General features: G+C 46.7%; 3 protein-coding genes across 5 annotated transcripts in view; 2 read left to right on the forward strand and 1 right to left on the reverse strand.

Annotated features, from left to right (window-relative positions):
• Positions 1 to 12126: 12126 nt before the first annotated feature.
• LOC140528479 (fibulin-7-like) lies at positions 12127 to 20597 on the reverse strand. Its single transcript, XM_072646356.1, has 9 exons — positions 20459 to 20597; positions 19817 to 19911; positions 18470 to 18626; positions 17318 to 17488; positions 16819 to 16944; positions 16014 to 16136; positions 14898 to 15035; positions 13722 to 13860; positions 12127 to 12848 (listed from the first exon to the last, which is right to left on the reverse strand). The coding sequence occupies exons 2-9, from the start codon at positions 19880 to 19882 to the stop codon at positions 12488 to 12490; spliced, it is 1281 nt and encodes a 426-aa protein (XP_072502457.1). The 5' UTR covers positions 19883 to 19911; positions 20459 to 20597; the 3' UTR covers positions 12127 to 12487.
• A 3437-nt stretch (positions 20598 to 24034) lies between these two features.
• LOC140521495 (C-type lectin domain family 18 member A-like) lies at positions 24035 to 49350 on the forward strand. 3 transcript variants are annotated; one of them, XM_072636561.1, is made up of 12 exons: positions 24035 to 24499; positions 25936 to 26027; positions 34578 to 34811; positions 36691 to 36788; positions 37419 to 37540; positions 37818 to 37925; positions 41551 to 41643; positions 42198 to 42304; positions 44327 to 44456; positions 45013 to 45109; positions 47238 to 47329; positions 47933 to 49021. In XM_072636561.1, exons 1-12 carry the CDS (start codon positions 24382 to 24384, stop codon positions 47968 to 47970), a joined length of 1329 nt encoding a protein of 442 aa, XP_072492662.1. In that variant the 5' UTR covers positions 24035 to 24381; the 3' UTR covers positions 47971 to 49021. The 3 variants fall into 3 exon arrangements, with proteins under 3 accessions (XP_072492662.1, XP_072492664.1, XP_072492663.1); XM_072636563.1 differs by lacking the exon at positions 47933 to 49021 and adding an exon at positions 49055 to 49350 and having other exon boundaries at positions 24055 to 24499; XM_072636562.1 differs by having other exon boundaries at positions 24055 to 24499; positions 47868 to 49021.
• A 4442-nt stretch (positions 49351 to 53792) lies between these two features.
• Positions 53793 to 64361, forward strand: part of LOC140521500 (uncharacterized) — a 21848-nt gene continuing 11279 nt past the window's right edge. Inside the window, exon 1 of the mRNA XM_072636575.1 lies at positions 53793 to 54198. Coding sequence (XP_072492676.1) covers positions 53808 to 54198 — 391 coding nt within the window. The 5' untranslated portion in view covers positions 53793 to 53807. The remainder of the gene's footprint in view (positions 54199 to 64361) is intronic.

Raw genomic sequence — 64361 nt, forward strand, 5'->3', positions numbered from 1 at the left:
CCCTGCAGCTCACATCTCTCTTTCTAGGTGTACAAGGGCAGCTCTGTGTGAAGGGCAGAACAGAGCAGGGTTGAAGCAAAGGTGAAGGAAGCCAGGCTTATTAGGGTCAGAGCAAAGAAGTGAGGGGTCCCCCACAGAGGGGACCTGTAGGAGTTCTAGGTGGTGACAGGCCCCAGATGGGCAGCAGTTGTAGGGTCATAAGAACTAGGAGGGACTTTCAAGCTCATCTTATCCAATGGTTTTATTTTATAGATGAAAAGACAGAGGCTCAGAGGGGCATAGTGATTTCCCTAAACTGCCAAGCATTCAAACTCTACTCCAGAGAGCATAGCTCTGATGGGTTGGCTGTGTGGTTCAAATGCCAAATATACCCTTGCCAAAAAGTCTATTTTTACAGAGAACTCACACAAGGTAAGCTCTTATATGGAGGTCAGAAGAAGCGATACAGGGACACTCTCAAGATCTCTCTTAAGAACTTTGGAATTTGTGTGGCATGGGAGACACTGGCACAGGACCGCTCAGCATGGCATGCCCACATCCGAGAATGTGTCATACTCTATGAGCAAAGCAGAACCAAAGCATCTCAAAAGAAATGGAAGTTGCACAAACTTCCACCCCAAAATGTTCACAATGTCTATTTGTGCTGACCTGTGGTAGAGCCTTCTGTATTAGTCTGATCAGCCACTGTCAGACACACTGTAACTTGACTCTAACATAGTGGTGCCATTTTGGTCTTCCTTGAGAACAAAGGACAACGGCCAACCAGCCAGCCAACTAACTGATTTGCCAAAGTCACACAGTCATTTATTTCTTCTCCCTAATATGATTTGTCCACAGCTATGCTTGACACCAGTCATCACTTAGGACCTGCTTATTCTAATTCCTCCCCACTTCCAGCCCCCTCAAAGTCTTACCCCTGGGCTGGATGGGGATCTTGCAAAGTGGTGATGTTAGTGATGTGTACTGCTGACTATCTGTGTTCCCCATCCCCGAAATCTTTTCATTTCTCTCCATCTTTCCTTACTCCCCAACTTAATGGGCTAAAGTCTAGTCCTGGGCGAATCAAACTCCCTCTTATAGTCTAAAACTAGGACTTTTGTTTGCGAAGGAAACGTCATCTTCTTCCCCCAACCCCCAAACTGGTCAGGATTTAAATGGATTATCTCCATGTGTGTTCATTTTGACCGTTGATCATATTCTGTGTTACACTTTATGATGAACTGCCTTGTGTTCTACTACAATTGTTTCTTGTGTGTTAGATTATAAAATTAAGTATTTTTAAAGTATTGGGCACTTTGGAGACATTTAATAAATATTTACTAAATTAGATTGATTTGTTTGCTAAACCAGGCGAGGCTCTTGGTTAGTGGAAAGAGAATGAACTTGACAAATCTATTTATCCAGCACTAACCTCTCTGCTGATCTCCAGTCTTGAATCTCCAACTGCCTATTAGGCATCTTGAACTGGATGTACCATAGACATTTTAAATTCAGCATGTTCAACCCTGAACCCGTGCTCTTTCTTTCTAAACCCTCCTCACTTCCAAACTTCTCTGTTGCTGTCCAGGACCCCACCATCCTCCCAGGCTCACAACCTAGGGGTCCTCCTCTGCTCCTCACTCTCACCCCCCATATCCAAGCTGTTACCAAGGCTGGTTGATTTCCACATGTTCCCTTCTCTTCTCTGACACTGCCACCTCTCTAGTGTAGACTTTCATCACTTCATTATTGCCACAGCTGCTGGTGGATCTGCGTGCCTCCGGTCTCTCCCCACTCGAGTCTCTCTTCCATTCATCACTAATGTGATTTTCCTAAATCCTATCACCCCCTTACTCATTAAATTCTGGTGGCTCCTGAGATCAAACACAAAATGCTCTGTTTGCTTTCAGAGTCTTTTATAACCTAGTACCCCTACCCCCACCTCTCTCTCTCTCTCTCTCTCTCTCTCTCTCTCTCTCACACGCACACACACACCCCTTTTCAGTTTTCTTACACCTTCTCTTCAGTGTCAATAGTCTCTTTGTTGTTCTTTGAACAAGACTCTCCATCTCTCTACTCTGGGCATATTCTCTGGCTGCCCCCAGGCCTGGAAACCTCTCGCCTTTCATCTTCTGGCTTCCTTCAAGTCCCAACTAAAATCCTAACTTCTGCAGGACACCTTTCCCAATCCCTTTTCATTCTAGCATGGTCCTTCCCTCTGTTAACTGTTTCCTACTTATCCCATCGATAGCTCAGTTGGATAGAGCTGTTGCATACTGTCTCTCCCATTAGTCCTAGAGCTCCTTGTATCCCCAGCATTTAGCCCACAGTGCCATGGTAAAGAGAGCTCCAGGCCTGGAGTCAGGAAGACCTGAGTTCAAATATGACCCAACACCTATTAACTGTGACTGTCACTTAACCTCTGTTTACCTCAATTTCCTCAGCTGCAAAATGGAGATAATAATTACATCCTCGCAGGCTTTTGTGAGGATCAAGTGAGGTAATATTTGCCAAAATACTGCCTATTGTATATATTGGCTATTGTTCACTTGTTTTTCAGTCCTGTATGACTTTTCTTGACCCCATTTGGGGTTTTCTTGGTGAAGATCCTGGAGTGGTTTGCCAGTTCCTTCTCCAATGTTATAAGTATTACATATTATTTTTAAAATGCTTAGTACCTGGAATTATTTAAATTCTTATTCTCTTCCTTGCCCCCAATAAATGCATATTGACTCACTGACTGTAGACAAGCTGGGTTTGGGTATTGGCTTGGCCACTTTCTAGCTGAGTGACCTTGGACAGATGATTTAACATTTCAAGTTTCAGTTTCACCTTGGAGGCATCTAGTTAGATGGGACCAATCTCACCAAAGGAAGGAAGGGGGATGTGTAGAATCCAAAAGCCAAAAGGAGTGGTGGAGCCACAGGTATATATCCACTGAGCACCCAAAGGATTATACCTGGGTGCGCACCCTTATCAAACTTGCTTAGTCTGTTTTGAGGGGCAGGACAGAAGGGTTCTTTAGTCTAGATTGGGCCATCTGTACAGAAATTTAATCCTGAATATAAAATAGTATAAATGTCAGTGTTTGAGGGACACTCTATGCTCAGTCTATGGTCCTGGTAGTCACCCAAGTTCATAATATCAGTCATCCTCAACTTTTCATTCTCACTCACCTCAATATCCAGTCCATTTCTGTCTTGTTAATTCCCCTTCCATAATATATCTCACATCCTTCTCTCTCCTCAATCACCAACTTAGTTCAAATATTCATTAGCTCTGGCCTGGGAGACAGTGATATCCTCCCTTTCTCCAGCTTCTCCCCTCCCCTCTTCCATCCATGCTTCTAAAGCATAGGTCTGATCATGTCTCTGCCTGCTTAGGAAGCATTTAAAAATGGTGCTCTATGGCTTCTAGTCAATATAAAATAGTGACTCTTCTGCTTGGCATTTAAAATCACTCACAATCTGGTATTGCCCTCTGTTCCCAAGTTGATTACATATTAACCACCATCATGTACTCAGACTGGCATCCATTATACTCTATTTTCTTTTTCCACTTCTTTGCCAAGCAGTGCCCTGGAATGGCTCCTCATCGCCATCTTTTAGAATCTCTGGCTCCCTTCAAAGCTCACTTTGAGGACCATCTCCTTGGGCCCTTCTTGATACCCCTATATACCTCATGTCCCCCCATTATATTTTTAATTTTTCTATTACTTTCTGGAAAGTTTTATATTGCATTTGCTTATGTGATATATTCTGCTTCCTTCCAGAAAAATGAAAGCCCTTGAGAACAGGGACCATATCCATTTTGGTGTTTCCAGTCTCTAGAATAGTGCCTGGCACAAAACAGACGCTTAGGAAATGTTGGTCAGAGTGGACTGAACAGCTGCTAAGTGGATCCCTCATGTGCCAGAGAATGGCCCAGACTGAGGACAAAAGGGACTTTGGTGGCTATGAATCAGGCTTGTCACATGTCCTTATGAAATCCTGGGTTTGGATATGAACATAATTAATAATATAAATTATATTCCCCAAGGATGAACTGTGAATCTCTCTCCTTAAAACTAGAATCCAACTGGCATAATATATAAAATATTAGTGCCTACTACTAGGGCAGAAACCATGATATGGGAGTGTTGTGAGGATTAAATGAACAGAGAGAAGAACCTTTTATGAATTGCAAAGCCCATAGAGAAGTGGAGGGTGAGGATGAGGACAGCTATAGTTAGGTTCTGGCAGTGAGGAGATGTCAAAAATGGGGTAGAGATGACCTTGGTCTCTCTTTCATCAAGTAGTGAAGGGAGATCATCCTCTATCAGACTTCTGTTCAAAGCATGGACCTGGTCAGACTTGACCGTCTGTCCCTCCAGTGCCTAGGTGTAGGCAGGTGTCTACTATAGGCAGGCAGTGATAGACTAGAACCCCTAGAGTCAAGAAGACCAGAATTCAAATCTGGCCTCAGATACTTACTACCTTTGTGACCCTAGGCAAGTGATTTAACTTCTCCCTGCTTCAGTTTCCCTGTCTGTAAAAATGGGGATTGTGAAGATCAAATGAAATATTTGTGAAGCATTTTATAAACCTCTAAGATCTATATCAATACTAACTATTATTACTATTATCACCACAGTGTAACCCCAGGCAGAAGTTCCTTTGGAGGATCCTAGTGGGAGCAAGGAGAAGAAGATGCCCCAGGGATACCCTGAATCTAGTGAGCGGAGTAGCCTGCCTGACACACAGTCATGGGGCAGGAGAGCCAGAGACAGTCACTGCTCCCAGGCAAACATTCATTTTCCACATCTGGGCTTCTGGGGAGGGGGGGATAAGGGAAGACTCCCAGGCAGAGAGAAACAAGGCAGGACAGGCTGGTTCCTTTTGTCTCAGAGACTTTCATTCCTCCCAGGCCCTGGTTTATAACCTTGGGATCATCCTCCATCCTCATTCTCTGTCATCCCACGTATCAAAATCATTGCCAAATCTGAATTCTTTTTCCATGACATCTCTCCTATGTTCTCTTCTCTCCACTCATGTAAACCACACTGTAGTTCAGGTCTTCATTGCCTCTTGCCTAGATTACTGCTGGAGTAATAATTTTTTTGTAATATATTTCTCTTTGTCAATAATTTTATGGATCCTTTTTGTTTTGTGTTATTATAATTTAATTATTTTATTCTTTATCTTTTTTATTTCTTTTTATAATCTATTTACTTTTAGTTTTCAACATTCACTTCCATAAGATTTTGAGTTTTAAATTTTCTCCCCCTCCCTTTTTTCTTCCCCTCCCCAAGACAGCATGAAATTGGACATAGGCTGTACTTATACATTCGTATTAAATACTTTCACATTAGTCATGATGTAAAGAAGAATTAGAATTAATGGGAGGAACTACGAGAAAAAAGAAACAAAATAAAACAACAAAAGAAAAGGAGAGCAAATAGTCTGCTTCCTTTAGAATTCACACTCCAAAGTTCTTTCTCTGGATTGGACAGAATTTTCCATCATGAGTCTTTTGGAGTTATCTTAGATCCTTGCATTGCTGAGAAGCACTAAGTCTACCAGAGTCAGTCGTCAAACAATGTGGCTGTTACTGCGTACAATGTTCTCCTGGTTCTGCTCATTTTAACGATCCCTTTTGTAATAAATTTTATTGATATCTTTTGTCACATGTCTAAATTTCCCCTTATATCTTGGACCCACCCACCCACCAAGATATAATAGTTTTCTACTCAGTTTCCTTGCCTCAAATATGTCCCCAATCCATTTTATCCTTTACAGAACTACCAAAGTGACTTTCCTGAGGTGCAAGTCTGACCATGTCCCTCTCCTGCTCAGCACCCTCTGGTAGTTCCCTATCATATATGAAATATATAATCCTCTACTTGATGTTTAAAACCCTTTACGCCCTGGCTCCTCCTTACTTTTCTGTTTTCTCTATGGTCCTGTGATGCTGACCTTATTGGGGTTACTCACATCTCACTGTGCCATGTCTTCTCTCCCTGATGCCTCTCACATGTCCTGGAATTCCTTCCATCTTTACCTCTGCCTCCTGGAATCTCTGACTTCCTTGGAGACTCAGATCAAGTGCCTTCTTCTGCAGGAGACTTTCCCTGCTCCCTTCCAGATGTTAGAGTCTTCCATTCCAAAGTTATTTTATATCTGCTTTGAATGTGTTTTCAATATGTCTGTCTATCTATCTATATCCATATGTATGTGTGTATGTAGGGGTGTAGGGTGTGTTCAGGGAGGACCAGTACCAGTACCTTTGGTGTGATGGCTGCCGAGCCCTTTTTGGGGCTCTTTCCACCTTTGTTCCACCTAACTCTCACCTGTGACTCCAAGAAGCTGCAGCATACGCAGTGGCCACACCCTGTTAAACTGTTTCAGCAGACAGGCCAAACCAGATGGATGATAACCAAGGGTTCTCCATCCCATTGGTGAGTTAGGGGGATGTCTACCCCAAGCATGTGAAGACTGCATCTAGTGGAATGGGCAGATGAGAACAATTTGTTCCAGCAACCATGAAGGCAGATGAAGCAGGTGATGTGGAACACTTACAGTATGGTTAGACACCAAAGACGCCAAAGTCATCCACTGCATCCTGAGCTATCTCCTGCCACTGGACTGTGATGACTCTGGAGGAGAGTGAGACTGACTACTTCATGCACCCCTGCCTCACTTAAATCCAATTTACACAGGAATCAAAATGTGTGTGTTATTTAAGTACTCCTTGAGGGCAGGCACGATTTTGCTTTTGTCTTTATCTTAGGCCCTAGTGAAGTGCTTGGCACATAATAAACAGTCAATACTTGGTTGATTTTCAGAAGCTCAGTGTGGTTGGGTGGGTGGAAGTGAGAAGAAGCAGTCAAGATGGAGATTTATGTTTGAGATGGAGAAGTTCATTCAGGATATGTAAGCCTGAGGAGCCCACAGGGCGTGTAAGCAGAGACACATAGCCAGGAGGCATTTCTAGACTGATTATCCTATTTCTGAAGATCCTGCCCCAACCTAGAACTCAATGACTCAAAAAGATATTTTATCAGTCCTGGTAAAGACTTTGCCTGAGACATTCATATTTAGGCTGAGATGGAGGAGTGGTGGGTGTTGCCTTTGGAAGAGTAATGGATGGGTTTCAGATGTGGCAGCCTGGGTTAGGGGACACAACATCAACCCACAGATGAGAAGACTTTGTTAGAATCTGAATATACAAGAGCTGGGGACAGGGTCCAGGGCTTGGGGCAGGCTTTCCTTCCTTGCCAGAGCAGCATGAGGGAATGTGGAATTGAACCAAATAAGGGAGTTGACGGGGTACTTGTGCTTGGACTGCAATTCCAAAGTCACATTTATCCCTAGCTTCAGCTATCCCTGACAGTTTTCTCCCCAACCCAAGGACACTCTGCCTAGCAAGAACTCATGAGTGGGCCCCAAACTACCTGTCCCCATAATGACTGGTGAATGGGCCCAGTAAAACAAATCATCTTTCCCCATCATCAGAACAAGCTGAAGAAATTCTCTTGTAAAAACAGCATTATCTCGTAACCACAAAATTATCATATATTGATCCCAAAGTTATCATATACAATCCAGAGGTCAAGCTATAGCCATCAACTCTCAAAGCTATCTTGCTCAGATGTAACAGACCAAAAATACACCTGAGAAACCCCTTCCCCTGGTTTCCAGGAGTTAATGTGACCAAGGTTGTAATTTATCACCTAATTAGCATATTCACCAGATAATCTACTACTTTTCCTATATAAGCTTTAGTATCACTCCTGTTAAGTGACAAGCTGCTTAGGGAACTGTCCCCACCATACTGTTGTTACAATCAACCTTTGCTACCTTGACTTGAATAATGTTTGAGTCTGTGAATTCATTCCAGAAGACCCTCTCCAGTCCTTTGGTCCTTGAGGGGTCCCTCAACCAGTTAAACAGCATCAGAATGACAGAAGCTTCCTGAACTTTTCCATGGTGGCTGGGTTTCCCAGGCTCTCCTTTCTGGACCCCATTTCCCTCTTCAGCATCAGAGGATGTGGACAGGTTTTGGGGAAACATCCTGGACCTGACTGGTGACAGAGAGAGTCTCAGTCTGGGCAGGAAAGGCAAGGCAAGGCAAAGCTGGATTCCCAACCTAGTGATATCTCCTTGGAAAAGTCATGTCTTCCCATTGGTTCTTAGTTGCTCCCTTTGTGAATAAGTAGAATGATCTTTGCTTGACTTCTCCTCTTTCCTTTCCTCCCCTTCCATGATGCAGAGGAATAATGAGAAGATTCAAGAGGTTCTGGGCCACAAAGGTGTGAGATCAACTGAACAAGGACATTTTTGAGATTTTTGCAAGGGGGATGATGACAGGTCCCAGATGCTGGGGCCTGTGCCCCAGACAGACTGGGGTATGAGAATCCATGTGTCTGATCAATTTGGGAAATCCTTGGGCTCTGCTGGAAGGTTGAACTGAGATTGCATTGGCTGAGATCTACAGAGGCCATATTGGCATGCCCTGCACTGGGGCCACACAAAGTACCTGGACCAATTCTGGAATTCAGGGTACAATGACCCAGGATTTCATTTGTAAAGACAGGGAGAATGAGGATGACATTGGTGATGATAACTGGTGTTTGCCTAGTGCTTTAAGGTTTGCTTTACATGAATTATCTCATGACTCTTGAAACAAGCCTGTGAGGGAGACCTTGTAGGAATTGTGACCCTCCTCATTTCACAGTTGAAGAAACTGAGGTTCAGGAAGTTGACATGATCCACCCTTCGTCCAACAGCCAGTGAGCATCAGAAGCAGGGTCTGAACCCCCGCCTTCTGGAGTCAAAATCCAGCACTCTGCCAGGAGGTCAGTACTCAAGGCAATGAGGGCTTGGTTTGGGAGGGAGATAGAGAGACATGAAGGGACAACAGTAGGAGAGAGAGGATGCTGGGGAAAGGCACCTTCATGAGAAATAATTGTGTATTGTAGGTTGTGGGGGAGAAATAATTAGGTGGTATGGGAGGCAATAAGTAGGGGGTCTATATCGATGTCAGCCACACTGACTCCCAATGACTTCCTTTTGTGATCTGGACTGGGAAGGTCAGAATGACATCACTGGACTCCTTGCTCCATGTGATAGGTAGAAGGGATTCTGGTCACTGTCCCAGAGACCTTTAGTTTCCATAGTAACAGTTGCATAGGGGGAGGAGCCAAGATGGTGGAGTAGAAAGACACACATATGCTAGCTCCGAACCCACAGCCCATAAAATATCTGTAAAGAAGAACTCCCAACAAATTCTGGAGCAGCAGAAGCCACAGAACTACGGAGCAGAGGAGATTTCTGTTCCAGAGAAACCTGAAAACCTGACACGAAAGGTCCATCGCGCACCAGACCCAGAGAGGAGCCCAACCCTGCCTTGGCTGCACGGCACCAAGAGGAGCAGATCCAAGCAGACTTCAGGGACAGAATCTCCGGCAGCTGCCCAGGTCCCTCCACCCACAGGTGACAAGGGTCAGTGAGAGAGTCTTTTTGGGTGGCTGAGAGGGGAGTGGGATGTCCCCGTGGCTCGGGCCCCCTCAGGAGGCAGTGGCGGGGGGCAGCAGCAGACAGGGGCTCCCCAAGCAGACAGGACCTCAGAGCCATTGTTGAAGATCTCCACATAAACCCCCTGAGGAAACTGAGCCCCTTGTGGCAGCCCTGCCCCTGCCTGAGCACCTGAACTTAATCTCACACTGAATAGCAGCCCCGCCCCCACCCAATGACCTGAGGCTGGGAAGCAGCATTTGAATCTCAGACCCCAAGCACTGACTGGACGGATCTGGAGGCGAGGTGGGGGGAGGAAAGAAAACTCAGAAGTCAAGTCACTGGCTGGGAAAATGCCCAGAAAAGGGAAAAAAAATAAGACTATACACGGTTACTTTCTTGGTGAACAGATATTTCCTCCTTTCCTTTCTGATGAGGAAGAACAATGCTTACCATCAGGGAAAGACACAGAAGTCAAGCCTTCTGTATCCCAGCCCACCCAATGGGCTCAGGCCATGGAAGAACTTAAAAAGGATTTTGAAAATCAAGTTAGAGAGGTGGAGGAAAAACTGGGAAGAGAAATGAGAGAGATGAAAGAAAAGCATGAAAAGCAGGTTAACACCTTGCTAAAGGAGACCCAAAAAAATGTTGAAGAAAATAACACCTTGAAAAATAGGCTAACTCAATTGGCAAAAGAGATTCAAAAAGCCAATGAGGAGAAGAATGCTTTCAAAAGCAGAATTAGCCAAATGGAAAAGGAGGTTCAAAAGCTCACTGAAGAAAATAGTTCTTTAAAAATTAGAATGGAACATATGGAGGCTAATGACTTTATGAGAAACCAAGAAATCACAAAACAAAACCAAAAGTATGAAAAAATGGAAGATAATGTGAAATATCTCATTGGAAAAACAACTGACCTGGAAAATAGATCCAGGAGAGACCATTTAAAAATTATGGGACTACTTGAAAACCATGATCAAAAAAAGAGCCTAGACATCATCTTCCATGAAATTATCAAGGAAAACTGCCCTGAGATTCTAGAACCAGAGGGCAAAATAAGTATTCAGGGAATCCACCAATCACTGCCTGAAAGAGATCCAAAAAGAGAAACTCCTAGGAACATTGTGGCCAAATTCCAGAGTTCCCAGGTCAAGGAGAAAATATTGCAAGCAGCTAGAAAGACACAATTCAAGTATTGTGGGAATACAATCAGGATAACACAAGATCTAGCAGCTTCTACATTAAGGGATCGAAGGGCGTGGAATATCATGTTCCAGAAGTCAAAGGAACTAGGACTAAAACCAAGAATCACCTACCCAGCAAAACTGAGTATAATACTTCAGGGGAAAAAATTTTCTTTCAATGAAATTGGGGACTTTCAAGCATTCTTGATGAAAAGACCAGAGCTGAAAAGAAAATTTGACTTTCAAACACAAGAATGGAGAGAAGCAAGAAAAGGTAAACAGCAAAGAGAAGTCATAAGGGACTTATTAAAGTTGAACTGTTTACATTCCTACATGGAAAGAAAATATTTGTAACTCTTGAAACTTTTCAGTATCTGGGTAGTTGGTAGGATTACACACACACACACACATACACACACACAAACAGAGCTCAGAGTTCAGAGTGAAGGGAATAGGATGGGATCACATCTTTAAAAAGTGAAATTAAGGGGTGAGAGAGAAATACATTGGGAGGAGAAAGGGAGAAATGGAATGGGGCAAATTATCTCTCATAAAAGAGGCAAGCAAAAAACTTTATAGTAGAGGGAAAAAGAAGGGAGGTGAGAGAAAAACATGAAGTTTACTCTCATCACATTCCACTAAAGGAAGGAATAAAATGCACACTCATTTTGGTATAAAAACCTATCTTACAATACAGGAAAGTGGGGGAGAAGGGGATAAGCAGGGTGGGGGGGATGATGGAAGGGAGGGCAATGGGAGGAGGGAGCAATTTGAAGTCAACACTCTTGGGGAGGGACAGGATCAAAAGAGAGAATAGAAGCAATGGGGGGAGGATAGGGTGGAGGGAAATATAGTTAGTCTTACACAACATGACTGTTATGGAAGTCATTTGCAAAACTACACAGATATGGCCTATATTGAATTGCTTGCCTTCCAAAGGGAATGGGTGGGGAGGGAGGGATGAAGAGAAGTGGGAACTCAAAGTTATAGGAACAACTGTCGAGTACTGTTCTTGCTACTAGGAAATAAGAAATACAGGTAAAGGGGTATAGAAAGTTATCTGGCCCTACAGGACAAAAGAGAAGATGGGGACAAGGGAAGGAAGGGATGATAGAAGAGAGGGCAGATTGGTGATAGGGGCAATTAGAATGCTTGGTGTTTTGGGGTGGGGGGAGGGGACAAATGGGGAGAAAATTTGGAACCCAAAATTTTGTGAAAATAAATGTTAAAAGTTAAATAAATTAATAAAAAAAAAAAACAGTTGCATAGCTCAGATATCCTCTTAACTTTGGGGGCATATCTTGGGGGGTTAGGGGTAACTAGTTGGTAGGTTCCTCCAGTCCTCTCAGTCCATTTTCAGAAATAATTGGTGTTTACTGCTGGACCCTCTAATGGTCTGGAGACTGGTTTTCCCTGGTGTGCTTTGGGTGGGGGTGATGAGAAAAGCCAATCACATTTCTTCTGCAGAGTTTAATATTGAATTAGGTTTTTATTTTATTTATTTATTTATTTATTTTCTTAGAAGCAGAAGGGACCTAGTCTTGTCTAATACTAGAGATGGGAAAACTGAGGCCCAGGGTAGGGGAAATGACTTACTCAGGCTCATACATGTCACAAATGGCAGAGTCAGGGCCAGAGAACACAGATGTTCTGATCCCCAGGCTATGGTTATTGGTCTTTCCCCTACTCTCCCTAGCTTCCCAGCCTGGTGGATTATGGCAAAGATAAAGGAAGCAAGAACAGCAGCCACTGCTTCTGGCTATGGATCTAAGTCCCAGCCCTGGCCTGAAGCAGCTGGGGACACTGCAGAGGGCCCCCAGCGCCAGTGAGCTAGAACTCATAGGGGGAGATGAAAGCTGTGATTCTGAAGATGTGCTTGCCCAGCAGAACCTTCTTGGAGAGCTCACTCATCTCCAGCTGCACCTCCAGGGTGGCAGGGCCTGGCACGGGGCTGGTCAACACCAGCTCACCTGTGTGCCGGTCTGAGCGCTGCACGGCAAAGGCCCCAAGGCCCCGGCCGCCTGTGATGGCAAAACGCAAGCTGTCCCCAAGGAAGCGTGTGGTGGACATCCTGAAGAGCACGCGGGGCACTGTGCGGTTGGACGGCAGCGGCAGGTAGTGGAAGGAGATGGAGTTGGCTGCCTGGCGGCAGGCCTGGCTATCCACTGGGCACGGGTTCCGCTCACATTGGCTGGAGAAGGGCAGAGGGTGAGGGAGAGGCTCAGGGCCCCTTCCCCTCAGCCTCTCCTTCCTGGGGGTCTAGCCTACTTGGCCCCAAAGAACTCCTGCCTCTCTCTCCAATGGGGATCATAACCAGCTAGCGTGTACATGTCCTTTAAATTTTGCAAAGGGCTTTACAAATATCTCATTTTATCTTCACCTTTGTTTGTATTCCTGGCACTTAGTAGGATTTTAAGAAATGAAAACCACCCTGGGAGGTAAGTGCTACTATTTTCCTCATTTTTACAGAAGAAGAAACTGAGACAGAGAGAAAATAAGTGATTTGACCAGGGAAAGGGAAGGGGAGAAGAAGCCTTTGTGAAGCACCTACTGTGTGCTAAGCCCTTGACAAATATCTCATTTGTTAGGCAGTTGAGAATCAGGCACATGATAGGAGCTTAATAAATTATTCCCTTTACCGTGATCCCCACGACAACCCTATAAGATAGACACTGTTCTTATCTTCATTTTACAGTTGAGGAAACTTAAGTCTCAGCTAAAAGCCCACTTCTACAAGAAGGCTTTCCCAGGTTCCCTGTAAGGCCAGTGCTTTCCCTTCAGACTGTCCCCATTTGTTCTGTAGGCAGCCCACTGGCCTCTGTTTTTTCAACATTGTGTTTCTCCTATTGGAGTGTGATCCTTGAGGACAAGGACCTTTTCTTTGAATCCCCAGAGCTTAGCAGGGTGCCTGGAACAGAGTAAGCCTTAATAAATAAAGGCTTCTTGACTTGACTTGGATGATGTGCTTCTCCCAAGAGAGTGAAGCTGGGGGTGGGGGTGGGGCCAGGGAGGTGGGAGAGGAGGAGAGGGGGAACAAGATGGAAAAGCCTAGGGAGTCACTCACAAGGCTGAGGTCTTCACATAGCTGGTGTTGTGTCGGGGCCGAGGACATTCTGGTCGCACACACTGGAAGCTCCCAAAGACGTTGATGCACAGCTCACCTCGGCTACAGTTGTGCTGTTGGTCTGCACACTCATCCACATCTGGCAAAGGCAAAACAGACATTTCTCTCACCCTTCCCTCCTTCCCTCTTCTCTTCTCTTTCTTTCTCTCTCTGTCTCTCTCCTTCCCTTCCCCCCTCTTTCTCTCTCTTCTTTTTCTCTCTCCCTATCTTTTTCTCTTTCTCCTTCTCTGTTCTCTGTCTCTCTCCCTCCTGCTGTCTCTTCTTTCTTTCCCTTTCCCTCTCTCTCTTCTCTGTCTCTCACACCACACACACACACACACACACACACACACACACACACACACACACACACACACACACACACACCCCAAGTCTTCAAGTCTTGGGTTTACAGAGGCAGGACAAGAGAAGGTAGGAAGAAGCATGGTACAGTGGAAAGAACTCTGAATTTTGGTATCCGAGGATCTGGGTTTGGATTTCGACTTTGTCACTTTCTGCTGTGTGACTTTGGATAAGTCACTTGACCTTGTTGGTCTCCAGTTTCCTCGTCTGTAAGAGGAGGGGCCTCTATGGTCCCTTCTAGCTCTAAATCCATCATCCAATGATCCTCAGGATAACTCAGTCCTGCTGGATGGGCTGGATCTCTAGATAGCAAAGGCTGGGCGGGGAGTGTGACCTTCCCAGCTCAGCCTTTCCTTGTGTCCAAGGGAAATTCACAGGGACAAGGGGAGAGGTCTCAGAGCAAGAACTAAGATTCTTGAGTTCTTGTCTTAGCTCATTTGGTGCTTCCCCCATCCTCTTGCCTCCATTTCCTCTTCTATACTGGGGGGTGGGGAGCATAAAAATCATTGCCAAACTCCTTGGGACAGGGGGAAAGCCAACAAGAGACTGTCTCTGAGCCCTAAGGAGAGTTAGAGTGTACCATGTGATGTGCAGGATTACTCTCTAGAACAAGGAGTAAGAGGAGGGATGGGAAGGAGATGGCCCAGAGGGAAAGCCAGGATGAAACAAGGCTCCCACAGAGGAGATGCCTGAGGGTCAAGGATGCTCTCCCCACCTCCCACCCTGCTCCAATATCCCTTGGAGAGGAGAGTGGCACCTGACAGCAGTGCCCACCTTCACATGTGTTTTGGTCGGGGTTGAGCAGGTAGCCTGGGGGGCAGATACAACGGTAGGACCCAGGTAGGTTGACACAGCTGTGGACGCAGATTCTGTTCTGGTGGTTCAGCTGGAACATCTGGCACTCATCGACGTCTGAGAAGGGGAGCAGCAGAGGGTCAGATGATGAGACAGCCTAAGAGTGCCCTGCTTCCTTCCCACCCCTCCCCACAAGACTGAAGCATTCCTGTGACTGGTCACATCAGAGGCTCCAAAGTTCCTGGAAGGGACATTAGTTGGACTAGAGTCCAACCACCTTCATATTAAAAATGAGTAACTGCAGTCCAGAGACACTGAGTTATCCAAGGTCTTATCCAAGGTCCCTCAGTAAACAGCAGAGCTGAGATTTAAACCCAGGTCCTGGGACTCTTCATGGCTCTTTCCACTATATCCCATTGCTCATAGCCATGGGTCTCCAAGATCCTGGCTAGAAGAGAGAGGACACCAATGGATCCTTTGTCCAGAATCCTATTATGAAGCCTAGTTCCTCTGTTCCCCTTTCCCTCCCCCTAGGCTTCCCAGGGATTGATGATTTAGAGGAGGGAGTATTCGGCTGGGGAAACCTGGAGACCCAGGTTCTACTCCCAGGAATCCTGTTGAGCAAGAATCAATCTGGAGTATTCTCAGGATGCTGGGGACACAACGGGATAGGCACTGGGCCTATACCTTCATTGGCATAGGGAACTACCTGTCCTCAAGATGCTCATGTTCTTGTAAATGTAAATATAGGTAGGATAGTTTGAGAGGAGAGGGAGCCTGACAACTTTTCTCAAAGCCCTGGAGTTATCAAGTCAAGGGATTCTAGAGCTGGAGATGAGGAGGAAGGCATTGCAGGCAGAAAGTCTGCCCATACACAGGCATGAAAGAAAGAGGTAAAGCTCCAAGGCACAGGTTGGCTCTGAACTGACTTGCCAAGGGCCCTGGGGCAAGGAAGGGCCACCCCCCTTTTGGGTACTCCTATGAAATGACAGACTCAGATGTCCTCTCTAGGACTAACATCTTCTGACTCTCCAATTCTCTCCTCTCGTGGAGGAGACACGCCTGTCTTCGGGGGGCATGTTTGGTCATCCTCACCTTGACATAATCCTCCAGCACGCATCTGGAAGCCAACATCACAGCTGCACTGCCGGGCACCCTGCCCGTTCTCGGCACAGCGGGGCTGACGACTAAAGGAGGAGTTGTTCAGAGAAACCCAGTCTGTGAGGAGTTGGAGCAGGGGGCAGGCACAAGAGGTCAGTCAGAGAGGGCAGCCTTCTCAGGGCTCCCTGCACTGTGTGACTGAGCATGGCGCCCAAGGGGTATGGGGTCTTGGGAGAAGGGTACACAAAGGGCCCTAGATTCAAGTTCTCTCTCAAGTCATCCAGGTCTTTCTAGTTGGGTGGTCAAAGTCCCCAGAGTATTATACTTGAAGAGAGTCAGAGAGCTAAGTGAGGGGATGGCTGTAAGTCAAGACAGAGATTCTGGAGATTAGGGGAAGGGGGTGTATGCCTGTGTAAGATATGTTTGTCCATGTGAGCTCATGGAGGGCATGACTAGATGCCCAGGATCCTTCAGGCCAGGGTCCTGGGCTGTAACTTCTTAGGATCCCCCATGGTATTTAGCACCGTATTGGGCACAGAGGAGACCTTTAGCTGATCCCTGTTGGATCACTAAAATAGGAGAATCCCTTCCAGACTGCCTGCAATCCTCATGCTTTCTTAGTTTCCCCTCAAATGACCCACTGTGTGACTTGGTCTCTCTCTTGCCCTGGCTCTGGTATCAATAAAAGCACTGCCTCAAAGAGACAGAAGCTGCTTCTTGTCCTCTTTTGGAGGGGTAGAAGTGAGCTGGTTCCCCAGAGATGGTCCCACACAAGTGCAGGGGAAGCAGGGGCACTCACAGGAGGTGGCTGGGGTCTGGCAGTTGCTTCCAGTCCAGCCACTTGGACAGAGGCAGATATATTGCTGCACATCATCTACACAAGTGCCCCCATTGATGCAGGGCTGACTGGCACAGTCATCAATACCTGGGGGCCAAGAGGGAGAGGGGATCTTTCATCTTATGCCCAGTCCTGGCCCAGAGAACAGTTGGTAGATTCCACCCAGAACTGATCCCTGAAGTCTGATTTGGTTCTGGGATAGTCCAGTGGGTAGGGACCAGGAGGGGAGGGATCTATGCCTGGCACCTAGGGATTGAGGTGTGGGGGAGGTGGGGTATGATGATCTGGAACCCATTTACTGGGATCAGACTAAGAGCCTGGATCAGATCCAGCATTTAGGGCTATAAGCCTATGCCCCCTTCATAGATCAAACATCCTTCAGCATTCCTTTGCCCTGTGGTGACCCCTTTCACCACCCTCCAACACACTTGCCCATCCCTTGTTGCTGTGAATACATTACTCTTGCAAAAGGGCTGCTGTCCACTCCATGTCCGGTTCTCCTGGCACAGCCGGGTCTCAGAGCCCACCAACTGGAAGCCAGCGTCACACAAGAAATGCACCTCATGTCCTATGCCCACTTTCCTCCCTAGTTTCCTGCCATGTGCTGGCATACCCAGGTGGGGGCATGTCTCTGAGGGGAGGGGAAAATTTAAAAAATCCACGTTTATGCAGTACTTTATGCTGATACTTCTCCCGGCAACCTAATGAGTCAAGGTATTCGTATGTACCATCCCATTTTTACATATGACAAAACAGAGGCACTTACCCAGGATCCCACAGTTAGGATTCAAATCCAAGTGGAGGCTCAAAATCTAGAAATCACTGGCTAGGGTGGAGAGACTATTAATACATCTCCTATCCAAGCTTTGCTTCCCCTCCCCTTGCAGAGGGTGCTTGGTCATGAAGGACCAAGGTCCGAGGTAGGAAGGCCGGGTTTGGAGACCACTTCAGCTACTTACTGTGTGACCCTAAGCTAGTCATGTAACCTCTCTGGGGCACAATTCACCATCTGTAAAATGAGGGGAGGACTGACTCATTGACTGCTTCTAGCTCCAGTGTCGTGACTCCTCTGGCCAGGGGAAGGGACTAGATATAGGCAGAGGGGAAGGAAATCCTTATTTTTTCAATGTTGATTGTTATTGCTAGAGAAAAATCAGAACAGAATGGAAGCATGCTATGTGGTCTTAGTCTATGGGAAACTTGTCTGGCCAAATCAAAGGATCATGGGATTTCAAAATTGTGAATCATCTTAAAGGTCATCCAAGCCAGCTGATGAAAGTGAGGTCCAATGATCAGAAGTGACTTCCTCAAGGTCACCATCCAGGCACCTCTAGTCAGCTTACCCAGATGGGAGGCAATCTCTCTTCCATTCACTTCCCTCTGCACCCCAACAACCTCACTGATGCCCAAAAGCTGGGGCCACACAGAACAACCTAGTTCCATATGGATGGTGTAGGACAAAAAAGTACTTTTTGGGACCTGATACCTGCACAGGTGGGGTGGGTCCACCTAGCCTCTAGCATCAACCAGAGCTCCCAATCCACCCAGGTCAGTCCCAAGGCGGGCCCAGCCCCCTCCAGTTGCCTCCCAGACCAGGGCCAAGCCTTGTTACCGTTCCTCCGTGTGGCCTGTTTGTGGACGTTCCCCTGGAGCATGGTGAGCTGCTTCCTGAGACTACGCAGGCCCTGCAGCTGGGCAGCTTCCTGGGTAGACAGTAGTTTCTGCATCTGGCGGATGGTGGCAAGCACTGATCGCTTGCTCAGGCAACCCTGGAGGGCGGAAGGTAGAAAAAGGGACCATCTACTCTCTGGGAGGGACCACAGACATCTAAACACGGTCCACAGAGGTCTCTGATGGAGAGCCTGCTCCTTTGGGCCGAGGAGTGCTTTCCTCTTGTGAGGGTTCCGGTGCTGTTCCTTAATGGGACAAACCCCTGCCCCTCTACTCTTAGCTTGCCCCCAAGCTCCTCCCTACCCAGAGTTCCCTAGCCCTTTGGGGTGAAAGAACACAAAGCTAACCCCTCTTCTCAGCCTTCTACCCAGATTAGAGGAGCCAGAGGGACCTTAGAAGTCATCTGGTCTATTCCCCTCATTTTACAAATGAGGAAACTGAGGCCCAAAGTCGAGAGGCAACTAGGGAGTGCCAAAGCGTGTAGAAGGCTGGACCTGGAGTCTAGAAGACCTGAGTTCAAATCCACCTCAGGGTCTTCCTGGATGTATGTCTCTGAGAAGTCAGTTAACCTCTGTCTGCCTTCATTTCTTCATATGTAAAATGCTATATGTATAGCATGACCTCTATTCTGGTGAACCTCCTCTGGACACACAACCACTTGGGGAGACTTCCCAGTTGTCCCTGAGGGCCAACTATTCCAGTTGGTATCCTCCAGAGCAGAGGACACTTTCACATTGTGCCTCAGGAGAGGCTCTGTCAGGAAATGGTAGTATAGAGAGTAGAACATGGGACTTGGGACTCAAGATGATCTGAGTTTGAATCCTGCCCCAGTCACTCCCTAGTTGTGTGGCCCTGGTCAAGTCATTTAAGCTCTCCTGTTTTTATTTTCCTCATCTGTGAAATGGGAATAACCATAGCACCTACCTCATGTGAGGATCCAATGAGATAATGTGTGAAATGCTTTGTAAATCTTAAGGTGCCATGTAAGTGCTGGCTATTATTATCAATATTATCATTGACAAAGATGGATAAACACATGAATGTCCCCTTAACCTTTTCAGAACAAAAGGTATCAGTGACAAGTGAGAAAGAGCCTGGTCACGTTCAAGAAATCTGGATACCAGCTTTGATTCGTCTCTTTGATCTTTCGGTGCCTTGATTTTATCATCTGGGAAATGGGTATGTGCACCTTTGAGAGGGATCTGCCTAGAAGCCGCTGCCAGATTGCTCCCTGCAGGAAGGATTGACAAGACTTTTGGGGACAAAATGAGTGAAGGGATCCCCTTACCTGCCCATCACTGAGAGGGACCTGCAGAAGGCTCAGGGTCACGAGAAAAAGCAACCCAAACATCATTGTGTCTGGAGAGGTTCAATGGGTGAGAGCTGGAGGAGACAAGAGAGAACCCTCAGCCCCAGAGCATCGTTAGGGGTAGAGTATGAAGGTGGGAGCTAGCTGGAGCCTTCTCCCAGAACTCTTCTTTACTTCATTTCGAAGCCCACATGACTGCCCATTACTGGTAGGAGATGGGGAAAGGGAAGGGAGTTTGGGGTAAGGAGCAGAGCCAAGCCCCCATCCCCTCCCCAGGACCAGTCAGGGAAGCCTCTTGAACATCTGTGGTCAGGAGATGGTCACTGGCTTCAGAGAGCTTCCCTCAACGATGCTTGAAATCCACTACCCTCTCCTAGTGCTGGCATGCCTTTCTTCCTGCCTCCTGGAGGCATCTCCTCTGGGGTGTCTTTGGCCAGTCTCCAAGATAGGCATCTTCCAGCCCTCTCTGTCCAGCCATCCTACCTGGCTCTAGTCTCATGGGGTTGAGCTGGGCTTTCCCAGGACCAGAGCCTTGGAGCACATTCTTTTCACACACAGGAGGTCCAAGATTCCTAGGCTCTCCTCCTCCCCCAAGATCCCTCCCTCTCCCCCACAACTTACTGTGGTGAACCAGGCTGTATCCTGCCTGGGCACCGCTGTGACCTGGGGTCCCTGGGTACTGTCCCCTCCTGCTGGCTCTCTGGTCCTTTGGTCTGTACTGAAAGATGTTGCCACCTCTCTCCCTCTGACTTTCCAACTTGAGGGGGCGGAGCTGGGGAGGGGCTGCCGCCTTCCCCCTCCAGGGTCCCCCCACCTACCACCAGAAATCTGCCTGTAAGGGAGGGGCTTGTGGGCAGGCCAGACTGCAAGGGGCCTGGGAGCCTTCTGTAGTGTGTGTATTTGTGCCTGGGTGGGAGGGGGGGACCCTGAATCTTCTCCCCCACCACTCCAGAAATTTGTCCTCTCCTCTTTCTTCCTGCCTGCTTCGAGGCAGAAGGTGAGGCAGAGAGCCCACAAACTTGTTTGGATTAAAGGTTTCTCCCTGCATCCCTGGTCTGGCACCAGGCCCTTGCTCCTGCGGCTCTGAGGATGGAGAAGGGCTGGAGGGATCCTGGAGGCTGCTCTCATCCATCAGCACATGCTTATGGAGTCCTACTATGTACAGCACCCTGGGCCAAGCTCGGTGGGGGTTACAAAGAAACATGACAATCTGGGGGAACCTGAGAGCGAACAATATTCAAGACTGGGTGTTCTGAGTGAGTGAGGAGCTGACTGAGCTCAGGGAAGGAAGGAAGGAGAAAGACCGCCATGCACCCTGAAAGTGGAGCCCAGAGTGAGGGGCTGGCTTGTAGACTCCTTCCCCTTCCTCCGCCATCAAGGCAGCACCATGGAGAAGCTTTTAATGGAAGCTATTCCTTGGAAGACTGGCGTGGTACATTCCCATGTTGGTGAGAAAACCTGAGGGGAGTTCCAGAAGAATGAGGAACCCCCTGGGTCCCACTAAGGCCCTGCCGACACGGCTAGTCATGGGCTGGACTCTCCATCTCCCAGCTGTGAGACCAGCATTCCTTCCTCCACTGACCCAGATGGACACCAGTCTGAAACATCTTCCTGATGGAGACTTTTCACCAAGTTCCTCCCCTCCCTACTCAGAGGGATAGTTAGGGGCTGGGCATCCATAGACAGAATAAACCGGTTCCTGCTCTCAATTAGGTCCCTCGGTGGTTCAGTGGATAGAGCACTGGATTTGTTCAATCAGAAAGGACTCAAGGTCAAAGCCCATCTCAGCCTGGCTGGGGGACTCCCCCTTTCTCAGTTGGTGCTATTAGCACCTACCTTTCAGCCTTGTGAGCATCAAATAGGTATATCCAATGTGTGTAAAATTCTCCTAAAAGCCTCAACATCCTATTAGTATGATGATTAGGGAAGACAATAAGTACATTTATAGGGATATAAAAAGAAATACAAGTTGATGGGGATAGAGAAGAAACCCTGGTTTTATCTTGCCCTCTTCTGCCTTTCAGCATTTGTACCTTGTCCCAGTTCTGGCCTCTACTCCACCCATCTTTTCCCTGTGTATCTTATAGCATACAGTTGCTGTATGACCCATTAGATTAAGCTCCTTGAAGGCAAGAACTGTCTTGGTTTTTCTTTGAATTCTCAGGACTTTGTCCAGTATGCAGTAAGCTCTTAATAAATGCTCGTTAACTGACTGACTGACTGACTGAAGTGTGGGTTGGAGTAACCAGCAGCTGAGGTTCCTTCTAATTCTGAGATGTCAGGGTTCTGTGATCTTTGAACCTCCTCTTTGTTTCTGAGAGCCCCGACATGGAAGACCATTGCCCTAAAAAGGGTCATTATTATCTTGGGCCCTGGCTCTCTGGCCCTGGGTCTGTCAGCCTGGAAGGGGAGAGGAGTTGGCAAGGGATTGAGTGAGAGGCTTGAGGTCAGAGTTTCTGCCAAGTCTGCCCAGCCCCACACACTGTGCCCATTCAAAGGAAAAGAATCACCCATTCACACCCAGTGGGGAATTGCTGGCAATGCCTGCTTCTCTATCAGAGAGGGAATGGTGCTCTCTGCTGGTGAGAAGTAGGAGTGGGTTGCGTCTCCGTGGGACACACACCTGGTGCTCATCCTCCCCAATTCTGGGCCATGAGGTCAGCAGGTCTGAGATGAAGGGACCTCAGGTGACTTTAGACACGTAGCCCAAGCCTATATTTTAGAGATAAAGACCCCAAGCCCGCAGTCCATGTGTCAAAGTCAGGATTTAAACTCGGGTCCTCAGACTGGACCACTCCTCCTTGGCTCCAGGTGAATGGAGGAGCGAATTTCCCTTCGGATAACGTTGTAGAAGTCTCCACTAGAATTTCCTTTTAGAAGTTATTAGGCTACTCTGAACAGAATGGTACAAGCAATTTCATTCAAAAATGTCATCATGTCCACAAGATCTCAAAAGAGCTTTTAAGTAGTTTTGGTAATTAATATGAAAGAATTTTGGGGGAGGGGAGAGGGCAAAGAATCTTAAATTCTGACCTTGCCAAGAGCTAAAAACAACAGGGTAGAAAGGAAACTTTCTTGTTTCTAAGTGGCAAGACTGGTTGTCCCTGGGCTGGTATGGACATTGCAGCATGGGTATCTAGCCTCCCGGGGTCTGTTCTTGAACACGCGCAGACAACCAGCCCCTCCTCTCTCCCCGGCCACCCCCTACCACAGAGCAGAGAGCTGTGGACCAGGAGTCCTAGCTTGCAGCCCTGCAAGGCAAATCACTGATCGTCCTCCCTTTGGGGAGCCGAATGAGGGGGAACCCACCTTCCACTGTGACATTTTGGGCCCCAGGAAGGGGAAGGAGAAATGACGAGCATTTAGGTCCCCTTCATGTGCCAGGCAGCATCTCATTTGACATGGGGGTTGGATTTGTGGCCCAAGTGCCCTTCCACCCCAAGCAAGATCCTCCAGGTCATCTGTCCCCAGACCCTAGAAGCACCAAGGAAACACGGCCCCCCAGCCTGGCTCAGGGCAGTGATGCCTGGAACAGCTCTTTGTTAGACTCAGCCCCGACTTTACCTGTCTTTTTTTCCTGTTCCTCTTAAGACTTTTTTCTTGCCACCTCCCAGGGGCCCCACATCACAGAACTGAACCAGGCCCCAGTTCCCTTCCTCTGTGACCTCGACAATCTAGATTCAAATGAGTGCTGAGGCAGCCCCTCTGCTCCCACCTCGGCTGCCCCTTGGCACCAGTACAATCCTGACCCTGCTCCAGTCTGCCTCATCCTCCTTGTATTGTTACCTTCCTCCCACCTCCAACATTCCCTTCCCAGGCCTCCCAGTAGCTGGGTCCTTCCAACCTTGGGAGGGGAGATGTCTGCCCTTTTCAGATGGCACACGGTGTGCTGTTACCTTCTGCTCATGTTTAATTCATGGCAAAGTTGGGTTGAGGTTCCTGGGAAAGAGAAGAACTCCCTTGGGGTCTTGCCCAGTCCTTCCAGTCTCCCACCGTAACTGACTCTCCTAATACCCAATATAACTCTTTGACTTGGGGGGGAAGTTTAGGGGGTACCCCCTGGCAGAAGCTGGTGAATGGGCTCAGATGCTGTAGCAAGCACCCCTCGCTTCTGCCATCCATTCATTAATCCACTGCCTTGGAATGTCTTCCAGCCAATCAGCAGGGACCTCTGGGACGCCCCAGCATTCTAATAACGCTCCAGTGATTAGCAAGGGCCGGGTCAGTGCACACTGGGCTGGGTGGACAGGCAGGGAGGACCCAGGGCTTTCTGCAGGCTCTCTCTGTCTCGATTTTGCCTCTCTCCTTTCAAAAAGCCAACAACTGTTTGGACAGAGAGAGTGATTACTCAACAGCCTCTCCCTTTTGTCTCCCCCTGCCCAGCCCAGACTGTCTAAAGTTTTGAATAGACCTTAGTGCTCGGGATCCTGCTCTGGGAAAAGCAACAAGAAAACAGAGACGGGCACAGCTCTGAGCCCCAGTGACGCTCTCACTGTCTTGCTCTGCCCAGCCCTGTACTAGTGCCCAAGTGGGAGCTGTCCCACATGCAGGGACCATGGGGATTGGGCCGGAGGCTCCTGACCTTGTTCCTGACTTTTCTGCACTTTACCTGGGCAGAAATCCAAACACTCCAACTGCAGAAGGAGGTGCCTCTATATCAAGGTAATGGGGGTTGGAATTTTTGGAAGTTTGGGCTGTGGAGGAAAAGAGAGGAAGAGGATGGGATGCAGGGAGCCCTCTCCTTCCCAGGGCACGGGCCTGATCCCCTAGGGACTACTTCATTGGATTTCTCCGGATGGGATAGTGATAGCAGAGCCTGCATGATCAGCGGAGGCTGGAAGCCAGAGGGTCCAGGAAGGATCGAGATAGAATGGTGGCCCACCACCTAGCCCCTCTGCTGTGCTTGATCCTGCGGCCTCTCAAGCCCAGAGGCACTCGGACCCATTCCAAGGCTGGGCTTGATTCAGTTTAGCTTTCTGATTTGAAATAAACAAGCCTGGAGTTCTAGGGGAGACAAGTTTGGGAAGTGTCCTTTCATTGGGGGCTGAGAACTCAGCTTTCAAGGGTCCCCCTTCCCCTTGTTCTGGGCTGTCTGTCTCCACATTCCCTTCAGGTGGAAGTAGATGGTCCAAGAAGAGGAAATCCAGGACACAGGCTGGGGTAGTGGAGGTAGAAACATTTCAATTAATGGGATCATAGATTTAGAGCCAGAAGGAACCTTGGGGACAGCTGACCCATGCCCTTTCCCATTTTGTAGAGGAGGCTGAAGTTTAAAGGTTAAGTGACTTGCCCAAAGTCACAGAGATGAAAAAGTCAGGATTCAAACACACTTTAAAATCTAGTATTTTTTTTTTTCCCCACTTGAAGCTTGCTGGAGAAGTCAGCTAGATCTATGCAAACCATATGCAAATCAGATCTCTCTATATGCAGATTTCTGGGGAGTTGGGGTTGGAGGATTTCATGCATTCAGATGTCAGGACTCCTAATCTGGAAGCAGCATTCCTCCCATCTCCCAGGGCCTGCAGCTTGGATTCTTCAGCTCCCCTGTTTCCTAGATTGTTTCTGTGGGGCCCCCCTGATCCATGTGTGAGCTGGAAGGAGGGGCAGGGAGTGGTCCTGAGAATCCCATCCCAGCTTAGCTGTGTATCCTGGGGGTTCCAAAAGGAGTCACTGCCTATGGGTCCTCATATGGACAGTCTTTTGAGCTTCCCTATATTCCTCAGGTCCTTCAGGACGATGTACCCAATCTCTTCTGACCTCTACTATTCCCTAAATGCTCTCCAAGAAAGAAAAGCCTTGTAGCCTCAGCCTCTGGCCCCCCTCTCTGTCTCTGTCTCTGTCTCCATCCCTTTGTGTCCTGCTTCCAATGAGAGGTTTCTCTTCCCCACCCCTTTCTCCTCCATGTCTCCCCCTTCCCCATCACCATGGAGATCTGCCTGCCTCCTGTTGCAATCTGGGAGACAAGTGTCGAGGCCCTGCTGCTCCAGGAGACCTGCTGGGCTCTGGGCTTTGAATCAGCCTCCCTGCATCCTTGACTGACTCTGGCCCTTCTGTCTGTCTGTCTCTGTCTCCCTTTGCTCCATCACTGCCCATCCCAGCCCTGAGCTTGAAGGAAAGTTTCTTGCTTCTTGCCCTACACAACAGATTTCGGAGCAAGGTCCACCCGCCCGCTGCCAACATGCAGAGGATGGTGAGTAGTCAAAATAATTAATAATAAAAATGACAGCTAGCATTTGCATAGCTAAATCCTGGATTAGTATAAAATTTTGACTTCCCTGAAGTGACAGCATATATTCAAATTCACACTATCTAAAGTTATAAGTATATAAAATATCATTGTTGGTTCCAGCCCAACACAAATGCTCAGTGAAAATTCCAACAATGCAAAGACCCGAATGCCGGCAGCCTGGTTATTTGCACTAATCAGGACTTGGCTGTTTTTTCATATCGTAATCACAAGTCCATAACCTTTTTTCTGTCTCCTTACTCCACTAGGGAAAGGCTTCCCCATCCCACCTCACTCTCCCTAGCTCCAGAATTGACCTAAAGGGGCTGGAAAAAAGGCAGTGAGGACAACCCAAGATGTTATAAAATAGAACCCCAGCATGAGGAAGCCTAAAGGAATTGAGTGTTTGTTTATTATAAAGAAAAAGCTCAATTCCATCCAATTCAACAAAAAATTAACTAAATACCTACTGTGTGGAGGTTGAGAGCTGGCTAAGTCATGGAGGAGAAGCGAAATTTAGCATATCTGCCCTCAGGGAATTGACAGACTAGCAAGGATGGTCTGTAATCTGTCAACAAGAATTATTTAGGTTCTGAGTTTACAAGGAAAAAGCAAAAAAATGGTTCTTGTCTTCAAGGATCTTATATTCTAACACAAAAGGGGTCAATGTGTGCATTTAGAAATAATTATGTATATTTATTCAGATATATAATATACATATGTATAGGTGTATGCATGTGTGTGTGTACACACACACAAGTCATGTGAACAAAATGAATGCAAGGCAGCTGGGGGAGGGAGGGCATCAGCTGCTGGGTGGTTCAGAAAGCCATGGTATCTTAACTGACTCCATTTAAGTCATCTGGGTTCTCTGCATACTGTAGAGACTTGATGTTTGTTGAATGAATAATAAATATAAAATACTGTGAGAGTGCATTGGAGGGGCTCAAACAAAGGCTATGTGAGGTCTGAGAGAGAGTGAGGGTGGCTATGGAATACATCAATGACTTCTCCCTGTTCCTCAGTTAAACTTAAGGTGTTACGCAGTCTCTAATTCCACTGAGGCTGGGTTGGCATTGAAGCAGTCAGCTTTCTCATGAAGGAAGTCTGTTGAGCTCGTCACTGAGGGGAGCACACGGATCTCCTCTCCTGGGGGACAGTTGGGGTGAACCTCTCTATCTGCTTGTCTGACCCAGTCCTGCCTGGAGTAGGAGGAATGGAAAAGGACCTCATCCCACCTCCTGTGAACCGAGACAGGGAGTGGCCTGGTAATGTTGGCCTCAATATGCAGGTGATGAGGCCTTATGTTCTCCTGCAGAGATCCAGGAGCCCTACACTCTGGGGCCAGGCCTAGGGCCCCAGGCTTGCTTCTCCCTCTCCCCACTCCCTGGTGGCTGAGCTCTCCGTGCTTAGCTCCAGACCTCACACTTCATTGACCCTGTCAGAATTAGTTCCAGTTAGGGGGGATTGTGTGTGGGGGTTGGGGGTGGGAAGAGTGGGAGAGGAGGGGCATCTGATGATCTCAGAAGGATGGATACTTCCTGCCCCTGTAGCAAATAAAAATAGCTGGCATTTATATAACAACTAGCACCATATATATATTATCTCATTTGATCCTCACAACACCCCTTCCCAGACACAGCCTCCTTTCTGGAGCCAGATGGATACTGGACAGACTATGGAGCTAGGGGTCAGTGTGGCAGTGAGAGAGAGAGAGAGCAGAGTCGGCTTCTCCACATGGGAACCATATATTTGAACCCAAGGAGGAAGCCATGGCAAGGTCATTGGGTGGAACTGGTTTCTTGGGGTGCCCTTCCTGAACCAATCATCCTGGGGACCTCTCATATGATCCTAGAGGCCCACACCCAGCTCATTTGTCTAGCTTGACCCTCACTTGGCTTCAGAGATGGGGTGTCAGTAAGTGATGAAAGCAAGGATGGTCCAGCGGGCAGGAGACCAGGGAACTATGGAGAATTCTAATTAGTGTAAACAGCCCAAGGAGGGCTTGGTCAAGGGGACCAGGGATAGCTGAGTCTACCTCTTACATCAACCAGGAGCTTCTGAAGTGGGGTCGCCCCTGTAGCTCCCTCTCTCTATGGTTTGCTCTCTCCTTGGAAGATTCCTTGAGTGTTTGTGTCTACCTGGGCTTCCAGGCTGAGATTTTTTTCTACTACAAGGGCTGGGAGGGAAGAGACTTGAACAGCCTCCTGATTTCCCTGATGCCTGGGAGGAGGGAAGGCATCCAACTACAATTTCAAATGAGAGAGACTCTAGGCAAGGGTACCTGAAGCCCACCCTGGCTTTGTCCATGGGGGAGATGCCCAGAGAAGGTGTTACCCTCACGTTCTAGTCCCAAAGAGACCTTCCACCTGACCCAGGGTGAGTAAAGGCAGGGGCACGAACTTGCTAAGGCCCCAAGGTTCTTGCTCCTGGACCATGGTACTATTATTAACTAGGCCCTGGCTGTGGGGAGCTCCCAAAGGGTGGGAGGGGTTTTCCCTGTCTGCTTCCCTAGTGAGTGAGCATTCACAGTCACCATCCAGCTGGCTGGGTCAGCCCCCAGCTGTGGAGGCTGGGAGACAGGCCATAAATGCCTTCCCAGCTCAGCAATGACCTTGAATGCCTGGAGGTGAAGTTCCCAGGAGGTGGGGGTGGGAGAATCCTGTCTCCTTCATTCCCAGGTCTTCTCTCCCTCTCCTGTTGCTAAATTCACTTGAGCCTCCTTGGTATACATACTCCCAGAATCAGGGTCACCACCAAGGTCAAAGGACCTGGAGCTGTCCATGGTAGAATGTATCCACTGAAGTTACCCACACACTGTATACCACCAGACACACCTATTAACCTTCACATGCACACACTCAAAGCCCCCTGCACCAGCACCATTAATATTCTAACCCCCACACATAACCTACCTCCTCCTGCAAACTCCTGTAAATACAAGCCTCACCACTTGTATACACAAACATACACACACACAGACATATACATATATACATACACACACGCAAATACATTCCTCCTTACCTCTATAAATCCTCTTCACATACACATACTGACCACTCACAAACCCATACACATACTTACTTTATTTTATTTCCAGTTCCAAATTATCTCCCTCTCTTCTCCTCGCCCCCAGCCATGGAGAAAGCAAGAAAAACAAGAGCCTTTGTAAACATATATAGTCATGTAAAATAAATTCCTGCACTAGCCATGTCAAGAAGGAGATGGAAGAGGAGGAGGAGGAGAAAAAGAAAAAAAGACAGAAAAATATATTTCAGTGTGCACTCTGAGTCTATCGGTTCTCTATCTGGAGATGTATAACAAGTTTCATCATGAGTCATATGAAATTGTGATTGGTCATTACCTTGATCAGAGATACTAAGTCTTTCAAAATTGATGATAATAAGTTGCTCTTTTGGTTCTGCTAACTTCATTTTGTTCACATGAGTCCCCCCAGATTTTTTCTGACACTATCCCTTCATAATTTCCTATAATATAATAGTATTCCATTGCATTCATATACCGTAACTTGTCCAACCATTCCTTGACTGATGGACATCTCCTCAGTTTCTATTTCTTTGCCACCACAAAAAAAAAGAGCCGCCATAAATATTTTTGTGCACATAGGTCCTTTCTCTCTATCTTTGATCTCTTTGAGGCACAGACATAATAGTGGAATTGCTGGGTCAAAGGATATGCACAGTTTTAACACTTTTGGGGACTAATTCTAAATTATTTTTCAAAATGGTTGAACTAATTCATAGTTCCACAATCCAAACATTAGTGTCCCTGTTTTCTCATAGCCCATCCAGCACTTATCATTTCCTTTTTTTTATTATCTTAGCCAATCTGACAGGTATGTGTGGTACCTCAGAGTTGCTTTAGTTTGCATTTCTCTAAGTACTGGTAATTTATAATATTTTTTTATATGGAGATTAAGATTTTTGATTTCTTCCTTTGGAAACTTCCTATGACCATTTGTCAATTGATGAATGGCTTTTCTTCTTTTAAATTTGAATCAATTTCCTCTATATCTTAGAAACTTATCAGAGAAATTGTTGCAAAGATTCCCCCCCAAAAAAATTTCCTTATTTTCTTTTAATTTTAGCTGCATTGATTTTGATCTCTTTTGGGGGTAAATTTTATGCAATCAAAATTATGCTTTTTGCTTTCTGTGGACCTCTCTCTTTAGACACAAACTCTTCCTCTATCCATAGATCTGCCAGGTAATTTCTTCAACTCTCCACTAATTTGTTTATGATGTTGTCCTTTTTCACTAAATCAGATAGTCATTTTGAGTTGCAAGATGTTGGTCTATGCCTTGGCCTCTGTCAGACTCCTTTGCTATCTTCCCAATAGCTTTTGCTGAATAGCTAGGATCTTTGGGTTTATCAAACAGTGCTCATTTGTTAGTGCCTATTGAGTTGCTAACCTGTTCAGCTGATCAGTCTCTCTATTTCTTCCCCAGTACCAAATGGTTTTGATGATTTTGTAGTGGTTTATAGTGCTTTGAAACCTGATACAGCTAGGTCACAGACCTTAGCATTTAAAAAACTGATTCCTTTGGTATTCCTGACCTTTTGTTCTTCCAGATGAGTTTTATTATTTTTTTCTAATGCTATAAAATAATTCTTTAAGGGAAGTTTGATTGGCATGATACTGAATAAGTAACTTTATTTAGGTAATGTAATTTTTGTATTATGTTGGCCCGGGTGCAATGAATATTTCTCTAGTTATTTAGAACTGTCTTTATTTGTCTTGGCAAGTATTTTATACTGTCTGTAGTTATTTTAAATATTTCTCTTTCTAGTTCTTCCTACTGGATATTGTTGGCAATATACAGAAATATGGATGATTTGTGGGTTTATTTTATATCTTGCAACTTTGTTGATTTTGATTAGTTTTTTTTAGTTGACTCTCTAGAGTTCTCCAAGTAAACCATCTTATCATCTGCCAAAAAACATATCTTTGATAAAAAAAAATTATTTTGAACTGAACCAATGCCAAAGAAAAGGAACATTTCCATAGTCATAGTAGAATGAGGGTTGCACATGAATTTGTGACTATTATATGCTGCTGGCTTTTCTTTTTGAGTGTAGAGCAGGCTCTGGAGCTATTATCCCAAACCCCCATTTATATTGGCCAGAGGGAAGTTGCTCCTTCTCGCCTCCAAGTGTCTCTGATTTGGAGAGGACGATGTTTGAAAGCTTTTGTTCATAAGCTCCAAACAGCGCGCCTCCCCCATTGATTATCCTTTGATATCAACTGGCCGACCAGATACTACTAGCTTTAAGAAATGTGTATTTGGCCTCATTTCTAAAATATATAGAGAACTGAGTCAAATGTACAAGAATACAAGTCATTCCCCAATTGATAAATGGTCAAAGGATATGAACAGGCAGTTTTCAGAGGAAGAAATTAAAGCTATCTATAGTCATATGAAAAAATGCTCTAAATCACTATCGATTAGAGAGATGCAAACCAAAACAACTCTGAGGTACCACATCACCCCTGTCAGATTGGCTAAGATGACAGAACGGGAAAATGATAAATCTTGGAGAGGATATAGGAGAGTTGGAACACTAATTCATTGTTGGTGGAGCTGTGAGCTGATCCAACCATTCTGGAGAGTGATTTGGAACTATGACCAAAGGGCTTCAAAAATATGCATACCCTTTGACCCAGCAATACTGCTTCTAGGACTGTATCCCTAAGGGATTAAAAAAATGGGAAAGGGTCCTATATATATACAAAAATATTTATAGCAGCACTTTGTGGTAGTCAAAAACTGGAAATCAAGGGGATGTCCATCAATTGGGAAATGGCTGAATAAATTATGCTATATTGTGCTATAAGAAATGATGAACAAGAAGACTTCAGAGAGACCTGGAAAGACTTATATGATCTGATGCTGAGTGAAAGGAGCAGAACCAGAAGAACTTTGTGCACAGCAACAACCACAGTGTGTGAGAGTTTTTTCTGGTAGACTTGGAACTTCATTGCAATGCAAGGACTTAAAAAAATTCCCAATGATCTTTTAAGGCAAAATGCCTTCCACATCCAGAGAAAGAACTATGGAATTCAATCACAGAATGTAGCAGATCATTTTCTTTTGTATTACGTTTTGGTTTGTTATATGATTTCTCCCATTCATTTTAACTCTTCTACACAACATGACTATAGTGAAAATGTATTTAATAGGAATGTATGTATAGCACCTATATAAAATTGTATGCTGTCTCAGGGAGGGAGGGGAAAAAATCTAAGTTATATGGTAGTGATTATAGAACATTGAAAATAAGTAAAATCAATAAAAAAAAGAAATGTGTATTTGCTAAAGTGGTATAGTAAGAAGTTAGTATAAAACATCCCTTCCCCATCAAAAACAATCTGGGACCTACTGTCCAGCAAGTGTATACAGATTCCAAGGGAAGGTGGGTTCAAGCTTATAGCGCATATAATAAACAGGGTAACTTTTCTTTTCTTCATGGAACCTTCTTAATGCTCCCCCTTAGAAAGACACAATGCTAAATGCTAGAACAAGTCTTTGCTTTGAGGGTCAGCACAAAACTTCATTGATGGTAGTAAGGATCTTTCTATCCTATAGATATTATTCCTATAAACTCTGTCACAATCATTTTAGAATCACAGTAAGAAAAAAAGGAGGAACCTCTAGAGATCATTCAGTACTTAGGTGGAAATGGTTTTATTTCTCACTCTGCAAAGTCCACACAGCCCTGGTCACTTTCAGGGGTGAGGGCTACCAAGAATATCAGAACTTCATCGTGTGGTGCAGCTAGCTTTGGGGGAACTAAAGGAGACAATCCGAGGACACACAGCATGAAATTCACCCTCAAATGAACTTTTAAAGACAAATTCAGTTGTGTGTGTTGGTAGGGAGGAAACTACCATCTGGTTCCTATTTTAACTGATGATCCTTGCTAACTAGTCGCTAAGCTGAGTTGTTGCTACATTGTTGATGAAGTCCACATGCTGTCAGTGCTCTCAGAATCTGGAGATTGAAGTAAATACAAAAGGCGTTTATAAGCATATTTATTTTAAAATTATTTCATTTTAATGAAATTTTACTTCATTTAAAAAAGAAATAAATAAAATGGATTTCTGTGCCCTGAGGCAAAGACCTGTTTACTCCACCTTAGTTGTGGCCCTTTTTGGAGATCTCAGCCTCTCTGGGTATTTATTTTCTTTTTTTAAAAATGAAATTATTTTATTTGTTTTCAGTGTTTGACAATCACTTCCATATATATATATCTTAGATTTTTTCCCCCTCCCTTCCCCTTATTCCCCCTCCCTCCCCACTCCCTCCCTGGAATGGCATACAATCTTATATAGGTTCTACATGTACTTTCCTATTAAATGCATGTTGCATAGAAGAATTAAAATGAATGGGAGAAACCATAAAACAAAACAATACACAACAAAACATAATACAAAAGAAAATGGTCTGTTTCTATCCGAGATCCAATTCCATAGTTCTTTCTCTGGATGTAGAAGGTGTTTTGCCTCAAGAGTCTATTGGAAATTATTTAAGTCCATACATTTCAATGTATAAGTTTACCAGAAATAATAATAATAATAAACTAAGTTCACCAGAAAAATTCCTCGCACACTGTGGTCGTTGCTGTGTACAAAGTTCTCCTGGTTCTGCTCCTTTCCCTCAGCATCAGTTCATATAAATCTTTCCAAGCCTCTCTGAAGTCTTCCTGTTCATCATTTCTCATGGCACAATAGTATTCCATTACATTCGTATACCACAACTTGTTCAGCCATTCCCCAGTTGATGGGCATCCCCTTGATTTCCAGTTTTTGGCCACCACAAAGAGAGCTGCTATAAATATTTTTGTACATGTGGGACCCTTTCCCATTTCTGTGATCTCTTTGGGATAGAGTTCTGGGTATTTATTTTCCATTTACTTCTTAGGCAACATGAATCCTTTCTCCTCATCTATCTTAAGGTATAAGAAAACTGGAAAGGGGTGTGTGTGTGTGTGTGTGTGTGTGTGTGTGTGTGTGTGTGTCTGTATGTGTGTTAGATGGAGTTAGGAGGGGTATAAGATCAGTGAAGAACAACTACAGTCATTTTATGTGCAAGTAGGAGCATATGCCTAGGAGAGGAGAAAAGAGTCTATCTCTGGGACTAGTGGATGGTTACAAAGCAGAAACTGAATTAATTAAATTTAATTATTTTAATTAATTCAATTGAATTAATTAAAGCTAATTTAAAAGGTTCAGGGGTTTTGTGATATATGGTAACTCAGTTCTGGAACTGGATCCAAGGTATGTGGTCTATGGGGAATGTAACGTCATTGTGAATTCGAGATCTTTTCTAGTAGAACAATTATCTTGCTGAGACCTTGAGCTCTGTGCTGCCCGAATAGGTTGACAGGGAGAGTCTGGGTGCTAGACCCATGTGTCTCTCCCCAGCCCCCTACCCCCCACACACTAGAACTCAAAGGGGCCTGCTGTCTTTGTCCTCTGCCTCTTCTGCAGGATTGGAGTGATCAGCTGGCCAGGCTGGCCCAGGAGCAGGCAGCCCGATGTTCAGCCCAGGCCTTGCTCCCTGCCCAGGTCCAGGCCCTGCAGGTGGGCTGGAATGTGCAGCTCCTGCCGGCTGGGGCGGCCTCCTTCACTGATGTGGTCACTTCGTGGTTTCGAGAGGGGCAATGGTATACCTACTCAGCTGCTCAGTGTGCCAGCAACTTGACCTGCGCTCACTACACTCAGGTAGGTGCCCGCTTGGGACCTAGGTGCCCACTTGGGACCCAGGGGCCTGTTTTCCCAGAGATTCCATCCAAATACCAACTCCAGGTCACAGGATAAATAGACCCAGAGCTGGGAATGACCTCAGAGGCCATCTAGTCCAGGTCCCTTATTTTACAAAAGAGGAAGCTGAGGCTCTGGCAGACAAAGTGATTCACTCAGAGTCACATGGGTACAATTAGAATCCATGCCTGCTGAATTCAGTCTTTATTCTTTCCACATCATTGTCTCTTATTGGTGGGAGGGCTTTTTAATCTATAATGAATAGTAAGAGGCAGGGCAGCTAGGTGGTGCAGCCAGGAGTCAAGAAGACCTGAGCTCAAATCTGACCTCAGACACTCACTAGCTGTGTGAACCTGAGCAAGTCACTTCACCCTATTGGCCTCAGTTTCCTCATCTGTAAAATGAGCTAGACAAGGAATTGCCGAGCCACTCCAGTATCTTTGCCAAGTAAATAGGTCACAAAGAGTCCAGCAGGTCTGAAGAACGTACAAGTTCTAATACTAAGAGGCAGTAATAGTGTAGTGGTTAGAAAGCCCTCCCCTAGAGTTTGGAAGGCCGGAGTTCAAGTCTGTCTTCAGACATATTCTGGGTAATTGTCTTTGGGGCAAGTGAACCTCTCATAGCCCTAAGCATCTTTCTAAGGCTATCGTACTAATTATAGCCTTATTTTTTAACTTATTTTAACTTTAAACTTATTTTTTAACACTTATTTTTAAAAAGTTTTTTGAGTTCCAAATTCTCTCCCTGCCTCCTCTCCCTCCCCCAGCCTGTGAGAAGGCAAGCAACAGTTTATCAATTATCCAGACTATAGTCTTAGAATAGCTTCTGATTAACATCAGTAGAGGGAGTTTCCTTATCCGGAGTTCCCTACACCAAAAATATCACTTATCCGGACAAATGTTGATGATGATAGCTAAGAGCACAGGGGGCTGGACTTGCATTCAGGAAGACCTGAGTTCAAATCCTGCCTTTGACACTTACTAGCCTCTGTTTCTTCATCGACGAAATGGGGATATCCTCCATTTCCCAGTGTTGTGAGAGTCAAATGACACACCGTATGTAAGATGCTTTGCAAACCTTTAAATACTACATAAACACTAGCTGTTATTTATGAATAATATTAATTTATAATAAATATATTTACATGTCTGTATAATTTATAATAAATAATATTGTTTAAGATTAAATTAAGAACATGACTCAATTCAGTTAAATGAGCATTTAGTAAGCATCTACTCTCCTGACTCCACCATTTTTTCTTTTTTGGAGGCAATAGGGGTTAAGTGACTTGCCCAGGGGCACACAGTAAGGTCAGATTCGAACTCAAGTTCTCCTGGCTCTAGGGCTGGTGCTCTACCCACTGTACCACCTAGTATACTAAGTCTTACTTTCAGGGCTTTGAGTAAGTCACTTTAACTCTGTAGATCTCAGTTTCCTCATCTATAAAATGGAAAAACTGGACCAGAACATCACTGATGTCCATTCCAGCTCTAAATTCATGCTGTGCAGAGCACCGTGGTCTTCCTAGCCTTTCATGCTCCCTGCCTGCCTTCCTGGGACACTCCACACCATCTTTTCTACCCATTGTTGTTTCTCTTTATTTTCAGATTTCAATTCCAAACCCTTAGGAGGTTTTCCCAGACAAGCTCTACCCAAATCTGTGTGTTGGGGGTGGGGTGGGGGGGAATATGGAAGTTGAGACGTATTCTTCTTTCTGGTTGCCTCTGTGTGGTTCCCAGCTTGAAAGACCCTCACCACATTTGGGGAGACAGAGGATAGGGGTGGTGAGTGGACCATGTTCAGTGACTCTAAGACTGTAGATCCTCTCTTTCACTTTCAGCTCGTGTGGGCCACCTCAAGCCAGTTGGGCTGTGGGAAACACCGGTGCACTGTGGGCCTCATGGACATGGAGGCATTTGCTTGTGCCTATTCTCCTGGGTAAGATCCCCCATATTTGGGTCTGGGGAGATGTTGTCCATCCCACATCTATCCCTCTGGGAATGTTTGTCCTTGTGGGCATCAGACAAAAGGGACTTGTACCTTTTGCAATTTTCCAGTTGTTGTGGGGGGAGGGCGAGAAGGATCAGCCCATAATGAATGTTCTTTACTGGTCCCTCACCCTCCCATCCAGGTCTCCAGATCCTTCAGAGCATCATAGAGTTAGACATGGAGGGCCCCCAGGGACCAGATAGTTGCTGTCATGGCTCCCTTGGGTATCAGTCTGGTGAAACCCATGGACCCCTTCTCAGAATCCTATTTTTAAATGATAAAATAAAATACAAAAGACTACAAAGGGAAACAATTATATTAGAATATAGTTATGATATTTTCAAAAACAAATTCACAGACCCCTCCCCCCTGAAATATATCCACAGGACCTCCAGGTTAAGAATCTTTGATTCTAATCCAACCTTTCCATTTTAGTTGAAGAACTGGGCCCCAGACATAGTTAATGAGTTGACCATGGTTACATATAGAACATGGCACATGGTGGAAGGGTCAGAGGACATATGGCTTCAAACCCAGTGCTCTTTCAACACCCCTGAACCACTGTGTTCTCTCATGCAGGGGCAACTGGGAGATGGATGGGAAGACTATCGTCCCATACAAAAAAGGGGCCTGGTGCTCACTCTGCACTGCTGGCGTCTCAGGCTGTTTCAAAGCCTGGGATCATGGGGGCGGGCTCTGTGGTGAGTCTTCCCCAAGCTCTTCTTGCCCCACCTCCTAGCAGGCATTTCTGGTATATTTTCCTGAAGACCTAGAGGGAGCTAAATCTTCTGGACTGAAGTGATATGCCCATTCTGATGTTTTCTACCCTTTTTCTTTGGTGATATCATCAAAGATCATCATCAGTTCCCAGAAATGCCACCCTGAGAATATTGGCATCTTTGGAGTTGGCCTAGCCTGGTGGGGTTATATGCCGCCCCTAAGTCCCACCCATTCATTCCTTGTGTCCTCTCTGATCAGAGGTACCCAGAAACCCGTGTAGGATGAGTTGCCGGAACAATGGACGTCTCAATGTCAGCACCTGTCACTGTGATTGCCCCCCAGGTTACACCGGCAGGTACTGCCAAGGTGAGAAGGGTCCTTGATATCTGTGGGTAGCACACAGTCTGGCATGAGCAAAGATGGGGCGGCACAGAGAGCCTAGGACTCAGTGTACAGGGGACATCAATGGGCAGTGGCTTTTGGTGGCTTGGATGACAACTCAACAGTATGCAACTGCTAGTCTTGGGACACAAAACAAAATGGAAAATGTTTCTTACCCTTGAAGAACTTCCATACTACTGGCAGGATGCAACATTTACACAAATAGGAGAGACATAGACAGAAAAAGACAGATAGAAAGACAGACACAGAGAAACACACAGAGACAGAGAAAAAACAGTGAAAGGCACAGGGACAGAGATACACAGACACAAGGAGAGAGACAGGGAGAGAAGGATAGATAGAAGGAGGAAGGGATAGAGAGACAAATGAATAAAGAGAGGAAGAAAAAGAAACAGAGATGTGCAGAGAGGAACAGAGAGAGGAAAGGAGAGAGAGAAGGAAGGAGAGAAAGGGGAGGGACAGAGACAGAGGGACAGACAGAAATAGAAAGACAGATACAGAGAAACAAACACAGACAGAGACAGAGAAAAAGAGTAAGAGGGATGAAGACAGAGACACACGGACACAGAGAGACAGAGAGAGAAAAGGAGAGAGATAGGGAGAGAAGGATGGACAAAAGGAGGGAGGGAGGGATGGAGAGACAGACAAAGAGAGGGAGGAAGAAAAAGAGACAGATGCAGATGTACAGAGAGGAATAGAGAGAGGAGAGAAAAGGAGAGAGAAAGAGGAGGGATAGAGAAAGAAGGATGGAGGAAAAGAAGCGACAGACAAAGAGGGAGGTGGGAGAGAGAGAACGAGCCATGGCAGTGAAGATGGTCAGGACAGCCTTCACAGAGGAGGAGGCACCAGAGAGTAGCCTTAAAAGAAGCTAAGGATTCTTAGAGGTCAGGATTATCTAAGTCTCCCTAAGGAAACACACTTGTGACTAGATTTTCTTTTCGTTTGGGGCAAAAGTAGACGGCTTCTTGTTGCTGTTGTTGGTGGTGGTAGTGGTGGTATTTTTTGGGAGATGGCATAGCCACAGAGGAAAGTCTGACTATGGGGCATATCAGGAGACAGGGGACCTGGAGAGACTGGAGGACCCAGGGGAAGGAGAGCCCAAGGACAAGACCCCAGGGGTGGCTACTGTGCTGTCTTTGGGTTGATAAAGCTTCCCAGTAAGGCACAGAGACAGAGGTCACTGTGGGGAGGATGCAGATCTTCCCGGGGAGGAAACCCGAAAAACAAAGTGACTCCTCCAGATGTTGATGCTTGGGGCAAAACCTCACTTACCCTGGGAGGAAGGGTATTCTAAGCATATTCTAAGGAAGAGCTTGTTCAAAATCATGTAACTGAGAGATGGCATGCAGAGTTTGGGAAAAATATGTTGGCCAGTTTGACTGGGCCATAGAATTCATAAAAGGGGATAATGTGAAATAAGTCCAGAAAAATACACTGGAGCCTGATTGTGAAAGAGTTAAATGCAAAGCTAAGAATTTATATTTTATCCTAAAGGTAATAGGGAGCCACTGAAATTCTTGGAAAGGAAAGTCACATGATCAGATCTTGTCCTTTAGGGTTATTTTGACAGCTATGTGAGCAAAAGAGATGGGAAGTAGGAAGTCTAATTTGAAGACTTTTGCTATAGTCAAGGCAAGAGCCAAAAGAAAAAAAGAAAAAGGGGAATGGATTGGAAAGATTTTATGGAAGTAGAATCAATTAGACTTGGCAGAGGGAAAGGGGAGCATCAAGAATGGGTGACAGGAAAGATGGTGATGTCCTTGGAAGAAAGAAGCAAGTTTGGAGACAGAACAGGTTTGGGTTAAAGATAATGAGTTCTGTTTGGGGCATGCTGAGTTGGAGATGTCAATGATGTATTGAGATGGAAATGTCATGTAGGCACTTGACTGTGCAGAGCTTGTAATCAATCAATCAATCAATGTTTACCAAATGTGCCAGGCAGGCAGCTAGGTGGCACAGTGGATAGAGTACCAGGCCTAGACTCAACTTCCTGAGTTCAAATATGACCTCAGACATGTACTAGCTTTGTGACCCTGGGCAAGTCACTTGAACCCTGTTTGCCTCAGTTTCCTCATTTGTAAAATGAGCTGGAGAAGGAAATGGCAAACTATTGCAATATCTTTGTCAAGAAAACCCCAAATGCCATCGTGAAGAGTTGGACATGACTGAAAAAGGGGAAGCACTATGCTAAGCACTGGGAGTACAAAAAGACAGTCCTTGCATTCAAGATTATAGTCTAATGGGGGAGACAACATGAAAACAAACATATAGAGAGCAAGCCATGTAGAGGATGAATAGAAAATGGCAGAAGGAAGGTTACTAGAATTAGTGTTCAAGAGAGACAGTAGATTAAGGTTGGATATATAGATTTAGGAGTCATTTGTAAGGATGTGATATTTTAATAATTGTATGGGTAGTAGACCTTGAATTAGGAGTTAAAATTCTGCTTCAGACACTCATTTGTGGTGTGACCCTTGGCAACACTCTCTGCCTCAGTTTCCCCAAGGGGATAATAATACCTTCTAGGGTTGTTGTGAGGATCAAATAGATATTTGTAAAGGATTTTTCTAACCTTAAAGTGAAAGCTACTATGATTATTATAGCAGAAAAAGATCTAGGATAAAACATAGAAAGCTCCCCAACCCATGATCAGAAGGTGGGATATAGATAACTATCCAGCAAAGACCAAGAAGGTGTGGCTAGACAAGTAGGAGAAGGACCAAGAGAAAGAAACGTCATAGAAGCCAAGGGAGGAGAGGATATTCGAAAGGAAATGGTTGTTATACATCTTCAAATGCAGACAGAAGTAAAAAAGGATGATATCTGAGAAAAGACCATTGGATTATCAATTGAGACAACTGGTCATTTGCAGAAGAGCAGTTTCAGTCCAGGGGTGAAGCAGGCTTCCAGACTGGAAAAGGCTGAAAACTGAGTAGGAGGTGAGGAAGAAGGCAGATGGGGGAGGAAGGCACTGAGCTATAACTGATAATTTCAGAACCTGGGACAACTACCGCCCTGGGCAAGGAATACCAACTAGGGGCAAGAAGCAGGAAATGAGCCCTCAAACTCACTTTGCCATGTGAAAATAATTCAAGAAATAATTAAGATGAATTCAGTTGAGTTGGAGAGAATTAATTACTTGGGTGGCTCAGAGTTGAAAGGCACCCTCAAAGTCATAGGATCCCATGCTTTCTTCTCACCAAAGAGGCTTCCCTCCCACACCATATGCAGGAAGAAAGATAAAATTGTGATCCATATTCACCCCAGAACCAGATGCTGTACTCTGTACCCTCCACTAGCCTTGTCCAGTATTTGAGGGATCCTTCTCCCCCATTTCCTTCTAGTCTGCCTGAGGAGGGATGCCAGTGTTGAATTTTTGACTCCTCTCAACTTTCCATCCTGAGCTGCATATGGTTTTGGGAAGTTACAAGGGTGGACTCTTTTAGAGAGATCAGGGTGGGATTAATACTGACCCAAGCAAAAGGATGTTCTTGGTTGTTAGGACTTTGGAGGCAGGGGTCAGGGATGGGGGGTGGGGGACACTGACCTGGGTCAGGGCCAACTTTCCCATGCTCTGGGTACTTTGCAGTTCGTTGTAGTGTCCGATGTCAACATGGCCGGTTCCGAGAAGAGGAATGTTCCTGTCTCTGCGATGTTGGCTATGGTGGAGCTGAGTGTGCAAGTGAGTATGGATCTTCTTTCAGAACTCAAGGAAGGCAGAACTTGCCTGCTGAAACTTGCCAGGACTCTCTGTGTATGTAGTTTCCTGAGCATGGGAGAAAGGTTCCCTTTCCAGTTTCATTCATGCCTTTTCTCCTTCTCACATTCAGTGGTTCAGCCAAACTGTTCCTCTGGCTGTTGCTTATACATAGCACTCAATCTTCTGTCTCCTTGCCTTTCCACTGTGCCTGGAATGCACTCCCTCTTCTCTTCTACCTCAGAGAATCCTTCTCCCTTCACTTACCACCTTCTACACTGAAGCTTTTCCTGATTCCTCCCAACTGCATCACAAACAACCTCATGTTTATTTTTCTTTGTGTACTGATACATGGACACGCAATCTCCCTTGATAGAATGGAAGCTCCTTGGGGGCAGGGACCAGTCCATTTTTGTTTCTATAGCCCCAGAGCCTTCCCCAGAGCCTGGTGTATATAGTAAGTGCTTATTAAATGCTTGTCAGTCGACTATCAGAGCAGCTCAGGTGCTCCCTGTCCTTACCTCACTCTTCTTTCTCAGTCAAGGTCCAGTTCCCCTTCCATGCCTGTGACCTTTGGATAGATGGCAGCTGCTTCATGATCTCCCCCGAGGCAGACACCTACTATGGAGCCAAGAGTAAATGTCAGGTGAAGCTCTGGATCCCATGGGCCCTGTAGGGTGGGGGTAGGGTCCTGGTCTTCTCGGGGGCCTGAGGGAAAGGTAGCCCCTAGCAAAATGCCTCTTACTGAGTAGACATGATAAATATTTTCTTAATGTGGATCTAAATCCTCCGGGGAAAAGCAAAAGCATCTAAATTGTCTTATGTCATGGAACTAAGCCCCTTTGGTATGATGGCAGGGTCCTCTGCAGTGCTAGACCTTATTCAAGTACTTTTGTCCATTTAGAATGGAATTGACCCATTTTCTCAGGCTAAGATGTGGCTCATGGGAGCCAGCGTGATACAGAAGAAGAAAGGCAGGATTTGGAGTCAGAGTCCTGGCTCTGTCAATTACTACCTTTGTGACCTTGGACAAGTCACGTAACCTCTGTTTGCCTCAGTTTCTTCAACTGTAAAATGGGGATAATAGCACTTACCTTGAAGCATTGTTGTGGGGATCAAATGAGATGCCATATGTAAAGTGCTTAATGCAGGGCTGGCACATAATAGGTATTATAGAAGTGCTTCCCTTCCTCCCTGTATTCTCTTGATTACCAGTCCCAGAGGGTTGTCATCAAGGAAGCTACTTTAGTTTGGTCCATTGTCAATCAGCTTTTAGGAGAATTGGGAGGAACAAGATAACTGCAGATGCAGCCTTGGATCTTAAAAAATTCAAGAGTTCCATAGAAGAGACAAGCTGTCTAACTCAATTTAATTCCACCAATATTAATTACTACATGCTAGGCACACTGCCAAGTGTTGGAGATACAAAGACAGATCAGTCCTTGCCCTGGAGAAACTGACATTTTCCCTGTCAATGTCTGTGCTACCGATTTCTTTCGGTGCTCAAATTGTAGAATTATGTTGAGTAGATTGGGGGTTGTATTGATCAGTTGACAAATAGTCCATTTAAAGACCAAGAAAGACAGAAGACAGCTGGCAGACCCATATATGTATTCTGCTGGTACCTGCACCTGTGTTAGGGAGACTCTAGCATGACAGGAGAAAGACCTCTCCTCACACTCTAATTGTCTAAAAGAAAATCCAGCTTCAGGACAAATGAAAAGGCCTGGACCTCTAAAGGTGCTGCAGTGGTAAGGATGCAAGGCACAGGGGTCCTGAATTAACCTAAGTAGGCCAGACAACTGTTCTGAGGGACTACAGGGCTTAGAGGTAGGACAGGGAAGCCTGAAGGATTTTAGGAGACAATGGCAAGAGACAAGCTAAATCCTGGTGGTCCTCGGTCTCCCTGGAAGGAATAAAATTGTTAACTATCATTCCATCCCATCAGTGATCAGTCAAGAAGTCGAGATGCAGGATAGAGGGTGATGCTCCCTGGCATTCCCATGAGCCCATCTATTGGAGTTAGATACATGGCTGCCTGGTCCCAGGGACTCTCTTGAAGCTTTGTTCTGGGAGGGGGGAAACTGTTAACAATATTAACAATAACTATATTAATAATATCCAGCATTTATAAGGAGCTTTAAGTTTTACAATGTGCTCTGCAAATATTTCATTTGCACCTCCCAACAATCGTGGAAGGTAAGCACTGTTATTATCTTTATTTCATAGATGAGGAAGCTGAGGCAGACAGAAATTAACTGACTTGCCTAGGGTGGCTTAGTTGGCACCCTGTTGGTCCTTGTCCTTCATTCTCAAAGAGGACCATGACAAAAAAGAGGAGATGCCATGACTTGCAAGTGAATTAGATTTAAACGAGGCAGGACTGTGCAAAGTCTTTCTCCTCTGGAGCCATCTGTGTCCAGTGGCAAGATATAGATCAGGATGACTGTAGATGGCCCCCACCAAGTGTCTGAGACATTTAAATTCAAGTCTTCCTGACTCCAAGTCCAGCACTCTATACATTGTGCCATAGTTGGAGAAATTCACTGAGATTTTCTTGGTCTTTTTGAGGGTGGATAATGGGGTCTCAGGGTCTTTCTGAGAAGCCCAGAGATTCCTAGGCTTCCCTGGGTAAGATGATACCAGTGACAGGGCTAGTAACTTTCAGGAGAAGGGTGGAATGCTGGCTCAGATTGAGAACCAAAAAGTCCAGGACATCCTTGCCTTCTACCTGGGACGCCTGGAAACCACCAATGAGGTGACAGATGCTGACTTTGAGACCAGGAACTTCTGGATTGGTGAGCATAGTGGCTGGAAATGACAGGGTAGGAATTGGGCCCTAGAGACTCCCCAGAACCACCCCTGCCACTTAGAGTTCTGTAGTCACACTTAGGGATTCTGGAATAAAGGTGGGTGGATCCTAGAATCCCAGCCATGTGGACATGAGATGGGGATTAGAGCAGGAGATCAGGGAAGATTTAGAACCAGGAGATTAGGAATTGGCTCAGCTATTGGGTCAGTGACCTTCACTGGGAAGGGCTGAGGGGAGAAGAAATGTTTTCCAAACAAGATCATGAAGGTTGATCAAGGGTGCAAAGTTGGGGGGAGTGAAAGAGAGGAGCCAGTGGGTGTGAGGGGCAGAGGTTCAGGGATTTCAGCACTAGGCAGTAGTCCTCAGTGGGCAAAAGCCCTTCAAGGAAGGGAATGATGAAGGAAAAGGGGAGCATGGGGCAAGATAATAAGGCAGTGCCTCCTAATCCCCTCTTCAGAATTGATTTAGGGGGGAAGTAGAGGCAGAAATAGAGACCCCTAAGAGTGACAGATGGCGCAACTGACCTGATGTCTTTACCCAAGGACTGACCTACAAGACTTCCAAGGATTCCTTTCGTTGGGCCACAGGAGAGCGTTACTCCTTCACCAGTTTTGCCTTTGGCCAGCCAGACAACCAGGGGTAAGGGACCATGGGGTAGGGGCAGGAGTATGCTGGTAAATGTTTAACAACCAGCTCTCTGGGGGAATAAAATTCTGTGTGTGTGTGTGTGTGTGTGTGTGTGTGTGTGTACTATATATAGTATAAAACACTATCCTACAATCAGCTCTCAATCCAGTGTTTTGTTGATTGTTTGGACTTCAGAAAGTGATGAAGAAAATGCTAATAATGCAGATTAAACTTAAAAGTATGTTGTGGGTGTGCATGTATATATATATATATACACACGTATATGATATATATAGTTATATATTACATATATAAATTTTTAAGTTTCATATGTTGCCTATTAACTTAAAAGTATGTCAAGGATATATATACATACATATCTCACATTAATGACATAATATGTACTATATATCATATATATACATATCACAGATATGTAATATGTACTACACATGCACAAATATCCATTATGATATACATTATATATAATCCACAGACACACATATACATAGATGTGATGTATATAATACAAAAACTTTTAAAGTTTAATTTACATAATTAATATTTTCTCCATCAGTCTCTCAAGTCTAGACAATCAACAAAACCGTAAGTCAGGAGTGAAGGTGTAGGGTAATTTCAAAGGGGGTAAGGGCCCATCCTGCTAATAGTTTCTATGGGAGGGCTGTCCCAGGGTCAGGGGCCATTCCAGGTTGGATGGTGGCCAAAATCTCCACGCTATCTACTGTCCTGTCTTTGTCCCACCTCACCCTCACACCATCAGCTAATTGACCAGTGTTGCTGTTAAGATGTATGTGTGTTATAGTCCCTGCCCTGAGAGATTTCTTCATTTAACTGGAAAATGAGGCAGGAAAACCAGGAAATAGCTAGAAAACAAGACAAAATAATATTTAATTCAATTTGATTCAACAGATGTTAATTACGTTACAAGACACTGTGCTAGGCTCTGAGCAAAAAATGAAAGTCCCTGCCCTCAAGGGTTTCACATTCTCCTGGGGATACACCTTGGATGTAGAGTAGTAAAATTTGAGAAGGGAGAGAATACCAGCACCTTGGGGGATTAGGAAAGGCTCGGCAGAGATTCCCAGACTTGAAGGAAGGTAAGGATTTTGAAGGCAGGGACTAGGGAGAGTGCATCCTGGGCACAGGAAGCTCTGTGTACATTTAGAGACAGAAGATGGAAGGTTGGGTCTGGAGGAGTAGGGGCCTCGTGGTCAGAACATGGAGCTGGCTCAAGGATGGATATTTGCAAAGTGCCTACTGCGTGGATAGGACCATATGTCTCCAAACTTGCTGTAGTTCGAACATCATCTGGGAGTTTGAGAGTTGGGGGAGGAAGGAGGCAGAACATGGGTCTCAAGGGATCTCAAGAGCCTCATTCCCTAATGGGCTTCCTCTCTAAGATGACCTTCCCAAGTTCCTTTCCCCCATCACAATATTAGCTCTTTAAGGGCAGAAACTGTATTTTTACCTTTCTTAGAATCCCCTTTGCTTAGCATAGGGCTTGGCACAAGGTAAGACCATAATAAATGTCCAAACCATCCACATCCTTGGGCACAGGGCCTCTGTTCTAGAGCCCTGTTCTAGAGCTAGCTAGCTAGTATTTGTAGTGGGAAGTATGCAGAACCCTTTACACGTGTTATTTCATCTGTTCCTCTATCCATTTCTCTCATTCTATCACCACTTTCCCCACCAAGACAGGAGACCTCATCAGCATGGCTAAGCATTGGGGGAGGTGATGGTGGAGTGGGAGTGCTTTGTTGCCTTGAAATTTTTATTGTAAATTTTTCTTACAAAATTGGTGAGAATTTTTCCAGAGTCCTCCTCAAATCCTCTGAAAACAGCTTTGAATGTTGTCAGACTTGGGGTGGGAGGGTGGGAGGCTAGAGACAGAAACAAGAAGGGACTTGCTGGGGGCTGGAGACTTTCAGGATTTAACAGGGTTCTTCTCTCCCTGATCTGGGTCTTAGCAGAGGCAACATCTTCTGCATTAGAGACTGCTTAGCCCCCAGCAGATCTGTAAGTTGAGAGTTGGGGCTGCCTGCCTGCATGCCCCTCATCCCCAAACCTCCACCCAGATCACTCCACATGGCACGATGATCAGTTCTCTGGGACCCTACAGGTTTGGGAACTGCGTGGAGCTGCAGGCATCTGCTGCTTTCAATTGGAATGACCAGCGTTGCAAAACCCGAAACCGCTATATCTGCCAATTTGGTGAGTGGCCCCTTGACCCCCAAGCTGTCCCAGTTCTATTCTTTCCTTCTCCCAGACTTGCTCCGACGGGAGCAGGGCTGCCAAGCAATGAACTCCCAGCTTGGCTCCCTCCCTCCCCCATCATCCTGTCCCTCTACCTCCCTCCTCCATTGGTTGATCCTGGAATTCCTTCCTGGCCCTTCCTTCCCTCTGATTCTGACTGTGAAGGCTCTTCTTTCTAGGTAGACAGCTAGCCCCCCTTGTCTCTTCTTAGTTGTCTAGATCTAGTAGGGCTGTCAGAGGCTCTAGGGAAGTAGGAGAATCCCGAGGTCAGTTCAGGCGTAGAAATGATCTCCTCTCTGCCCTGGGCTGACAGTCTAAAATGATTCTATTATGAAAGTATGTAAAAATAGCAGTCTGGGGGCAACATCGGATCCTCTGGCTAGAACACAGCCAGTGTCCTTGCGGGGGTGGGGGAAATCCACCTCTTCCTTCCTAGGTCTCCTCATGGATGTATCTTTCCCACTGTGAACCTCACTAAATGTGCCCTGCCTTCCAGCCTGGCCCATTTGAAATGGGCTGCCCAAATGGATCCTTGACACTTGGCTCTGGGGTCTTTCACAGCCCAGGAGCACATTTCCCAGTGGGACTTGGAGCCCTGAGGTGGGAGCTCCCATCATCTCTGCCAGCTTCCAGCCCAAACCTCCTTCCCCTGCCCCAAGTCCTTGATACCTCTCTGGAGGCAGATGATTCAGCCAGCTCAGAAGATGATTTTGGATCAAGGTTACCACCCCCTGAAATCTGCTGTGCTCATCTGGCATCTTTGTATCTCCATGAAAGAGTGATCATCAGGGAAGGGGTGTATGTGTGCGTGCGTGTGTGTTTGTTTGTGTGTGTGTGTGTGTGTGTAATTAGCTTGAGGGAAGTCAGTATAGGGCAGGCAGAAGTAACCATTACAGGCCCCTAGTCACTAACCACCCGCTCTTCCCTTTACCCTCTTGGGCACAGGGTAAGAGGGGTTTCTAGGAAAGGTCTTTCTCTTAATGTTTTCTGTTGTGGTATCCTTCCTTTTGTTTCTAATGGTATATAGGGAGAGCCAAGAAATGTGTGCCAGGCTCAGTCCTGGCTATCCTGAAAGGATCCACCTCACACCATCAGCACTGCTCATTAGATCATTCAATGCCCCTGGCAGGAAGCATGGGCAGAGAGATCACTCCCCAAACCCCTCTGTGTGTGTGATAGTAAGTCTGGGTACTAGGACCTGGCTAGTGGTGGTATTGAGCAAGGAACGTAGCAAAGCAGCATCTGGAGACAATTAGAATGTACTTTGTGAAGGAATAAACTAATAAACTTGTTGGTGTTTTCTGTGCTCTTGAAGTTCTCTTGTCTCCTGGCCTGAAGAGTTGAAGGATGTTTTCCCCAGGCTTTGGAATGGGGCCACTTGCTTCTCTTCCACCCCCATCTCTGTACCCACACTTCTGAAGAAGTCACTAGGGGTTAAGGAAGAAATGTAGGGACAGGACAGGATGGGAGATGGGGGGAAGTAGTTTCTCCTAGGTTGAGAGCAGCAGTGTGTGTGTGTGTGTGTGTGTGTGTGTGTGTGTGTGTGTATGATGGTCCCCTTTGGCAGTCACTGTGGTCAAGCCTCAGGACCCCTTCTCTCAATGATGCATTTAAATTCATAAAATAAAATACACAGGAGTACAAAGGAAATCAATTATTTTAAGAAGCATTTTTTCCATTCAGGTTCTTAGACATCCTGAAGTCTATTAACAGACCCAGACTAAGAACTTTTGCTCTTGAACCTGGAGGGACCTAAGCGATGGTACAATTCAGTTGTTTTGAGTTGAAGAAACTCAATGCAGAACAGTTAAAGGACTCATCAAACAAAGTACTTTGAAACCAGATCCTATCATGCAATAGAAAGAGCGCTTGGTTTGTAGTTTGTGACTCTGGGTTCTGATTCTGGCTCTGTCACTCAATACCTATGTGACCTTGGGTAAGTCACTTAATCAATCAATAAACATTTGTTTAAAAAAAAACTACCATGAGCCAAACAAGGCACTAGGTGCTGGAAATACAAAGATGAAAAAAGGTGCCAAATGTCCTCATGAAAGGGAGACAACTCATACTCATACTCACAAAATAAATTCAAGGTAACTTGGTGGAGGGGAGGGCCCAGGCCAGGCTTCATGGAGCCTGTGGTATGAGCTGAGCCTTGAGGGAAGCTAGGGACCCTAAGAGGTGGAAGGAGAAGGGAGGCATTCCAGGCAAGGGGGGTGCCAAGGCATGATGGAATGGTGTGTGTGAGGAAGAATAACAAGCATTTATTAAGTGCCTACTATATACTTAGATGCTAGGGATACAAAGAAAGGCAAAACCATGGTCTTGGCCATCAAGGAACTCACAATCAAACAACATGCCAAATGACTAATAACTACATACAAGCAAGTTGTATGGAGGACAAGTTGGAGATCACCCAAGAGGGAAGGCCCTCGCGTTGAGGAAAAGGCTTCCTGAGGGAGGTGAGATTTTGGTTAAAGCTTCAAGAAAACCAGGGAACGGAAGCACTGGAGATGAGGAGGAGAGAGGTCCAGAAGTGGGGGACAGCCAGAGACGATGCCCACAGCTGGATGATGGAGTAGCTCATTTTGAAGAACAAAGACATTGGATCAAAGAGTATACAGATGGTGAATAAGGTTAGGAGGGCCCAGATTAAACAAAAGACTTTCAAAACCAAACAACCAACAGCAGGAAAGTCTCTGAAGTGCGAAAAGCAGATTAATGAGTGGACAGGTAGAGCCACATTCATCAAGGTCTCTAAATGCTAAGTAAAGGGATTTGCATTGGATTTTTAGAAGCAGTGGGGAGCAGTGGGGAGTCACTGGGGTTCACTGAGCAGGACAGCAACACAGTTAGCCCTGTAGTTTAGGAAAAGCATTTTGGCAGCTTTGTGAAGGGATCCATAGGAGAAGGGAAAGACAAGGAAGGAAACCAGTTAGGAGGTGACTGCAGTAGTAGAGGCAAGAGGGCCTGAAACTAGCCTGATATGAGTGAAAACGAAATGGATTTGAGAGATGCTATGGAGTTAGAATCCCTAAGGCATCATCATCATCATCATCATCACATCTAGCACTTATATAGGGCTCTCATCTCCCTAGGAGCTATTATACCCTGGAGGAAACTGAGGCTCTTAGGGGTTAAGTGACTTGCTCAGAGTCATATGGCTAGTATCTGAAGTAAAATTTGAACTCAGGTCTTGTTGACCAAACCCAAATCCAGCACTCATGGTCATTCTGACACCTAACTGCCAACTGATTATGCTATGTGGAGTGAAGTGCGTTAAATTGGATGACCTTCAAAGGTCATTTTACAGCTGTCATTCCATATGGCTTTCCTATTCTACAGCCAGCTCTGTGTCTCTTGCCTCTTGTCTCAAAGTTTGACAGGCAAATAAGAGAGTTGAGATTGTGTGATTTAAGGGATATCTTTGAAGATGAGCAGGGGAGAGCCTGTCCCTTTGAGGTAAGTATCAGGACAGCCTGCAGATGGCTGGGTCGGGGCTAGGGGTTAGATTCTAGGTCTCCCTGAGTAAGTGAATTGGCTCAAGGTGCCAACTTCTGATTCTGTAGACCCAATAATTATCACAAGGACACTAGAGGGCACCCCAGGCTCTTGGTAACCCCAGCAAATGCCCTGGGAGTTGCCCTCTCCATCACCTACACACCTGGTTGTTGATGAAGCAATCCACAAATATCTGTTGAACCCCAGAGTGCCTGGCACCATGCTAGGCACCAGGCAGAGTATATAAACATGAGAGTTAAGAAATATTGTTACTTGTATGTGCTCAGGTAAGTTGCCATGCCTCTTTGGGCCTTGGTTTCCTGATTTGTAAAATGAGGAGGCTGAATCAGATGACCTCTAAGGTCCCTTCTATCTGTAAAATTTATGATCCTTACAATCAATCACAAAGCTAGAAGAGACCTTGAAGGTCTGGTTCATCCTGCCCTCCCCTTCATTATCTTTCCGAGCTCTAATTTTTCTGATGAGAGAAATAGGTTAATGGCAGTCAACAAAACCTCCCTCCAAAGACTTCAAAGCACTTTCTCTTTTGACCCTCACACAACCATCCTGTGACAGAGATTAGGGATGGTGTAATTATCTCCATTTTATAGCAGAAAAACAGACTCAGGAAGGTTAAATCATTTCCCCAAGGTCACACATTTCCCAGTGTTGAAATCTGGGCTAAAATTCAGATTTTCTGCTTCCTAGTCCAGTAGGTCTCTCCACTGTGAGAAATGTAGCCGGCAAGGGAGCTGTAAATATATTTTTGGGGGAGCTCCCCTTCCTCTGCTTCCTAATTTATTTACCCAGTCAATCACAGACATACACACATGTGTATGTCCTTGCTGGCACATGTTTGATCACTCATTCCTTGTTTAAAATTTTTTAAATCTGAATTTAAATACCCAAAAAGAGTATTTCCATAGATATAGCAGAACACATGAGATGATTCTATATAAAATTCTTAATTTCCATTTCATATGGCTTGATATTTTTAAATTCACATATTATTTCCACATATTATTTCCAAAATTGTTCTGCTTATCTATGCTTGCTTCTAAATTTGATTATTCATTTTTGCAGCGATAGGAGGGGAGAGGAGGGGAAAAGGAGTATCTGACCCTAAAATTCTGATACTTCTTTCCTACTCATCCCAAGTGCTAATAGGATCTCTATCGAATCTCCCCATCTTCCGAAGGTGTTATCACGGTCACCAGTACCACTGTAGTCAACGTCTCTGCTCCCAAGGTGAATGGTCCTTTTTTTCCAGAACCTTAACAAACCCTCTACACGCAGTTACCTGGTCTGGTAGGCTCAGCCCCTGTCACCTGGTCTGTGAAATACTTTAAACTGCGTGAAGGTGGAGATTGAGTATATATTTTCCTCCTCCCACCCCTTTTGGTCTCTTTTCTCTTCTCCTAGCCTACCTCTCTTCCTCCTTCCATTCCCCCTTTCCCCCCACAGAGAGCCAAGGCATGACGGATGGTTGTTGGCATTAATCTGCAGGGTGCCTTATGAAGATGGATGTGTAGGCTACTGGTTCCTCTTTGCCAGGTTCCAATAACGTTTAATTTATTCTCCCCACCCCCACCTTTGTTTTCAATCTTCTTTCTGTCTCGGTTTAACCTGTGATGTTTCCCCTGACCCAGTTCATGCCGCAGCGTAGGAATTTCCATGGGTTCACAAGTTTATACATATGAAAGGCTGCATGCACTCATTTGGACATACCCACACCTAGGCAAAAACCACCCATCTAATTGTAACAGAAGCGCAACATCACAGAGGGTTTGTTGCGCAGAGGAGACTGATCCACCCCGCACGTAGTAGGTGCTTAATAAATATTTATTAATTGATCCATTGAGAAACAGAAGAATAGATTAAAAAATAGGAAAGCCACGGTTGGCAGGCCAGAATTCAGAGTCCATTCTTAAGACAATCCCCTCATTGTTCAGAAACCATACAGAAACCTAGGGAGATTACATGAATTGTCCCAAGTGACGCAGCTGATTTAATTAGTGGCCGTCCCGGGGCAGGGGTCCAGGTCTCCAGACAGGGCCCCTCTCCCTTCCACCACCTGCCCCAGCCGAGGCAAGACAGCAGGGAGGTCGGGAGGCCGAGCCTCCTCGGAGCCGCGGCCTTTAAAGGTGCGAAGTGTGGTAACTGACAAGAGGCGGGGTGCAGAGTCCAGCCCGCGAGAGGGGGCGGAGCCCTCCCGCTCCGCCAGGGAGGCAGGCCCGAGCCGGGCTGGGGCTGGGCGGGGCAGAAAGCCGGCCCAGGTGGGCCCTGAGGTTCGGGCTCGGACGGAACGCGCGTGAGCTGCTCCGCCAGCCCGGAGCCTCGCCACGTGTCAGCTGTTCGAATTGGGTCTTCAGTACATTCACACCAAGATTATTAGCCTTCCCACCCCGACCAAAGAGCCGGAGAAAAGCACGTGGATCGATAACGGGGACACGCGTGTGCGCTCCTGGGTACGCAGGGCCGCGCCTGGGGGCGTCGCGTCGACAAGCAGACGTGCACGCGTGTGAACATGCACGCGTGGCCCCGGGGCCAGTGCTCACGCAGGCAGCGTCCTTAGAGGCTCGCTGGGGCCCGGGATGCACGCATGCATGCACGCGCCAGTCTCCCGGGAAGCACGGCGGGGCACGCACGCACGCACAGGTGAGTGCTCGCAGGTGTCGGCACGAGGGAGGCCCGGGACGGCACGGCCCCCTCCCGCCGGCTCGCTCCTCGCGGGCGGCCCCGCCTTCCCCGGGAGCCGGCGCCCGGCCCCGCCCCCTTCCCCCCCCTCCCCGAGCTCCGCCAGCCCCGCCCCTCGGGCCGAGCCTCGGCCGCCGCCGCCGCGGGGGAGGGGAGGCGAAGAGGGGGAGGAAGAGGGGGGAGGAGGGAGGCCGCTCGCCGCCCCCGCCCTCCCTGCGCGCTCCTCGGCGGCGGCCCCATGTCCCCCGGCCCGAAGCCCCGCGGCGGGCGGCCCCCGCCGCGCGCGGCCGAGGTGGGGCGCCTGGTGTCCCCGCCCCGCGCCGCCGCGCTCCCCCGCGCCCGCCGGGGACATGGTACGTTCCAGTGGCCCCGCGCTCAGCCCCGCCGGGGGGGCTTCGGCGGCGGCGGGGAGGACGCGACGGCAGCGGCGGCGGACGAGGGGCCCGTGCTGGGACCGGCGAGCCGGGGCCGAGGGCGCAGCAGCGAGCCGAGAGCCGCCCCTCCGCCGCCCCGGGCCACGGCCGCGGCCGGCAGCAGCAGCGGCGGCGGCCTCGCCCCTCGCTGGCACCCGGCGGGCCCCCCGCGGGCTGGCATGACTCTGTTCGGCAGCGAAGAAGCGTGTCGGAGATGTGAGTGCCGCGCGGGGGCGGGCGCGGGGGCGCGGGCGGGAAGGCCGCAGCGCGCGGGGGCGCGGGGGCGCGCGCCCCTCCCCGGCCTGCCCCACGCGCGGGCCCCGCGGGGCCTTTGTTCGCCGGCCAGGGGCCCCGCGGGGACCGTTGGGGGGCGGCGGTTGGCAGGGCTGGGCCCGTCGGGCTGGGCAGGCCGAGCCGCCCCGCCCCCCCTCCTTCTAGTTCGTTCTGGGGAAACTGAGGCGGGGGTGGGGGAGACCGTGGCGCTCAGAGCTCGGGCCGGGCCTCCCGGGTGACCTTGGGCCGGGCCTCGCCAGCCGCGCCCGTAGAATGGGCCGAGCTGCGGTCCCAGAGGCTTCCCCACGAGGAGCCCTCGAGCCCCCCCCAGCCCCGGTAGGGGGTGCGGCAGCCGGGGCAGGATGGGGGCGGGCCTGCGGATGCCCAGCAGTGACGTCTTTGACACAGGTGCATCTGGACAAATTGTTTATTCTGTTACCTACAGTGCCCTCGGTTGGCAGGGTTGGCAAATTAGTGAGCTTGGCTGGGCTTGGCTCGTGGGTGATCCGATGTGGACCAAGCAGAAACTGCCCCACGTCTGACAGCAGCCTTGCCTGATTACGGGCCTTTGTGTGACTGTGTCTCTGAATCTCAAGAAGACATCCCTGTGTGAAAATCAGAACCGCCTGCACCCACCGGTGGACTCCCCACCCTCATGCAGCTGATGGCCAGCGGAAAACCCTCAGAAAGGCCCTCCTCAGCTTCTCAGGAAGCCCTCTGTCTGCCTCGGCCTCCCCTCCCAGTGCTGCTAGGTGAGGCGATGTTTCCCGCAGGTGTCACCTGTTCCAGATGGTACAAGGCTGCCCTCCTCCACAGGCCCCAGCGGGCAGTTTGGCAAGTGAACAAACAGCCTCCCTAAGGGAAAGGAACAGTCGAGAGTGTTGGATGCCGACTTGTGGCAGGGCTTCTGAGGGGTCTCTCTTGGGTTCAGAAGCGTCTGAGCTCATGGAGGAATCCAGGCCGCTGGAGCTTATCCCGGACTAGGCCCACAGAGATGCGAAGAATCCATCAGGTCCCATGTTCTTGCTGTGGTTAAAGGTTAAAAAGGCTCCCAGTTGATTTAGTAGGAGACTTCCAACTGTGTGGGTCTTTCCTCTGCCGCTCGTTAGTTTGGGATCTTTTATCTGTTGTGCTGGGCTCTCTGCCCTACCCTTCAGGGAAAATCTCTTGTTCTGCAGCCGTCTTTTCATCTAAAACATTTCATCATTTGTCAGCCTCTTTTTCCCTCCTAATCCCTCTTCTTGGAGTTTTGTGCCCCCTCTCAATCGTGCACTAGGCAGTCTGTCTGTCCCTAGTTTCTCACTTCTCAGCTCCTCTCCTCTGCTTTTGTAGGGCTGGTGGAACAGGATTCAGTGGGGATAGGAAATCTGCAGGAATCAGTGATAGAGGATGGACCTTTATCAGACTCCTGGGTGTCTCCAAGAGGGGAAAGTTTGGTGCTGAATTGCAGCATTTGTTTGGGCATGGACGATAAGGATGTAGTAGAGTCATAAGGTGGCCCTGAGTTGCAGCCCTGTCTCTGCTCCTTGTTACTTGCGTGCTGCTGAGTGAGCTTTAGCTCCTCATCATCAAGTGAGAAAGTTAGACTAGATGGAGCTCCAGATGCAGGACCCCACACTCCTAAGCTTGTGCCACAGGGCAGAGGGAAGGAAGCTAAGCAGCCTTTCGGTGCAGGGCTTTGTCCCCACCCCCAGCCACTTCATCGGGAAGAGTCAGTCAGGAAGAGAAGAGGCTGGTGGAAAGAATGACCAGTTAGGAGCCCTGTAACCTTGAGCACTTAGTGACTCAGCCTTCAGTTGTCCCTCCTTTGAAGGCAGTTGCAGAATCTCAGAGTTGGAAGGAACTGCTACTGAATGCCCTCTGTGATGTCCAGGCTCAAGGGGTCATCCAGGCTTCCCTCCCCTAAGAGGGAACCCAGCACTTCCTGAAGCAGACCACTCCACCTTTCAGTTTAGCAAACAGTGTCTATGGTGGGCAAGGCAAGGATCAGTGTGGCCTAGTGGATAGAGGGCTGCTCTTGGGGTCAGGAAGGCCTAGGGTCAAATCCTGCCTCTGACCCAGATTAGCTTTGTGGCTATGGACAAGTCCCTTAGCCTGTTGTCTACTGGAGGCAGACCAGCTCCGGACCACAAACAATAGGAGGGTTGCGGCTCTGGATTGGTGAAGGGAGTTCCCACCCCAGGAGTTCCTCCCCAGATGCAAGCACCGGCTCAAGTTGGTGCTGTCCTCTGGGAGCTTACACATAAGTGCTTCATAAATCCTTTCTCCAACCATTCATTCATTCCCTGGAGGGATACACTGTGGATGTAATTATTAGGAAGGTGGTTCTAGCCTCAGGCCCAAAGTTGCCCTTTGCCAGCCCCCTCTTTGTTCTTTCTCTGCCCTTTTTTGCGGAGCAGAACCAGCCTAATGTTCCACAGTCAAATGCCTGATGCAAGTGATCTGCGCACCCCCCCCCCCCCCAAGTCTCCAGCCTGTGCAGGGCCAGGGAACCCGCAATAGGTGAAAGCCTGTGTTTCTGTGCTGAGGCTAATGCGTTTCCTCCTATCGTAACAATATTGTGAAAATTAATGAGAGAATGTGACACGTCTTGAGTTCATCTGAAGAAGAATGGCTGAGAAATTCTGGGTAGAATTATGACTGGGTGCTGTAGCTCTGGAGCCTTGCCCCACACAACCCCACACAACCTTTTAGAGGCCTGTGAATTTGGGGGAAATGACACCTTTATTTTCCCTAATCTCCAAATGAAACGAAATGAGCATTACCTTTAATTATTTAAATGTGATTCTGAGAAGGGGCTCTTTGGCTTCCCCAGCCTGCCAACGGGGAAGGTTAAATATTTCTGCTCTAGAGCCCTCTTTGCTTTGCCCCTTGATCACCTATTTCTGTCTTGTCTTGCTTCATACCTCACCATCACACTCCGCCTGTTCCTCAACTATCCTTACTGTCTCTTAAAACTCTTTGTGAGTTGGACTCGGGTACCCCTTGAGGAGTCCCACAGCTGCTTGTCTCACAGGCTGCCACCAGGGACCTTTTGGCTCCTTGGCTTGGCAGGACCTGCAGGTGCAGCCCTCACTAGAATTGTTCTCGGTGAAGTGGATTAGCCCAACTGGGATTTAACCTGTGGCTTCATTAGCTTCACCTGGCTGACCCAACACGTTAGTTCAGTGTATTCAGCCTGCTATATATAAAATAGGTATTTGTCATAGAGGGCTCAGGGAGAGTTTGAAGTTCACAGATATTAGAAAAAGCTAATCTTATTAATTTCTGCTTTACTAATAAGTTAATAATTTCAGCTTCTAGTTTTGAAAGGACTGACATGTCCCCAGGATTGTTCTGTGTGGGGCACTGCAAAGGGAAGGATAGAGGAACTGGACAGATGTGGAAAATCAGACTTGAGTGTGAGAGACCAATGCAGGAGGGGATAAGTAGGGCTGTTGTTTGGCCTGTTGGCAGCTATGTGCCACAGAGCTCTGAGACTTCCCCAGGGTGGGCTCTCCCTCCATGGACTCCAATTGTAGTTCCTCTCCAAGTTGTTAAATGTCTTAAAGAGTTGCTGGAGTCCAAAAATTCACTTCACCATGTTTGGCCAAGCCATGCTGAATCTTTCCAGTTGGGCTCAGATAACATAGTCTGTCCCGGGGCCTGTGCTCTTAAATGTAGTTCAACCACCTATCTGATTTTACAGGTGAGGAAACTGAGGCTGTTCAGGGACTTGATCAAGATCTCGCAGCTAGTAAGTAGTTAGGATTTGAACCTGAGTCTTCCTGAACAGCGTTCTGTCCTCTACATCATGCTGACTCAAGGGGAGGGATGAAAGTCTGGTGAAAGATGAAAGACTTGAAAGTCTAGTCCATAGCTTACAGATAATAAACTTGAGTTAATTGAGGCTGTCTTTTCTCATCGATGGCTCACACCATGTAGAGTTAGGGTCAGGCAGCAAATGCGTGAGAAATGCAGGGCACAGATAAATCCCTCACTGAGGCAGCCAGCGCCCAGAAAGTCAGCATGTGATTCTGTCTCTGTGCTCCTGCCCTGTTGATGGCCTTCTGTCCCATCCTTTTCTGCTGCATAGACTCAGTTCTTCTTGAAGTGACGGAAAAGGAGGGAGCATTGGAAGCAGGGACATCAGGGCCGGCCTGAAGCTGCTGTCTGTGTGTGAGACCAGCTGGGCTTGGAGGTGCACGCAGCTCTGGGGTGTGCTCTGTCCTTTGCGGGGACCAGCAGCAGGGAGGATGGGCTTTTTGTGTCAGGACTTCAGATGTGTTACAGGGCTACTAGTAAGGAAAGCTGACATGGAGTTGTGGGATGTTGGAGAGGAACAGGTGGGAGGGTAGGCCTTTGATAAGAACACTGGTAGAATGATAAAATAATAACATCACTTACATGTTGCTTTGAGGTTTGCAAAGCATTTTACCAATATTCTCTCACTGGATCCTCATAGCAACCCTGGGAGGTAGGTGCTATGATTGTCCCCATTTTGCAGAGGAGGAAACCAAGGCAGGTGGAGGTTAAGTGACTTGCCCAGAGTCACTCCGAGGCCAGATTTGAACTCAGGGATTCTTACTCCCAGGTCCAGTGTTGTACCATCTAGCAGCCTGAACTGGGCAACTAAGACAGAACCTGAGTTTTAGTTCTAACTCTGCTAATAACATGCAAGTGGGACCTTGAGCAAGTTACTCAGTAAGCATTCATGAAGCACCTACTGTGTGCCAGGTGCTGTACACAGAAAGGCAGAAGACAGTCCTTGCCCTGGAGTTCACAATCTACTGTGGAAGACAACAAGCATGCATGTGTGGACAAACAAGATCTAGACCAGATACAGAGGGATGGGAAAGGGGTGCTGCTTATTTCACGTAGCATAAGACGGTGGCTGTGGAAGTGTTTGGCCAAGCAGGAGGCATTCTGCAATGCCCGCTGACATGTTTACCTGTGAAGACAAAGAAAAGAAAGAACCCTTCATTCCCCAAAGAGAACTGAAGCTGGGCTTGTTCCTGTTACCTTTTACCCTTCCTTCCCCTCCCCTGCCCCAAACCACTCCAATCAGTGAGAAGGCTGCATTTAACCAAATAACTTTGAAAATCAACAGTGTCAGATGATAGAATGATTAGAAGCAGAGTATGCGACACTGAGGGTGGGAAGAGGCCACTGAGCAGGAGAAATTCCTTCTAGGAAGGGAGCTAGGAAAGCAGTGAGCTTTCTGATGTTATGAGACTCGACCAGCCCTGGGACTCCAGATGCACACACAAAAAGAGATGGCTCTGAAATGTTGGAGAATTGGGTTCTCTCAGTTGGAATAGATGGCTTTCTCATCCAGAAACAGATACATAAGGTCAAAGGATAGAAGCAGTTTTCAAAAGAACCATAAATGATCAGCAGCCACATGGAAGCACTTTTTATGTTAGTGAAAACGTAGAAACAAAGGATATCCACGAATTGGGGAAAAACTGAACAGATTGTCTATTTTGGAATGGAATAATATTGTGTCATAAGAGGTGGAAGCTAATTCTCTAAGACTGTAAGTTACAGAACAATTGCTGATCTGCATTGGTAGTGGACTTTCTCACCTGAGTGCTACAGATTCAGCCATTTCCCTCCTCCAAATATGAACTGTGGCAAACACCAAATTATCAGCATAGCCTTCCCAGTCTGGGCTCTTGTCCCTTCTAGGCTCAGTCTCTCTGCATCTAATACTGATATTCACACTTGAAGATTGGGGTGACCTAGAAGGGTGGCTGCTACTTTGGGTTCTAGAGCTAATCCTTATGGGCAGTCATCCTCCTGAGCCCCCAGCAGTGTGGTTATACAAAAAATTCAGAGAAACATGGGAAAGGCCATATGTGAAGTAAGTGGAGGCAGGAGAACAGTGACCACAATTACAGAAAGAAAAAGACTACAAAAGGATGAAACTTCCCTCCTTTCTTTTGGCAGAGAACTGCCCATGTCTCATTCCTGGTCAGGAAGGGTCCCTATGTGCTCAAGGCTGGGGGAGTGTATTTGGAAATGGTGGATGTGAAAACAAAAGGCATCCAGAAAATTTTTTTTTAAAGTTAGGTACCTTAGAAGTACATCCAGCCTTTTCTTAAAGACTTACTTCTATTGAGGGAAGACGTGCCCCCTCCCAAGGCAGCCCATTCCACTTTGGAATAGTCCTAATGGTCAGGAAGTTTTCCCTCAGTTTGCTTGTTGACTCTCCCATTCTTGGCTGCCATTTTGGCCATGTGGTCCCTCCTGTCCATGCTTGCTGCTCAGGTATCTGAAGGTGAGGGAGGGTTAGCATTGAAAGGCCATTGGCATGAGTGCTGCCCCCACTAACAAAGATAGCAACCTCTCTGCACCTGAGCCACAGGTCTTGAGTTGCAGTGGCTGAAAAATTAATCAGCACCTGGATGGTTCTCTCACTTCTTTCCCCATTGGTTCATTTGTTGGGCCAGATGTCAGAGCTGCACCAAATCGTTATTAGGTCAGATTTGGAAGGTAATTAGAGCGTGCCCTAGACAACTTGACTTCTCTTCAGGGTTAAGTTCAAGAGCTGCTGTGACTATGAAAAAGTAAATTAGAAAAAGACTCACCTTCTTAAGCCACCAAAGAAGGTCTGGAATGGAGCTGGAACTCCAGGGAAGAAGTAAGGCCAGCTCAGGAGATCCTGGATTTGAAAGGAGGGCTGCAGAGATGTCAGTGGCTTTCTCTGCTCTCTCCATCTGATGCTCACTCTCGGACACTGGATTCTTTCTCTCTCCACCTGCTGGGTGTGTTATCTTCCCACCATTGGGTAAGCTTGTTTGTCTTTGCCAAAGTGCTTGTTGACTCCCCAAACACGGCCTGGAGGGCTTTCATGCACAAAAATTCCTCAGAAAATCCAGCAAAAGGAGAGTTCAGACAACTTGCTTTCATAGCCTTCTCCTGATTTTCCATTACTCTGATTCCTTTTAACTTGGTCTCCAGCCCCAAAGAAAGGGTGTGCCCTGGAGTCAGGATCTGGCTTTGAATCTGGGCTCAGGACCTAATGAGATGTGTAACTTAGACCAACTTGATGAGCCTCTGGGCTGCGTATATTGAAGGGATAGGACAAGATGTTCTCTCTAGTCCCTTCTAACTTTCAGACCTACCATGTATGAATGTCAGAGTTTAGCATTTAATGGCTCCCAGCAATGTTCTTCTGAAAAAGGCCACCTTTCCATGCCTTCTGTTAAATTCTGTAGAATACACATTTATTTATTAGGTGCTTACTCTGCAAGTCATGTTACTGGGCACTAAGGGTACAAAGATAAAATAATCTTTGCTCTCAAGGACCTTACCTTTACTGGGGGAATACTGCATGTCCACAGGTAAGTAAATAAAAATAATTTGAAAAAGAACCGAGGGCAGAAAAGGAATAAGAAAAGGCCTACTTGAAGAAACAGTGTCTGAGCAGAATTTTGAAAGGAGCTGATGAGAAGAAGCTTAGAGACAGAAAAGTGTATTCTATCCTAATTCAATTTGCCAGGCATTCACATGCAAGCTGCTTGTGAGGGGCTTTGGTATCCACTCTAGATGGAATATAGAATTTGGCCATTTAGGTTGGAACGTACATGATATATGTAAAAGGTAGTGATAGAGAGGTAGGTGTGAGTCAGATTTCATGCCAGTCTGGTTAGTATTTCTTCCTAAAGATAGTAGGGAGTCTTTGAAGATGTTCAAGCAGGTGAGTTGGTGACATGGGCAGAAAGATCTGTGTCTAGAAATATTAATCTGGCCACTGTGGAGGCTGGAGTGGAGAGGGGAGAGCCTAGAGTTAGAAGCACCAATTAAGAGACTTTTCTGAGAGCCTCTGTGAGAACGAAGATCTCAGTGAGGAGTGTGGCTGTGTGAGGGTTAGGAGACATGTGGAAGAGACCTTGTGGATAAAGATTGGAGACTGAGAAGGCTGGCAGCAGGACACCTCTGGGAAGCTCTCATTTCTCATGTGACATCACTGCTGAGTGACAGTGACCAAAGGACTCTTTGGAAGTGACATCCATGCTTGGCCCAACAGTCTATGCTCAGGCTCCAGCACCAGCTCCATGTGGGGATGGAAGACGTGATGTCCAGGGCAGAGTCTGCTTCTGAGTGGTGCTCCCATCTTTGGGGCCTGTTCACCCTGCTTTGGTCTTCTGAGTCCTGTTTTCTGGAGGGTCATCCAGCTGGCACTCTGCAGAACTTTCTCCCCTTACAGTACTTTCCACACATAGGAGGCTCTGAAAACGTGTTTACTGAATGGAATCTTTGGTTGGTGTCTGGTGTGGCTTTACTTCCCACTTACATGCTGATGTTCCTTGAGCAATGCCTCACCCTTGATAAATGGTGGTGGATGTGGTGGACTTTGTGCCCCATCTAGAGAAACCTTCACATCTGTCCTTCTTAGCACTCTGCTTAGGTACTGGTAGACTTTAAGGATGGGTCTTGACATCTTACTCAAGCCCTCAGTTTCCTCCATAATTCTAGATTGGGTTCCTTAGAAATCTCCCCTCTCCTTCTGGAAGGTGTACTGGATGACCCAAAAATAACTCAAAACTTACAGGGTCCTTCCAAACCCTCCCCCTGTTTCTATGGAAGGCATTGCCTGGGGCCTCCCTGAGCCCATTTCTCCACTCCCATAGATGCTGCCCTGGCACAGGCTCTGGACCAGGGCTCTCCCCTGAGGATACCCTTCACTTGCCTCCAGCAACCCCGGCCTTCCTGCTATTGCTGAGGCCCCAGGTCTGGCTCCAGACCTTGGCATTGGAATGCTCTCTCTTCTTAACCTCCTCATCCTTCAGACTTCTCTGATTTCCTCGGGAACTCATCTCAAGCCCCTCCGTATCATGAGGCCTTCCTGGGTCCCTTCCTCTTCAGACCACTCCCCCTTCCATTTACACTGTATAGATCTTGTACTTAGGACTTCTGGCCAGTCTTCCCTAACAGAATTGGAACTCTTTGAGGGCCAGAACTTAATTTTCCCCTTTCTTTGTATCCCATTTTTAGGACTGCCTGGGACATGCTATAAGTGCTTCATAGACGCTTGTTGACTGATGGATAAGTGGGGCAGTGTTTTTTCTTTACTTCATAACAAATTTAAATCATGCCAGCAATCCCGTTTTTTGTCTATAAATGTAATTCTTGCTATGACAGTTCCTTTATTTAAACTGATTTTAAGTATAAAGTGAGTTGTCTGGTAGAGAGAACTGAAGTTAGAAGATTTGGGTTCAAACCACAGCTCTGATCAAAGAAAGAGGAAAAGGACCCATGTGTGCCAACACGTTTACAGGTATGTGTGTAACTCTTTTTGTGGTGGCCAAGAGTTGGAAATAGAGGGGATGCTGTTCAGTTGGGGAGTAGCTGAACAGGTTGTGGTATATGATTGTGATGAAATACTATTGTGCTCTAAGACATGAGAAACCTGGGAAGACTTGTATGAACTGATGCAGAGTGAAGTGACCAGAACCACGAGAACAGTTGATGCACAATTTCAACAACGTTGTAAAGACAGACAACGGTTGAAAGACATAGGAATTCCTCCAAAAGATTCCTGGCGAAACATGCTGCCACTTCCGGACCGAGGTGACAGCAAGGAGGTCGGGGGCTCACGGAATATTTGGCCAGTGTGGAAATGTATTTTTTTCTTGGTTGCATCTTTGTAAGTTTCATTTGTATTGTTTTTCTCAGTGGATGAGAAGGTGGAGGTGGGAGGGAGAGAATTCTGAACTAAAAATAAAATAAAAATTGAATTACAAATGCATCACAGCTCTATCACTAAATTTTGTGACATTGGACAAGTCCCTGCATCTTTTCGTCTCCCATCTTTGTCTCCCTCCCTGCATCTTTTTATTTCCCACCTGTAAAGTAAAGGAGTTGAATTAGATAATCCCTAAAATCCTTTACATCTCTAAATGTGTGGATGAGGTGCACCCTAAACTGACTTAAAAAAAAAATCAAATTAGTTGGGGGCTTCTGACTTGAATTGTCAGTTTGTTGAATTTATTCCAGTAAAGAGCAGGAAGGGAGTTCAAAAACAGATGTTCTAAATCCCCTCAACTATCTCCACTGGCTCCATCCCAGAGAACGTCAAGCTCTGGTGTCCAGCTCAGTCTGGACTTCTTAAACAGAGG

Source organism: Notamacropus eugenii, chromosome 1 (assembly GCF_028372415.1).
Source record: "Notamacropus eugenii isolate mMacEug1 chromosome 1, mMacEug1.pri_v2, whole genome shotgun sequence".
NCBI classification, from domain to species: domain Eukaryota; kingdom Metazoa; phylum Chordata; class Mammalia; order Diprotodontia; family Macropodidae; genus Notamacropus; species Notamacropus eugenii.

What these genes read in the sequence shown, in the direction of transcription:
- LOC140528479 (XM_072646356.1), bottom strand. Translation starts at nt 19,882, where the DNA reads ATGATGTTTGGGTTGCTTTTTCTCGTGACCCTGAGCCTTCTGCAGGTC. An exon ending in TGCTGGAGGATTATGTCAAG is followed by an intron (nt 15,036 to 16,013) that starts GTGAGGATGACC and finishes TCCCCTTCTCAG; the next exon opens with ACGTCGATGAGTGCCAGATG. An exon ending in TATGTGAAGACCTCAGCCTT is followed by an intron (nt 12,849 to 13,721) that starts GTGAGTGACTCC and finishes GCCCTTCTCCAG; the next exon opens with CCAATGTGAGCGGAACCCGT.
- LOC140521495 (XM_072636561.1), top strand. Translation starts at nt 24,382, where the DNA reads ATGCAGGGACCATGGGGATTGGGCCGGAGGCTCCTGACCTTGTTCCTG. An exon ending in GAGCCAAGAGTAAATGTCAG is followed by an intron (nt 42,305 to 44,326) that starts GTGAAGCTCTGG and finishes AGTAACTTTCAG; the next exon opens with GAGAAGGGTGGAATGCTGGC. An exon ending in CCGCTATATCTGCCAATTTG is followed by an intron (nt 47,330 to 47,932) that starts GTGAGTGGCCCC and finishes GGTCTTTCACAG; the next exon opens with CCCAGGAGCACATTTCCCAG.